Here is a 72,089-nt window from a genome sequence, read left to right on the forward strand (position 1 = left end):
TGCATTGACTGTCGCAGGTATGGAGCATTCCAGGCTCTAGTCTTTCTTCTGCTTTCTATTCGGAGGCGACTTTCACTATATGGAAAGAGGTGCAATTGGACGTGTTTCCAAAACTCCACGACGTGTCTTCACCAAAAACTCAAAAGTCTTTTCTGCATTGGCACATCTGGAAGCCTCTCAAGAACTTGCTGTCCAAATGTCGCAATCCAACGCGGAACGCCCTGTTCAACCCACAGGGAACGCCACGTCAAAACGTCTCAAAAAAGGCCCTCCTTCACCGACAGGTTCTACCTCAGCAGTGTCCATGGAGCTGTTACTGGAGGAGATACGTGCCCTCAGACCTTTTATGGAGGAAACCAATTCTAAGTTGCAGGTCTTAACTGATAATTGGTCACAGATTGATGTGAGAGTAACAACTGTAGAACACTCTATCTCTTCTCTTCAGGAGTCAGCCTCTAAGGTGACACACATGCAGTCGCAGATTTCCTCTCTCCAGAAGCAGGTCGAGGAGCTTGAGAATCGTAATCGACGCAACAACCTTCGGATTTACGGCCTGGCGGAGAACTGTGAAGGGAATGACCCCATTGCTTTCTTCAAATCCTTCCTGCCTAAGCTCCTCCACTTACCTGAAGGTACCACGCTTAATATCCAACGAGCACATAGGCTGGGTCGCATTTCTTCACCCTCCTCTACTTCTCCAAGACCAAGAGGTGTCATCATGTACTTCCTGGAGTATACTGATCTTCTCAAAGTCCTCTCAGCGGCCCGCGCTTCTCCTCGCCTCACGTGGTCAGGATCTACCCTCTTCTTCACGCAGGATTACGCCAGAGCTACTGCCAGTCGTCGAAAAGCTTTCTTGGATATGCGACCAGAGCTTCGTTCTATTGGCGCCAGATATTCCCTCTTTCAACCTTGCCTTTTCAGAGTCACTTATAACAACAAAACGACGACCTATGCGGATCCTGTTCGCCTCCGGAGTTTCCTTAATTCCTGTCAATCATCGGATATGGACCTCTCCAGTTCCTCATCAGCTCTCCCTCCTTGACTTACATGACTTATTGTTGTTGTTCATTAATTAGTTTCCACAGTTAGTGATGGTCTTATCTGTGTTGCACTTATCATGTTGTTTTACTCCTTTCTTGCGTGACCCTTCTTGCTTTCTATTTATTCCCCTATGGCTCTATAATTTGTTCATATGCTTCCCTTTTTTGTTTGGCATTTTGTTTGTATTAGTGAACCTCCTGCTGTTTCCTTCTCCTCAAGTCTCTTTTCTCCCACAGGTTTTACAATTTACAATGTGTCTCCCCCTTGGTCTGGTGGTTCGCTTACGTCGGTTGTTTTGCCTCCTCCAGTTGGCGCTCCGCCCTCAGTTTTTTTTTCTTCTCGTCTCCTCTTCCCCGTGATCGTCCTTCCCCAGTTCCACCCTTTGTAAGTATGTTCTTCTTCCTTCCCATGTCGTTCGCTATTTCCTTTTTATCCTTAATATTGTTTTTCTCTCTGGTTCTTCTCTGTTCAAAGGTGTCTTTTTGTTCTCGTTCTCATCCATTTGTTTGTCTTCACTTTTTTCATATTTCTTTCTCTCTCACTTGCAATCTCTTACTATCCTTCTACATTCCACTGGTTTTTACTATCACCTTTTTACTTTGCATTTTTACTCTCTCCTTACATTCTTTTCTTTCTTCATTCTCTTTCCTCCTTTTTCCTGATCTTTTACCTGTTACTTCTCATATGCTATCGACCTTGCTCCTTTCTCTCCCGAATCTCTCTTCTCTATTTTTTCTCACACCTCTAGCACTCATTTTATTAACTCACTTGTTTCTCCTCTTCACTAACTCCAGATCTCCTATCACATTACCTCTCTTTGTCTTTCTAGCATTCTATGATCCTTTTTGCTCATTTTTCCTTCTGGACACTTATTTTGCTTCTTTCTCTAATGGCATTTTTCCTTTCACTCTTCTGTTATGTCGTTAAAAATAGTTACATGGAATGTTAAAGGCATTAATTCCGCCATCAAGCGACAGAGAATCTTGTCGCACCTTGCACGTTTAAATGTTGATGTTGCTTTTCTACAAGAAACTCATTTGTCTGCTGAAGAATCTGTTAAATTGAAAAGAGGTTGGGTGGGTGATGTCTACTACTCTCAAGGGGATGGTAAACGTAATGGAGTAGCCATTTTATGTCACAAAAATCTTTCTCATTCTTTGCTCGCTCAGGAATCAGATGATGATGGCCGCTGGACATATGTTAAGCTATCTATTAAGAATGTTCCAATTTGCCTTTTAAATGTTTATGCCCCTACCTCTGGTGACCCTACTTTCTGGCATACTTTTTCCCGTCATATGACTAGATTTATCGATAACAACTTCATTCTAGCGGGAGATTGCAATCAACCCCTCGACCCCTTTCTGGATAGACATTCTAAGGCTCACTTTGTTCCCAATAAATCCCATAAACTCTTCTCTCAAGCTATCGCCCAACACAAGCTCACTGATGCCTGGCGTTTGTGTAACCCAGAGGTGCAGGAATTTACTTTTTATTCTCCCTGTCATCATTCTCAATCCCGGATTGACTACATTTTTGTCACTCATAACATTGCCCAAACCCTTACCCATGCAGAGATTGGTTCGATCTTACTCTCGGACCATGCCCTCACTTTAGTTCAACTTGACATCCTTCCTAAATCAGCTGGTCCCAAACGATGGCGCTTTAATAACTCCCTTCTTTTGGATCCCAAATTCACTGCTTCTTTCACCGAATTTTCAGATGATTTTTTTTTACTCAATGATACCCCCTCCATTCCCAAACACACCATTTGGGATGCTTTCAAAGCTACGGCGAGAGATTTTATAATCGGCTTTGTGGCAAAAAAACGGAGAGCTGCTCGCAGTTCCACAGCTGCTCTCCTTCTTGATATTAAGAAATTGGAGCATTCTTATTTTACTTCTCGATCGCAAGACAGTTTAACAGCTCTGATTAATGCTAAAATGAAATTTAATAGAAAATCGACAGAAGATGCTTCTTTATACTTATTGAAATCGAGTGCAAAGTTTTATGGGGGCAAAAATAAGGCTGGAAAGATCTTAGCTAATTATCTAAAAGTAAAGCACAACAAATTAAACATCGAATCAATATATGATACAAACTCTGTTCTCAAACATAACGATGCGGACATTCTTGCTGAATTTTCTGCTTTTTATACAACCTTATACTCTTCCGAAACCCACCCTCTTCTCAATCCTTAGATCGCTTTTTCTCCAACATACAAAAGCCAGCCCACTTCCCTCTTGACCTCTCTCATTTAGAGCCTAATATCTCTCAACAAGAGTTGCTCACAGCACTTCAGAATCTCCAAAAAGAGAAAGCTCCTGGGCCGGATGGCTTTACCGTTGAAGTTTTTCTCCACTTTTCGAAACTTCTCATCCCTAAATTACACTCCCTCCTTGACGCTTTCCTCACCTTGGGATCCTCATCAGGTTCTTTTTCTGATGCACACATATGTCTTATACCCAAGGAGGGGAAGGATGCTCATTACTGTAAAAACTATAGGCCAATCTCTTTAGTTAACATTGACTATAACATTTTTGCAAAGTCTCTTGCAGCACGTCTTGATCTTCTTCTCCCGGACCTTCTGGGTGAGGAACAATCAGGCTTCGTCAAGGGCCGTTTCATCACTGACAATACCAGACTGTTATTTAATGTTCTATCTAAATCCCGTCATTTACCCCATTCTTTTGCGGCCATTGCCCTTGATGCTGAAAAGGCGTTTGATAGAGTTGAATGGACTTATCTCTTTCACACCCTTAAATGGTTTGGTTTTGGCCCTAAATTTATTTCTTTGATTTCCTTATTATACTCTAACCCGCGTGCAGCAGTTTGTGCTAATGGCCAAATCTCCTCCTTTTTTGAATTGGGAAGAGGTGTCCGTCAAGGATGCCCCCCATCTCCTTTTCTTTTTAATTTAGCCTTAGAACCCTTTTTATCCAAACTTCGTCAGAACCCTAATATTCAGGGCTTTCAGGGCTTTCAGTTATCAGATTCCCAAGTTAAACTGGCCGCATATGCGGACGACATCCTTCTTTTTATTTCTAACCCCACTGATTCGGTTCCAGCCTTCCTTGCTGAAGTGAATGATTATTCCCGAATATCTGGTTATAAACTTAACAATGATAAATGTGAGATCCTGCCCTTGACGAAATTTACATTTAAACCCGATTTTGCTGCATCTAATTTCACATGGAAATCCTCCTATATTAAATACCTTGGTTTGTATATTACCTCTTCCATTTCAGATTCTGTTTCCCTCTGGTTGTCCAGATGCACCCAAAGATTGGCGGACTTAACGTCCAAATGGCATCCTCTTTACTTGTCCTGGTGGGGCCGCCTTGATACTATTAAAATGATGCTATCTCCCATAGTCCTATATACTCTTTCTAACATCCCAGTATCCATTCCCTCTAATTTTTTAAAAAAGATCAACTCCATTCTGACGTCCTTCCTTTGGAATAAGAAAAAAAACCAGAATGTCCCTCGTCCGATTTATTCGCCCTAAGACGGAGGGTGGAGTTAATTTTCCAGATTTTCCCGCTTACCATAAGGCGTTTTCACTACGACAAGCTTCCTTCTGGCTGAAAGATCCCAGCACTCCCTGTCCTTTATGGGCTAAATTTGAACGCTTTCTTCTTTCCCCCTTTTCTTTTGCTGAATATCTCTCTTTCTCCTGCAAACCCTCTTCCATTTCTACTCCCATTCACAAATTCACTACTAAATTGCTCCTATCTTCTTCTCACTCCCTCCCTACGACTATTGCTGCATTCCTTTCCTCTACCATTTGGCATAATACCGCCCTGCTTATCCGTAACAAACCCTTCTTCTGGAAAGCATGGCATCAGAGAGGTCTGATATGGGTCTTTCAACTCTTTTCTCAATCCTCTTTCTTACCTTTTACTACTCTTCGTTCCCTTTATGATTTACCTGCCTCCTTTATCCGTAACTACCACTTACTTAAGGAGGCTGCACTGACAACTTATACTCGGCTCTCTCAGTTACATTCCTCTCCTATCTCTTCCACTCCCATCTCCTCACTCCACTCCTTTTTACGCAATGCCCCTAAGGCTTCTTCCATTTACAAATACCTTCATACTACTGACACTGTTAGGCCTAAATCCCAGGTGGAGGAATGTTGGGAAGAGGACCTCTCCACGTCCTGGCCAATCTCTTTATGGGACAAGATATGGAACAAGATTCGCAAATCTTCGAGGGCAGCAACTTTGACACAGTCCTTGTTTTTTGTTTACAACAGACTTCTCTATACACCCTCTGCCCTTCATAAACGCTTTCCAAACACTTCTCACACTTGCTGGTCTTGTTCATCCCCACAAGCTACTTTGTTTCACATGTTATTCTTATGTACATCTGTTCATGCTTTTTGGTTACAAATCTGGGCTCAAATTAATTTGATTTTTCACACATGTATTCCTTTTTCTCACATTAACATTTTCTTAGGTAGCCTTTCCCCTTGTTGGGACAATGTTGAGCTCAAACCTCAGATTATTGATTTGTTGTTGGCTGCTGGATTCCAGCAGATAACTGTAAATTGGAAGGACTCCTCCAATATCTCTTTTAAGGCGTGGTGGTTCAACGTTTGTCATAACCACAGACTTGACACTGCTTTTGTTTTTCCAGCTCACATGGCTGCGAAGCGCATGGACTTATGGCTTTACTTGGATACTTGTGCTAATCGTTTGTTTCATCCACTGCCTTCGCAACAAGAAGTCCTTAAGCCTCCCTAATTGCTCACTACATTCCATTTTTCCTTTCATTATCATATTATCCTTATACTGCTTCCAGGTATTTTCATGCTTTATGATTAATGTTTCTCATGCCTTTTTCTTTTTTCCAATTTTCATGTCCGGATTTTTCTTTTGATATTATTTCCAATTTTATGCTTGCTCTATTTATCACAGTTTACAACGTTTTATTTTTTCATTGTACTTTGTATTGACACCTTGTTTTTTCTTTTCGATATCAAATAACATTTTCTTGAACTTAAAAGTGACTGAGTGAAATCTTGTAGATTTCACTCAGCTACTTTTAGGAGGCGTTCTGACCCCCCCCCCCAAGCCCCCCCCACCCCGCGGCGAAACGCCCAAATGTGGCGCAGGGCTTTACAAAGTGACGCATCTCCCAGATGCATCACGTTGTAAATACCCTGCAGCATTGCGGCACAAATGTGGCGTACGGGCTTGGAAATCTGCCCCCCAGTGTCTTCTTGCTGACCAGGTGCACACTACCACAGGTGCAAAACCATGGCACCTAAGGTGTATAGTGGGATCTGGGTGGAGGAGTGGGCTATTCTCCTAAGGGGCACAAGGGGGTGGGAGCGGGTGGGCGAACTGGGTGGGAATAGGGCTGGACACTGGATGGCTATATGGGTAAAACAAAATGGAGAGTACATCTTTATGTTTTGACAAAAGTAAACAGGTCTGTAAGAGAAAAGCACACATTTGAGGAAGTAGGCGTCAGGAGGGTTTCTCCCCCTCCAAACATTATTTCATAGGTGTTTACAAACTACACACCTATAATCTGCACAAGCACTTTAGGTATCCAATGTATCTCTGTATTCACAAGGTTGAGTATAGGAATACATGGAGCGATATTATATAATTATGGCGGTGATATTGTATGAATGGATTCGGATTCTTCTATATTTCAGCTCAAAATGCAAGATGCACTTTATACTCTATGCATGTATGTGCAGCATTATCTGTGCGCTGTGCACTCTGCGTGCCTTATTGTGCACTTTATCTTGGATAAGCACTTTAATAAGGGGTAAAATGATATCAAATCCGATTTTAGGTGTTTGTATAAAATTGCAGAAAATATGTATGTGTAATATTTCCTAGGCACCCTGCACTTTGCGTTATACACTATGCACTTGTGTTTGTATGGGCACTTTAATAAGGAGGAAAAAAAAAGAATAAACTGTTCAAAAAATGCACTTTATATTACCCAACGGACCAATTCGCAGAATCGCAGAATCGGGCCTTTTGCGACTGGAAAAAGGCTTTTTGAAATGTACAAATTGCTAAATTCGAATCAGTAACTTGTTACAAAACCACAATTTGAATTTGTGATTCAGTATTTGGAAGGGGCGTGTTTTAGTCATCTGTTCCAAATAACGAATTGGTGTGGTATGTATTACTGTTTTGCAACCCAAAAACATTAATACTTTCCCTCCATTTTAAATGTGGTGATAACCCATTTGAAAATGGAAGGGTGTTCCCTTGGGACGCCTTCCCCTTTGAGAATGTTGAAAAAATATTTATTTTGAGCAGGCAGCAGTCCAATGGACCAATGCCTTCTCTTAAAAAAATGAAACTTCAAAATTTCCATTTTTCTTTTTATTCGCCTCCCATTTTCCGTAAAAAACAAAGGACTGCGTTAAAAAAAAAGCAATCACAGACATGGTAGTCTGCTGACTTCAACAGGCCACCATCACTGTGATGTCTGAGATTCCTAATGGGTCGCAAATTGCGACCCACCTCCTTGACATTCATGAGGTAGGTCGATTTGTGACCCACTCGGAGTCACTATTTGGGAAATAAACAGTTCATACATTAGGAATACCGATTTCCTAAATGCGATTTGGAGTTAATCGCAATTAGTGAATTGGTATTCCAAATGTTAGTACATCTGGTCCAAACAAAGGAGGTGTGGTAGCCATAATCTACACAGCTACTCTAACTCGTTGAGCTCCAATGTCAGCTTTAGCAGGTTAATCTAGATACACACCAACACTGCTGGACACATTTTCAAAATGTTTCTCTACATGCAAACCTTCACCAAGAATGCAGTGAGCATCTTTGACTCTCATCGTTGGCTCAATAAACTTGAGTCTAAACCAGCATTGGACATATTAGGCTTCTCCGTGAAGGTGCAGTGCCCTTGTACACATAGGCAGGAAGACACTTCAGCTAGTGTTGACCCACTTACTTAACAAAGCCAATATATCAATCCAACATCAGACATGGCCAGTCTGCTCCTTCTCATTTGGCCTTTCTACCTGAAACAGCTCCACACTCACAACAGAAACTACCTCTACGCATCCCAAACGGGCGCTATAGAAACAGCAGCACATAACCATCTGAAGAACCGTACAATGCTGTCAAAATACACTATCTTATCATAGATTACCCTGGAACTTTACTGGACCGCCTGCACCACAATACATTTGCTGTCCTAGATTTATTTGCATCAACTATAACAAGGAAACCCAAACTTGGTATTACATCCCCCTACAAGTGGTCCTGCAAGGAACTAATCGAGATGAATTAAAGCCTCTTGGAGACGAACTGCGATCGGTGCAGGAAAGGAAACCTGAAAGCCATTAAGGGAGACAAAAGGCCTCCTTTAACAGGTAAACAACCTTTACAACGCAACTTTTACCACGCAGTGCCTTTACAACGCAACTTTTACAACGCAAACCATTACAACGCATTGCGCTGGGGGGGCGCTCTAGGATAGGGAATAGGTTTAATGTACTATCCAACACCTTCCCTACTATCCACGGGGACTGGAGTTGGAATAGTAAATTAAACTATTCACTATCCAGCGCCCCAAAGCACTATGCGTTGTAAAGGTATTCGTTGTAAATACCGCATTGTAAAGGCATGCGATGTAAAAGTATGCGTTGTAACGTCATACATCCCCTTTAACAAAATGTGTTCCTTCAATCAAAGAGAAATCTTCAGCATCTTCTAAAAACAATGCATGCAACCCAGTGCCATGAAAAATAACTTTGCACATCCCAACAATTTTGCAACAAATTGTTACATTGAGTCTAAAATAAAAAATGTCTGTAATTCTGCAACTCCTAACCAGGGCTGGCTTAAGCGTTGGAGGTGCTCGGTGCGACAAATTATTTGGATGCCCCCATATCTTCTTTTCCGTGGATTCTCGCATTACCACCCTTCAACAGTACATCTCATCTCTCTATAGCTTCTTTCACATGCATTTCCTTTGTTTTATAGCGTTACTCATACTACTATAGGGTGTTAGAGCAGTTTACATTGCACACAATTCATACGGAGACAATGAATCATATGTGTGTAAATCAGTCCACAGAAAACAATACATAAGACAGTGAGGATTACAAGTTGGCAGTATATTTTAACAGTATTTGGTCCAGAGAAGCACAAACTCAGGATTTAAAACATACCAGAGTGGTTGGGGGTTGGCTTTAGACCAAGAATGTATTTCCACCCAGCTGACCCCTTTTAGCAACATTAGGATAAAAAACATAACGTTCTAACCTACGCCATACAGTTTGCTTGCAGCTCTTTGATGATAGTTCATAGGTCACGGTGCTATTTTAGGATTGTAACTTATGAACTGCAAGTATCAAAAGGATCTCTGTGACAAAAGCAGTATCCCACTGAGAAATTAAAATAAAATATAGTTCTTTGATCTCCATGGTAGACGTTCTTTGAGGCAGGCATATTATCCATATGAGCTACTTTATGACGAGACAAAACTGCCATTAGACAAAACTTTGATATCTCTCCAGCAGGAACATTAATCACCAGAATTATCTTGTAATGTTATTGTAGAAACAACAAACTCTGCAGCAGGTGATTTTGAACTCATACGTTTTTTTTTTATAAAGCATCGCCCTTCCCCGTGAGGTCAGCACCAGGGGCCAGATGTAGGTAGGCTTTTACCGGTCGGTAACGGCCGAATTCGGCCGTTACCGACCGGTAAAAGGCATTTGAGATGTAGGGGGCAGAATCGGTAAATTTACCGTTCTGTAAATTTACCGATAGGTAATTTTACAGAATCTGTAAATATACCGGTCGGTAAATTTACTGACCGGTATATTTACAGAATCTGTAAAATCGATATGTAGGTGGGACTCTTATGAGTCCCACAAGGCCTTAGAAATCGGTATTTTACCATCAAATTCAATTTGATGGTGAAATACCGATTCAGGTGTGCATGCAAATGTGCGCATGCACACCTGTGCCATATGACAGGCAGACCTGCCCTTAGGGCAGGTATGCCTGCCATATGGCCCCCGAACCTTTTTTGGGGGTGCTAGAGGGTGTCAAAGTGACACCCCCTGCACCCTTGCCAAAAATCTGTATTTACCGATCGGTAAATACCGACCTGTAATGCCCCATTCATTCCTATGGGCTTCATAGCCCATAGGAATGAATGGAGCATTACAGGTCGGTATTTACCGAATCGGTAAATACCGACTTTTACCGATTCGGTAAATAAACATCTGGATTTCCCTACATCTCCCCCCTTCATATTTACCGACTTTTAAATACCGAATCGGTAAAATTCGGTATTTAAGGGTCGGTAAATATGCTTTACCTACATCTAGCCCCAGGTGCAGCAGGTGCAGCTCTCACCGCCCTAAAGCCGGCCCTGCCCTAACTACCCAAAGCCCCTTACATGTCATTACATCAAGCCCACTGGAAATAACAGAGGTGATTAAACCGACATATGAAATAAAAGCATCCAACTGGCCAATAGTGGAGTGCCGTCAGCATGCATAAAACAATTATTTCCCTTCCTCAGTGGGGATTTCAGAAAGACGTGAACGCATCCTTAACTACATGCCATCATTTCACCACTTGTCGTAAGAAGATAAGCAAACCTGACGATAATAGGTACTTGCCAATGAATCTCTAACATACTTTCCACGGCAAGATCATGGAATGGGAAGTTCTCTATGATCTTCTGACCATGATCCATCTTGGAGGGGGCTGGTAAATTGGGCAGGCATGCGTAGAACTGGCCTGGCATTGGTCCAATCATGCCTTTCCAACAGCACCCAGAAAATAAGAGGGAGCTCCGTCGATTCATCTTTTTGTCTAGTGTCATTCATGCATAACAGCCATCACAATTTTCGTGTTTGATCTTCAACGTCTACGTTCAACCTTTGGGGAAATTCCTAGAGCTTTAACACAACACCAAACGGTGGCATCAAGTTTGGACCACGCTTTCCATTGGGTGAAGTGAGTTTCGTCTGAAAGAATGGAGCACAAACCAAAACCTTGGTGTTAAGATTATCTGGCATGACACGTTCCTTTTCATTGGGCTCCACGTAAACACCCCCACCATCGCCAAAAGGTACGAACTTGGGAATTATCTCCGAGGCTGAGCATCCCTTCAAGCCCCAAATCAAAGGTAGACTGTGCACCACTGGGCCAATTATCAGCGCCTGGTAGTTTCACTCAATAACGAGAAATTATTTCTGTCTAACCTCCTTGGACAGAGATACCATGGTTTAGAGCTTGGCGGTTTGGTGCAGCACCCAGGAAACACTGTAAGGGACTAGGGGCCAGATGTAGGGAGCCCAAATACCGGTCGGTAACGGCCGATTTCGTCCGTTACCGACTGGTATTTAGGATTTGGCATGTAGCGGGCATGTCATTTACAGAATCGGTAAATTTACCGATTCGGTAAATATACAGAATCGGTAAAATACCGAATCGATAAATTTACCGATTCTGTAAATGAGATGTAGGTAGCACTTCAAAGAGTGCCACAGGCCCTTAAGAGTTGGTATTTTACCACCCAATCCTATTGGGTGGTAAAATACCGAATACAGGTGTGCATGCACATCTGTGCATGCACACCTGTGCAATGTGACACACAGACATGCCCTTAGGGCATGTATGTGTGCCACATGTTACACGTGCCTGTATTCGGGGTGCTAGAGGGTGTCAAAGCGACACCCCCTGCACCCTTGCAGGATTCTGTATTTACCGATTCGGTAAATACAGAATCGGTCTTGCACATTGATTCCTATGGGCTTCAAGGCCCATTGGAATCAATGGGCAATACCGATACCGATTTTTACAGATTCGGTATTTCAAAAAATAAATTCACCTACATCTCCCTCCTTCTAATTTACCGATTCATAAATACCGAATCGGTAAAATTCGGTATTTATGAGTCGGTAAATTAGAATTACCTACATCTAGCCCTAGGAGGTTAGTGGGTTTCTGGCATTGCTTGTCAGTTGCACTCCGTGGACCTCTCAGTTATTTCGGGAGGGCTAAGAGGATACGTCCAGTGCAACCAGGTGGTCTATGATGTGTAAACAGAGGAAACGAGGTTCATAAATCTCCCATGACCTTGCCTTACCTCTCCTTTCGACCCTCCCCCTTCCCTCCCTCCTCTTACTTTTAATTTGATAATCCTCTGATGCCGTAACAGGAAGCCACCTCCAATGCACCGTGGGGCTTGCATTTTATACTGTTCTTCCTAATCTTCTGCAGAGCACATTAATAATCTCCAGTGGGTTGGTGGGAGGGAGTTTCTGGGTGCACAGATGGACAGAGCAACTGAGAGCAGCAGGAAAGATTTGCTCTTTCAGGGCGACTATTAGAGAAGCCGTGTGGGGGTGGGGGGGAGGGGGTAGTTGCATTATGCAAACACAAACAATATCCTATATTCTATTCTCACACTTACAGACACCACTGTCCAACTACCCACATTCAAGCAATAGCATGAAAAGTGTGTTCCATGTACTTTATGACTTCTCCCTGCTTTATTGTACCTATACATTAAACATAAAAAGAAAATGGGAAACTTTGCATCAATACGGTGGGGTACCAGAGACTTAATTCAAAATGATGGGGTCCATTAGAGAGTTGTGGGCACCTTAGAGGCAGGGGCCTTTGTTACTCTGGCCAATGTGGCAAACAATGTGCACTTTAAAGTCAAAAAGTGTTCAATACATGTTTATGAGTGTAGCTCAGTCAGTGACCTGGAGAAAGCAACCTTTGCTTTTCGAGGATTTCTTAGCAGGTGTAATAACATCCCCGTATCCTCGAGATTGCTGCAGATCAGACAATCATGTCATAAGGCGCTGTGACAGCCTAGTTTGCCCCAATAATATATACTCATGTGCTGTCGATCAGGAGTGTCCAATGATTGGCCATCAGGCCGTATCCATACCGTTAGCACATTTTCAGGATGCCCGCATGAAATATATTTGCATGACAGTAGTGTGGTTGAAAATTATTTAGATATATAGTGGGAATGATAAAAATATGGGGTGGGTCTGACCCCCCTGGACTATTACTGGGCACCCCAGATGACAGAAATGTAACAAAAGGCATGCCCGTGAGTGCCCGAGATGCCACGTCCCTAGGAGGCCCATAATAGAAACTGCACCCACTACTGCAGCATGTCTGTCCCATGTCCCCTTTAAGAACAGATGTGGTGATAGCAGTCCCTGCAATCCCTGGGGGTCACGTCAAGAGCTGCTGGATGTTACCCAGTCATAGCAGGCACTGCTGCCAAACTAGCCCATCCCCCTGCTGTGAAAGAGATTACACTGCATTAGGTGTAGGACGAAAATAGCACGGTGTAATACACGGGCAAGGAGCTGCCAATGACAGCCATAAACACGTGCCTCGAACACGAGCCAGTGTCACCGGCAATCAGCGACAATAGCTGGGCAGGCCTTGGCAAACCACCCAATGTTTCCTAGTGACCGTGCAATATACAGTCACAGTTTCCACCTTGTTCTGAGCGGGCATAGCAAAGGGTCTGCCCTTCTGATGCAACTTTCAGCATCTGGGCTATACATGGTATGTGTTTTGATCTGGAATTAGCATAGGCCTAAGCAGCACTTTACAAGTGCTGATAAAGTTACATAACACACCGCGCAACACAACAACATAACACTATGTCAAGCCCAGAACATGAGTTCCTGCCTCCATTCCACCAGAATAGTCCTGGAGACCAAAACCACCCCAAAAGGCTGTCATATCTGCCTCACATTGTTGAGATGGAGTGCTGGAGATGGTACAAACCCCTTTCAAAAGAACTCACTGAGAGAGGGACGCACGGCTAAAACAACCCACAGCAAACCTAAAGCACTTATGAGGAAATCTCTGCACCCACACTACACCTTTCACCCCTCTAACAAATTATAGTGGGAAACAGGGCTCCCATCGATGGCCGCTCCACCAAAGACGTGCAACTCGAACTCAAAAACTCAACCCACAGCTACTACGGTTTACGATTGTCTAAACAACATTTCTTTTTTTGGATTTCTCTTCTTTTATAAGATTTTAATGTTGTAAATGTTATGCAATGGTTTTAATTAACTATGCTAATAAAAATAATCTAACCCTTCAAAACAACAGACCAATCAATTACAGTTAAAGCACAAGTTTCCAAATATATTGGTTAAAAAGTCAATGATTTTACAGGCAGTTGTACAGAGAAACCCATGAAATATTCCAGTACTTCTGGGTCTGGCACAGAGCTCATCACAAAACCGTGTATGTAAATATGAGAACATTGTATGCCCCTTCCTAGAGTTTGGTTTCAGGGCTTCAGGACTACTGAGCTATCCAACTCACTAACCTTCAGCCTAGCAGCGGTTTTAACTGTGTGTCATCTAGCCCAGTTAACCAGACGACGAAGCCCTATCCAATATAACCATCAACATAGAGCCTGATCTTCCCACAAGATATTAATTGCTTCAGTGACTTAGCTGAAATTGCTGCTCACTCAAATCAATAGAGGATACAGAGCTATGGGCCACATGTATCAACATTTGTAATAGCGATTACCTATTTGCGATTTTCTGCGAATTGCTATTAGGTAATCACTATTACAAATGTATGAAATTCCAAGAGTATCTTATAGCGATTCGTCGGGGGTAGCAATTTGATCTACCTCATTAATATTAATAAGGTAGGTTGCAATTTGCGACCCCCTAGGAATGGCTAAAATCACGGGGATGGTGGCTTGCTGCGGTCAGCAGACCACCATGTCTGTGATTGCTTTAAAATAAAGCAATCTTGTTTTTTTTAAGTGCAACCAGTTTTCCTTAAAGGAGACTGGGTTGTGTTTAAAAAAAAAAATACAAAGTTTATTTTTTATTTTTTAGGAGCAGGCAGTGGTCCGTAGGACAAATGCCTGATCTTAAAAAAAAATCGCCACCATTCCCAAAGGAGAAGGGGTCCCTTGGGGACCCCTTCCCATTTGCGAATGGGTTGCCACCAACTTGAAGTAGGTGGTAAATGCAAATATTTTGCAACCGCATTCACGGTCACAAAACATGCAAACATACTGCAGCGATTCAGGATTTGGAAGGGATGCCCTAAACACGCCCCTTCCAAATACTGAATCAAAACCCATTTTGCGATTCGGTAACAGGTTACCGAATCGCAAAATAGGGTTTGATACATGTGAAAAGGATTTTTTGTATCCGCAAACTGTCCGATTCTGAGATTTGGCCCATTTGCGAACGCAAAAAGGCTTGTTACACGTCACCCCTTAATACTGCTTCCCTTGAATAAATGCTTGTGTGCTCTATTGTACTGTTATTCTATTCTTTTTGCTAAATTTCTTAACTCCTGTTGAAGCCTTCCTTGACGTGCATGTCAGACCGCAGAACATAAACATGAGACCCAGCATCTACACTAGAATATCATTGGGGGTCCTCAAAATCAGAACCTGAAGCACTGTTCATTAGCCAGAAGACAAATCACATGAAAGCTTGACCCTCTCACTCCAAACAAGAACACAAGGCTAGCTTGAACAAATAGGAATATGGGTTCAGGTCCCAAAATCAGACTATAAAAGCTTGGTGAAAGAAATAAAACAAAAGCTACAGTATTAAAAACCAGACTATGCAGCACAGTTCTCAAAACTAGAACGCAAAGCACATTCCTCAAAATCAAACCAAAGTACAGACTAAACTGAGCTTCAAAGATTGACTTCTCTCAACGAGTTTTTTTCACAAGCTAAACAGAGCATCCAGCCTGGCAATGTACTCCTGTATACCTCTTCCAACTGATCTCTCCCTTCACCTCCTCACATTTTATTCAAGACTCCTAAATCCATGTTCTGTGCCTAGAGTATATACTTTGGAGGCACAGTAAGCTGTAAATCACCCCAATTCTTTAGAAAAGAAATATACAAGAACTAAGTTTAAACTTTAAGAAACTCCATAACATTTAGAATAGGAAAACACAAAACTGCTGTTCAAAATGACCCAGGGCCTTTTATGAATGTTCTCAATGCATAGATGTCGAATTTCTTTATTTTTATTAACCAAACTGGAGCCTTTCCGACATTCAGCACCATTCACATCCACATCTTATTCTTCTTCAGAACTAATTCTCTTCCAAAGTTCACTCGTATTTCCAGAGACGACCCTCCTCAAGTTCCAGTACGTCCTTCTTACATGATCATATAGTTCTCCAACACCTCCCTCACCTGCATCGGCTCACATCAATTTAACTCACCCTTCCTTCTTACAGTGCTTGACTTTATATGCATCTAATCACCTAGGTTACACACTATCTTTACAGTTATCATCCTGACATACGCCTCTACCCATACTTCCGCTGTTTTACATTAACAGTCAACCTCGCCTTTCCCACCACAAGAATGCTGCATCTCTCCATCCATTTTGGAGAAACTGTGGTGCAAAGAACTCTGCCTTTAAGCAAGCAAAAAGGTGACTACCCAGTCAATGAATGGGGAGTGGTTCACCTCAACATTTTCTTTACCTTTTCCATCCAACTCAACACGTTCTGCACCGCTTGCTTCACGTAGCATCCGACTCCCTATTGAATCATTCCCCCAACCTGTATTAGCAAGGATGGTAAGGTGCAGTCTTAGAGCCATATTGCATGAAGCACATTTAAATTGCCTACAACACAAATTGCAAGCCTGTGCGCGTGACCATCTCCGCAGGGTAGTCTTACCTCAAAAACATGGTGTCCGAAAATTCAATCACATTTTCAGTTATGTTTCGGATATTTTTCACAAACCCCACCTAAGGCCCTTTTGAAAATCAATTCATCATTTCAATAGCATATTTCTCTCCAAATTCGGATCATTAAATTAATCACAGATGCCCATCCCCCATTTTTTGCCACACTTCTTTGGGAAATTTTATAGGAATAATGTCAGTTTCCTTTGCACTAATATTTTGCATTAACGAACACAACTAAAACACCCCTTCACAAATCTCCCTTTGTCCCTCTCCAAGCCCATCCATCAAAAGTCCTTTTTTTGCTTTTCTCTTCATGGCGGATATGCCACCACTATTTTCATGCTGTAACTCCATCAATCCTGGTACCACAAGCCTATCCAGTCTATGCATCACCCCAGCATCTCCAGACAGCTTTGATTATAACAGTTTATAATCACACAGTGCATTATTTTCATAGTTTATTTATTTATATGCTTATATAGCGCAGGAATTCGACCCCCGAAGGGGTATCTCCGCGCTTTTGTTCATACCAAAGCTATATCCAGAAAAAAGATCATCAGGCAGTAAAGGATGTCTACATGGTCAAGAACAGATGAGTCTTTAAACATTTCCTAAAGGTAGCTAAATTGGGATTTTGCCTAAGGGTAAGGGGCAGGGAGTTCCAGAGAGTGGGGCCTCGATACGAGAGGGCTCGGCCTCCCTGTCTTTCCTTCTTAATCCGTGGTACTTGTAACAAGGATTGGGTCTGAGAACGCAGAGAGCGACCAGGCTCATAGGGTCTGAAAATTTCAGATAAATACTTGGGGCCAGTGCCCGACAGGCATTTATAGATTATACAACATATCTTGAACTTCACCCTCTGGCGAATTGGAAGCCAGTGAAGTTTGTTCAATAAAGGACGTGAAGGGGTTCTGGGTGGGACATTCAAGATTAGTCTGGCCGCTGTATTTTGGGCTACCTGTAGTCTGCTTAGTTGTTCTTCATTGGTGGAGATGAGCAGCCCATTGCAGTAGTCCAGTCTACTGATTACCAGTGCCTGGACTAAAGTTTTCCTATGACAGTCCGCTAAATAGGGGAAAACCCTTCTCAGAAGTCCAATGACCCCAAAGCAGGATCCAGTCACCTGATTAACCTGGTCTTTAAGTGTCAGGGACTGGTCAAGTCGGACCCCGAGGTTTTTTACTACCTCTTTGGGGATGGGGACAGGGCCTAGTTCGGGGGGCCACCACTCTGGTGACCATAAGAATGGGGCCTCTCCGAAGAGCATGACCTCTGTCTTACCTACGTTGCATTGTAGGCAGTTAGAGGTCATCCAATGGGATATAGCTCTCATCCCAGCAGCAAAGGTATTTTTAACTGTTGGCGTTAGTGTCTGAAGGGGAAACAGCAGTTGAGTATCATCTGCGTATGATATTGGTGTGAACCCAAATTCCCTCACAATTTCAGCCAAAGGGGCCACATACACATTGAACAATGTGGGGTTTAGGCATGAGCCTTGTGGAACCCCCTTGGTGAGCTCCCTGGAGATGGAAAGATGGGAGCCCAATTGAACACTTTGTGAGCGGCCAGTGATGAAGCTTTCTAGCCAAGCTAATGCAGTTCCTCCTATCCCTACCCTCTTCAGACGACTGATAAGAATATCATGAGACACCGTGTCGAAGGCAGCAGACAAATCCAACAGCACCAGAATCATGGATCCTCCTCTATCCTGTGACATCCGGATGGTATCAGTCACGGTTCAACTGGAACTACTCTTTTGAGAGTGGCTATACTACTTTCCTCAATACCCTGAACTCATTTACTTTCCTCTTCCATTCCTGCTCTGAAATTGCTCCTATACTTGACTCTGTCACCTTTGGTATCACCCAGTCATACAATGTTATGTCATTAGTCGCATCAAGGGGCAACCTAGCTAAACAATCTGCATTCACACTGAGAGTTCCTGGAATATATTTAATTGCAAGTGACTATTCCAATAGATAATACCGCCATTTTACAAATCACATTGCACCTCTTATGATCAGTTCTCAGCATGAACTCCATCCTCAACACATACGTCCAAAAGAGTTGGACACCCCAACAACATGTCAGGACTTTCTTTTCAGTTACAGAAAAGTTCAGCTCGGCTCCTCTAAAAGTTCTCGAAGTGAATGCCAAGACTGTCCCTCTCCATACTTTACAGTGCACTAATACAGCACCTCACACTGGCATTCGCGACTATAACAGATTTAGCTCTGAGATTGTAAGGCTTCAACTCTACCACAATTTTCAACTTAATATCATTGAATTACCTTCCACACTTCCTTGTTAGTAGGCGTTAATCCATATCTTCATCAAAACTTTAATGAGCTGTTTTTTGTCTGCAAATCGATGCACACTATTGGCATAATACTATGCTAAGCTCAAAAAGGACCTGAGATGAACCTTGTCTTGCAGATTGGGGGGGGGGGGGGGGGGATTTTCACTTGACTCAGGCAAATTCACTTTTGTTCTCACCCCCTCTCCTGGAAATGTGTCACCGAGATACTGTGCAACAAACTTATATTGTTTATGCCCAAAGTAAGTTCTGCACTTTTTTAGATTTTCAGCATCTTCCTGATTATTTAATGATGCTTAGCCATATCAGATCCCCACATCAACACATCATATTAGATAAACATGTCCTCGGTTAATTCCCCCAACAAACTTTGCCCCACATGCTGAAAATGGCAGATGCCATGCTAAACCAAACAGCATCCATCTTCTTGTGTTATGAACAATGGTAAATGCCTAGATCAAGGGTGCCACAAAACCTTATAATAGGTCTAAGGATAAAAAAATATATATAATCTCTCACCATTGCCAACATTCTATTCATGTAAGGAAGGGAGTGCCGGCCAACCCAATACATTCAGTCCAATTTCTCAGATCTGCACACATCCGGATCTTTAAAATGTGTTTGTGTGCCAGCAGAATAGGGCTCAAAGATTCTAATGACTCAGTCTGCTCAATAACCTCACAATTTTTCACATTCCTGTATTAAAAACCCCCTCAATGCTAACATAACATTCCTCACCTTGTCTGCTTTGGGCATTGTTCTAGACAAAAGCACAATACAGTGAGGAAACCCATTCAAGCATTCCTACCATTTGCTAACAACCCTTGGGAACTCAGCTCTGAATTATTCATATTGATAAAAAATGCCCCGCTTGCACTGTTCACTCCATTCCAGCAGTGTTTTCCTCTTTTCAGCCACATATACTTTGATTGTGGTACTTCTTTCCTTGTACGATAAATCCACCATAAAAAACTCGTCATCAGTAATCTTTCCACACAATATACTTCTAGACTGATGTAGGCATCTATCAATCCTACCTCTTTAAATTTGAAAAAAATATCTTTATCAATTAATATGTTTGATAAATAGGAATCTGCCCAAGTGTATGATAGCTCCCTGTAGCTGTACCACACACTTTGGAGAAAGGTACAGTTCTTCTATGTTGTGTACCTCACATTGTTATTACTCACAATTAGAATCCCAAGTTCATCAACTTCACACTCCTAATCAAATTTCTTCTGAGACTGTATCATGTTCCCTATTCCGCATGCATGATTCAGGTAACTTTTGTGTACTTTGGAGAAAGGCCCCATTTTTTGCACTTATAACATCTTGCCTTCCTGGCAGGACACCTTCTGGATATTGCTATTTGTTTTACGCCCCCACGCAGATTTGACTGCTTTTTTCATTAGAAAGACTCATCTTTCCCCTATGGTTCTCATCTCCATCCCATTTTTCGGTGTCACGTAGACAGTGCATGCGATGTCTCTTCAAGACATTTTGTTTATTGTTAGTGGGCCTAGAGCCTTCCCATTACTTACCCCTGGTGGGCTTTAAAGCCACTCTCAATTCTTTGCTTCCTGATGGTCAGTTCTGCGTTCAATACTTCCCTCTTCTTATATGTGACCCTCCCCTAGAGCATTGCCCAAGAAATTGTGTCCTAACATTGCTAACGCTTTTGGGAACCATTTTTTTTAATTTTTGTTGAGCCACTCTACAGAGTGCATCTTTCTTAGCTGGCTCTGTCGTTTGCTTGTTGTTTTAGGGTGCCCAGTTTGACTTACTCCATTCTTTGAGTGCTTGCTATCTGTAAACAGGCCTGTAAATCGTATTCCTATCTTGCCTCATTTACTGTGCATTCAAAGACAGAGGTCAAATGTCAAGGTTTGTATTCCGAGGGAACTTGGTGTTTACTTTTTTTTTGCTGACTTCAAAGTGAGGGAATTTATGTGACAATCCATCCTGCTGAGTACCTATTCGAGAGGAAAGACTATAGGATGTTGTTTTTCTAGCACACAACAAAATGGAACTGTCCTGATATTTCAGAATATATCTGAATGAGAACAGTAGAAACGAAGCATTTTTTTTTGTAATTATTAATTGTGGTGGAAACAATATTTTGATATGTTCTAAACAAATCAATACACTTGATGAAATGTTCACACATTAACATTTGTGTGAAGTAAAACTATGATACACAAAATCCTGGGACCAGGGGGGCCCCCGGGCGGGTAGAGAGGTCCTCAGGCACGAAGATAGAAAGGACATGTCCTCCCTATTTTATATACATTTAACCAAAAGAATGTAATTTACACAGCTTAATTGTTATAACCTCCAGAGGCGGAGGAAAAGAAAAAGACAACCAATGGTGGGGGGGGGGTTCCTAAGTGTGTGATGGTAATTCTCTCAAAAGCAAAATACTTTATAGGATTATATGTATAGCCAACCCGTTGATACGGGTGGGAAGGGAAAGAGACTGTCAGGGTCTCACCTGTTTTTTCTACAGGAATGTCAGGGGACTGAAGAAAAGTCCACAACCTCCCCCAACCACCTATCGCGCCTGTATCAAACAAGCAACAAAAGGTAACCAGGGGAAGAAGGTGAAACAAAACAAGGTAAGGAAGGGAAGACACTCCTCCGTGACAACCCAGGAAACTGCTGGAGTACGTCAATATTAAGCAAACAAAACTGTAAATAAGGGGAACACGAGTTAGAGAGAAGATCCCACAAACTGTGAATACTAAGATTTTTAACAGTATAATTATATACCTAAATTCACTTCTTCAAATCAGGAATGAATAGGTGGATAAGAATATGGTCAGGTCTGGGCAATGCTGCAATTCAAAAGGCAAACATTATTTGTGATAGGTTACCCCAAGAATCTTATATATATTGCTTTTGATGTGAATGCCCACCTGCATCTATCATGTTCCTCCTTGTCTTCCTGATGACTGCCCAACAGTAATCAAATAAATGCGCTCGATAGTTTTCAGAGCAACTTTCTATTTACAATAACATGAACACCAAAACAACAAGAATTGAAAATAAAGAAGACAGTGCTAAGCACTGAATGCTGTAACCACGGTTATAGTAGAGTTCGCCTTTCAGTCCGTTCTTCCTTTATTCAGGAATCCAGAATTCAGGGGTAACGAGGAAGAAAAGAAACCGGGAGAAAACGCCCCGACGAGGGAACAGGAATGCCGAGCGACGCGGAAGTGAGGGAAACGCGACGCACCGGAAGTGACGCGACGAGGACAGGTACTGGCTAGCTAGAACCGAAGCGTATTCCCTTGGGAAAGGCAGGGCTTTAAGCTGTTCTGCCTATCCCTGCGCATGCGTTCCTAACGGGGGCCATCTTGGGAGTTCGCGGGACTCTGTGAGCCTCCACGCCTGCCCTCATGACCTCCCTGCCTGCAATCATGACAGAGACCCTTTTCTTTTATTAGCCCTCACTCACTCTAATAATGAAATGCTTCATCATGGGGCTCACCCCAACTCCTAAAGGTCGGGGTGTGCTCAACCATATTTCAGGGAGCACTTAAAATATTGTGTATGGGGGCGTACCATTAAAGATAAAATTCCTCACCCACTCCTAAAGAATTCTTTGATAGTGGAGTGGGAGGGAAAGTTAAAATATATACAAACGGGTATTAGGATGTGATGGTCCTATGACCCTAAATTCAGCACCAACATTACCTGGCCTAAATATGTCACGGGCTTTCGTCAGGGTTGGACGTAATGAGGTTACTTCCCCCAGAGACGTGAGTGCATATATACTATTTGTCTAGTGCACTTCTAAGTGTTAAAAATTGGAACAAGCCTAACACTTGCCACCGGTGTGGATGAGGAATTACCTCAACAACTCAGGGCTAATGATTCCTAAGGGAGGGCAGGAAGGTGGCCTTGTAGTCACACATTTGTCAAAGGTCTCCCTCTGAAGTAAAACTATCCCTGTTCAAATGTAATGACCATTTTCAATTGGAAATGTGTTGTCTGTAATGGCAGTGCACTATCACACCATGCATACTCCACACTGCACCATTACACTGTACCCTACTCCTTTCTACATCACTCTACACCACTTCACTCTACAACACTGCTCCACTCTGTGCCCTTCCACTCTATCCCGTGCCACGCCATGCCACTCCATTGTAAAATGCTTTACAATCCGGCTTGCCAATCCACTCCACACCATTCTATCCCACCCCACTCTACCCTATTCCACTCCAATATACCCCACTCCACTTCACTGCAATCTACCCCACTCCACTCAAATCTACCATTCCATTCTACCATGCTTTAATCCACCTAATCTACTCCACTCCAATGTACTTCGCTCCACCCTAATCTACCGCCACTCTAATCCAGTCCAATCTACCCCACTCTACTCTACTCTAATCTATCCAACTCTAATGCACCCCAACCTACCCTACCCCAATTTCCCCCACTCCAATTCAAAATGAAACCATCCCAATCTACCCCACCCTGCTCCACTCCGGTTTATCCCACTCCACTCTACCCAAATCTACCATGCTCCACTCTGCCCGTCTACCCCTCTCCTCTTCTCTCCAATCTGTCCCACTCCAATCTACCAGACTCCACTCCAACCTAGTCTACCCCACTCCAGTCTAGCCCAATCTTCTCCACTACAATCTACTTCACTTCAATCTAGTGCATTCTGCTGTACCCCACTCCAGTCCACCCCACCCCACCCCACTCCAACCGACACTACTCCACTGCCCTCAAATCTACCCCATTTCAAACTACACCCCTCAATCTACCCCATTCCACGTTCCCCACTCCACTCCAATCTACCCCAATCCACTCCACCTCACGATTTCCCAATCTACCCCATTCCAATCTTCCCCTAATATACCTCACTCCACTCTACTCCAATCTATCCCAGCCTTATCTACCGCAATCCACCCAAATCTACTCTTATCAATCTACCCCAATCCACCCCACTCCAATCTACCCCACTCCACTCCAATCTACCCCAATCTACCACACTACAATCTATCCCAATCCATCCCACTCTAGTCTACCTCACTGTACCCCAATCTACCTCACTCTACTGTAAACCAATCTACCCCACTCCATGCTACCCCAATCTGCCCCAATTTTATTTATTTTTTTGAAATCTTTTTATTGTTTCCAAACACGAACAACAGACATAAGGATGGACCACCACATTTACATAGAGTCCGACATTTAGTAATGAAGGGAACATTGACACTATTCCGGCAATCAAGACAAATCAAATATTCAGAATCGACCAGTGGCAAAAGGTCCCCTTAACAGACCTACCGATACAGTGCCAAGCCCCCCCGTATAATATACTACTATGATAGAAAGTACTGGGCATCAGGTCTTTATTCAACTTCATCTACAGGTCCACCCTCCCCGTCTAACCACCACCCCAATGCAGGCTACTGCAAGCTATCCCATTCCACACTACCCCATTCCAATCTTTCCCATCCCACACCACTAATGTTTTGCCATGCTGATCAGCAGCCATACTGGTGTACAACGTGGCTAAAAAACATTGGCAAAGCCAATAGCTATAGCATAGGCGAGACCTATTGGCTTTGGCAATGCGGATGCTGGTAACTCGTCGATGTTTTTTACTTTTGCATTCCCAATTTCTTTCACATCAATCACCCTGACATCTTGATGTGTTTTCCATGCATATAGCAATATTTACATCTTTTCAAGAGATAGTGGCTAAACTCAAAGGTTTCTCTTGTATCTTTAACTTTTTGGTTCTGTTAATCACTTGATCCCTTATAATTTCTTCATGCTGGTCTTTAAAGTTACATATTGCCACAGCACCATACTGTTCAATTGGTTCTGCAGTTAACTGTGCATGTGAGAAAAACATTTGCCTTTTTTCCACCTTATTCAATTTCCTACCATAGGTCTCTTTTAAACCTCTCAAAACCTTTCCCAATCATCTTCTGATTCTTCATCAGTATTCATGTCATCATTGGTATTGTTGTTTCTTCTACTTGGTATTGCTAATGTTTTTTTTAAATTCTCCTTTCCTCTAGCTAAAGGTTATGTTTTAACATACAAAGTTTTCTTTTGCCACCCCAAATACATTTCAGTTTCTTCCTTCCAGTCTTCCCATACTATAATGGTTTCACCATGGTGCTTTACTTAAAAACCACGTAAATAAAGCACAGAAGAAAACCAGTGCTTAAAGTACATTCCGCCCCAAAAACCATAAAGCATAATTTCCAAAACCATAATTAAAAAACATATGTCAAAGTTCTTCTATAAACTTAAATTTTATTGAACACTGACCTGAAAATCAGTACAAATAGAACCCTCAAAACTAGAAGGTACAGCACAGTCCGCAAGACCAGAACTCAATTTACAATCTTCTAACCTGGACTCAAAAACACATTTCACAAAACAAAAAAACAAAACAAAAAAAAAAAGATTAAAGTACAGTGCCCAAAATCAGAACATAATTCTCAGCTCTTATAACTAGAACGTAGAATATAGTATATTATCCAAAATTGGAATACGAACTAGATTAACTAGGAAAATCAAAAAGATATAGCCTAGTCCTAAAAAATCTTAATATTAACTACTGTGTCCAAATTTGGAAAATAAGAAAGATCCCTTGGCACAGGTAGCAGTAAACGGGGGGGGGCTGTCAGCCCCCTTCCAGCTGTGGAGGGGGCATATTACAGGGCTGTCCCCTCTCCTCAATGACATTTTCCCTAGTGCTGGAACCGCTGGCGATCTGGATATGGGGGGATCCTTTAGAGGGTTGAAATGGACTAAAGAGTGGGAGCATAGGATCTCCCTCTACGCAGACCATATCCTACTTCATGTGGCGAGCCCATACACCACACTTCATAGAATGCTGCATATCTTTGAGCTCTATCATAAATACTCTGGCTACATGATAAATTGGGACAAGTCTTTAATCTATATCCTTAGTGGGACGGACGTATGACTTGCTCGCCGTTGTGAGGCCATGGTGGTCACGGAGGGATTTCAGTACTGGGAGCTATTTAGAAATAGGGACCTGAGGCATTTCAAGAATACAAATTGGAACCCCCATTATAGAGGCTCAGTAGCGATGTCCAACAGTGGAGCGCCTTACCCCTCTCCATGTTAGGGAAGGCGGCGTTGTTTAAGATGATGGCATTACTATGCTTCCTCTACATTTTGCATAACGCCCCATTTTCAGTTCCCCCTACCTATTTCCAAGCGGTTGAAGCACTCACTTGGATGCACCTGTGGGAGGGGAGGGACCACCAGGATATCATTAGCAAAGTTGTCTTGAAGCTTGTATAGCGGGGGTATATCGCTTCCTGCTCTATATTATTGGGTCGGCCCAACTAGTAGTAGTGAACCACTGGGTCGCCTTCCCTCATGAGGATACAGCTTATAGACTGGATCGTCGGGACATGAAGTCAGGGGGATATATCTTAGAGCTCGCTAAGCGGGGGGAGACACAGTGCATCTTGGCCCAGACTGATTGCAACCAGTGAGAATCTGGTACGCTGCAACTATGGTGCTGGGGTGGCGCAGTAGAATTACCCAGGTGAAGCCACTATGGGACACAGCACAGCTGCGCCTACTGGCCAAATATCAAAGTTTTAAGAAATGGGACCTGATAGGTATCTTGCAGGTCATGGATCTGTGGACTAATGGAGATGTAAAATCCTTTGAAGATCTCAGCAGGGAATACCAATTGGCTCCCACAGAGTCATACTGCTATCATCAAATTAGACATGCCCGGGAAGGGGGGGGAGAGGTGAATGTTATTGAAGGGAATGGAAAAATAGGTTGCTTGATGAATTCATGCATAAATATGCAATTTCTTTGACCTATTGTAAAATTCAGAACAACTCCCCAGACCTCTTAATACACCTCAGAGACAAATGGGGGGGGAGGGGGGGGGCCTGGGACCACTTGATGACGATGAGTGGAAGGAGGCGCTGACGTTCCCTAGAGAAGTGGCCATACGCTCCCGTTTTCGATTGGTACAGTTGAAGGTCCTACACCAAATTTACTATTCATGCACGACCATGGTCAAGATGGTAAGGGCTGAGTCGCTGGAGTGCCCAAGGAGGAGCAGGCTGAAAGGTTACATTTTTCTACTCTTTGTGGGAATCCCCAATACTCCAGCCCTATTGGAGGGCGGTGGTAACATGTGCAATGCACACATGTGGATTAAATAGGGATATGTACGGAAGGGAACGGATTTCTTAGCCACTGACAAACTGTGGGTCACCCTTGGCTTAGCTGTAGCCAAGCGAAACATAGCAAGACTATGGAGAACAGCCTCCGCCCCGAAACTGCAGGAGTGTAAATCTGATATGGATTGGTGCATGCAAGCAGAGAAGGTGATCTATGAGGGGTGGGGGTGCTCACGTAAATGGACGAAGGTGTGGGGATGATGGAACGAGAGGAGGGGGATGCTATATACACCAGTTGAGAGACTTGACCCGAATGGCATGGAGTAAGAGGAGCGAGGCAGATGGCCTAGCCGAGAAGGATAGAAGGTGGGGGTTAATACCTGCGACATTAGACCACACTTGAAAAATCTCTTCATCATTGCTGTATCAAAATGTTTTGTGTGCCGATGATTGCTGTCATTGCTGTAATGGGTTTTTAATTGCAATAAAAAGAGTTATAAAAAAACAAATTTGGAAAATAAAATGAAGCCTCTAAAACCAGACTAGGAAGTTGAATAGTTGACAGTCTTAATTTATTATAAACTATTACCAATGGATGAAAAAAGAACAATGGTGATATAACAATGCTGTAGGTAAATGTGCCTCCATCAATTTCAGTTAACTGACATATTGTTGTAAAACCCCAAAATAACACACACCCCAAAAATAGAAAATGCTCAGCACAGTTTCCTAAACTATAACACAACTTACAATCTCCACAGTCTGGCAGACCATAAAATAGGGCATAAAAGCAGAACACAAAGTAGAGAGCCTAAAAAACAAGCAAAAACCAGAAAACCGATATTGCCAATGTACAGTAAGATCCCACTCCACCTAGCCCTACACAAAGCTGTTAATCTCCATGTTGAGCAGGACCAGGAATTAACCAAGCATATGTTTGTCCGAAAGTGTAACACTTGGGTCACCACAGAAGACACCGCCATGACCATGAAGAGCATTCGCTCAAGAGCTCCCACGGACCCCTGCCCGCCGCACATCTTCCACAGAGCCACCGCCGCCAGCACCCGAACTATGACGCACCATCAACTCCACCTTCGAAACCAACACTTTCCCCGATGACTGGAAACGCCCCTCCTCAAGAAGCCCTCTGCAGATATGACAAACCTCAAAAACTACAGACCCATCTCTGTCCTCCCTTTCGCAGCTAAAGTAACTTGGAAGGTCTTCAACAACCAGCTCACAACTTCATTGAAGCCAACTCCGTCCTCGACTCCTCTCAAAACCGGATTCCGCAGCAACCACAGCACCGAGACTGCCCTCTTCGCCACCACAGATGACATCTGCACTCTCCTCGACCAGGGCCACATGGCAGCTCTCATCCTACTAGACCTCTCTGCAGCCTTCAACTCCGTATCCCACCACGCACTCATCGCCAGACTCCACGACGCCGGCATACAGGGAACCGCCCTTGACTGGGTGCGCTCTTTCCTCACCAGCTGGACCCAAAGAATCACACTCCCGCCCTTCCTCTCTGAACCCACAGCGATCAGTTGTGGAGTACCCCCAAGGTTCATCACTCAGCCCCACGCTCTTCAACAGCTACATGGCCCCCCTTGCCGCCATCGTCAGACAGCAGTATCCTACGCCGATGACACCCAGCTCATACTCTCCCTCACAAAGGAAGCTGACACCACCAGACTCAGCTTCCAGGAAGGAATGAAAGATGTCACTTCCCTGATGATCACCAGATCCCTGAAGATCAACTCTGAGAAGACAGAAGTCCCGTCCTTGGACCCACTCCCTCTGCATGGGACAACACCTGGTGGCCCACCGCCCTCACAACCCCACCACACCCATGGACCATGCCTGCAACCTCGGCATCATACTCGGCTCTTCCCTCACCAAGACCAGACAAATCAACGCCATTTCCTCCACCAGCTTCAACACCCTCCATATCCTCTGCAAGACCTTCAAACGGATCCCCCAATCCAGAAACACCGTCATCCACGCACTCATAACCAGCAGATTGGACTACGGAAACGCCCTCTATGCCGGAATCAACAAATCCTTGCTCAGAAAACTCCAGACCATCCAGAACACCGCTGCTAGATTCGTCCTCGTCATCCCACGACATGACCACATCACTCAGTACCTATGAGACCTCCACTGGCTCCCTGTCGATAAGAGAGTAACCTTCAACCTACTCACTCACACCTACAAATCCCTCCACAACACCGGATCCCAATACCTCACTGAAAGAGTCTCCTTCTACGCACCCAAGAGTAGCCTCCGCTCCACCGATGTTGCCCTTGCCAAAACCCCCGCATCTGCAGAGCGGGTGGAAGAGCCTACTCCTACATTGCGGCAAAGACCTGGAATGAACTCCCGCTCAACATCAGGCGTTCCCCCATTCTGCATACCTTCAGGAAAAGCCTCAAGACTTGGCTCTTTGGGCGAGTCTGCACGTCCCCCCCCCAGCCCCCCCGGTGCCTTGAGACCCTCACGGTTGAGTAGCACACTTCACAAATCCCTGATTTATTGATTGAAATTACACTCGAGGTTAGAGACGCTGTTTGCCTGCCGCCAGAGAGACCAAGGACATTGCCGCTTTCCACGCGGACTTTGGGACCACAGTGAGAGGATCTTTACACGGGCGTGCAGCGGGACTGCGAGGACCCATGTACCAGCTAATCGGCCGCACCTGGGTTCTCTTCTCGCTCCGCCCCTTCGCCCTTATCAGCGCCTCGCGGCCCCCTCTTCGCAGGAGCCACTCGAGGTTAGAGACGCTGTTAGCCTGCCGCCAGAGAGACCAAGGACATTGCCGCTTTCCATGCGGACTTTGGGACCACAGTGAGAGGATCTTTACACAGGCGTGCAGCGGGACTGCGAGGACCAGGGGGCCAAGTACCAGCTAATCGGCCGCACCTGGGTTCTCTTCTCGCTCCGCCCCTTCGCCTTTATCAGCGCCTCGCGGCCCCCGCTTCGCGGGAGCCACTCGAGGTTAGAGACGCTGTTAGCCTGCCGCTAAAGAGACCAAGGACATTGCCGCTTTCCACGCGGACTTTGGGACCACAGTGAGAGGATCTTTACACGGGCGTGCAGCGGGACTGCGAGGACCAGGGGGCCAAGTACCAGCTAATCGGCCGCACCTGGGTTCTCTTCTCGCTCCGCCCCTTCGCCCTTATCAGCGCCTCGCGGCCTCCGCATCGTGGGTGCATCTCGAGGTTAGAGACGCTGTTTGCCTGCCGCCAGAGAGACCAAGGACATTGCCGCTTTCCACGCGGACTTTGGGACCACAGTGAGAGGATCTTTACACGGGCGTGCAGCGGGACTGCGAGGACCAGGGGGCCAAGTACCAGCTAATCGGCCGCACCTGGGTTCTCTTCTCGCTCCGCCCCTACGCCCCACCCCTTCCAGTCTCTCATTCTTCAATAGGAGCAATCTTGACGCGCACGCGGGACGCGCGCGGGACCAAGCTCGGGGCTAAGCCCGGGCAAAGGGCGGGCCGTCTGAGGCCGTCCGAGGTTGACAGAGGTTGGGTTGGGCTATCCCTCATTCAAATGTGTATTGGTTTTTGAGGTTGTAGAATTTTGTGTAATTAGAGTTTGTTAGAATTCCCCTATAGTTCTTGTTGTTGTAGTCCCGCTTCATGGTTGACAAGTGTACAGTATAAAAATGACCCTACGATCTGGCAAAGAAAGATTGGTTCAGGTATCAACATCGAATGGGGTGTTTACAGGTACCATTGATCATTTTTTTAAACGAACCACCTGCATATTGGAGAAAGAAATAGCTCTCGCCGAAAAACGCTTATCTATTGACTTGGTCACTGGGAAGCATTCTTCGTTAGGGAAAATTGGTCAGGCAGTTTCCCCAGTTCCACTAACCCAACTGGACCATAGTGACATTAATGCAACGATCCCGGACACTGTGCTAGTAGACCAGGAGTTGGATGGGGGCGCTATTTTTCTGGACTCATCGTCAAGTAGTTCTCTATATAACAACCTAGTGAACATTGAGACAGATGACTCCGAAACCTCTGGTACTGTATTGAGCCCCGAGCCTAAAACCCCCTCCTTAGATAAACCCCCCAAACATACATCTAGCAAAAGGAAACGGGAAGAGATAACTCAGAAGGGGGGCATTGCGAAGGTTTTGAAAACAAAATATACTGTAACACCTACGAAAGACACTGTAGCTCTTCCGACTAACTCCCCAATGAATATTATAAGTCACCCCCCGATGAACGATGTTGAAGGTACTCTTTTGGGTAAGATAGAACTAGTGGTCAAATCCCTACTTTTGCCGTTATTAGAACGGACGAGGCTCTTAAACGATAAAATGGGAACACGAATAATCAATAGAGACCACCTGATACGAAGTCAGTATATATTCCGGTGTTGGTGGAATATACTCAGTGTGTTAAAATACCCCTCACACACCAAAAGGGCCCTTGGTGTCATGCTTCATCATCGGGGTCTTCCCGCCCCCGCTGCGGGACGGGGCAGTGCTGCGACAAGCGACTACGCCGGAGCACCTTTAATTTGTGAGTACTATGTGAGTGACTTGAAGTGAGTGTCAGTAGGGTCAGGAGTGATGTGAGAGTGAGGTTAAAAAATACCTGGCCTAGTGGTAGAAAAAACTGTTTAATAGACACTGGCTGGTATTGTTAAAAAGGGTGATGCGGAGAGATAAAGCAAGTTACTGGGCTTACTCTCCTGTGTGGGTCAACATGTTTCGGGGCGACATGCCCCTTCGTCAGGACCGGGTACAGATCCCCCTGTCACTCACTAATGTTCTACCACAAAAAGAGGGTGTGATTCAATATCAATGTGTATAAATATATTTTATAGATATACGAGTTCTAGCTATATCAGAAATTCTGATGTAATAAGCCTGAAAGAATAAGAGCACAGGTTTAGAAAAGCGCGGATCCCAAATGCGCTGGACTAATGGTTACCTGTAAGGAAAAAAAGTGACAAAAAGAAAAGAAAACACACGTGTAGGCTTTTGTACATGGCAGGTCAGAGGGTCCTGAAAATGGCCATGTCGCCAGGTTTAGAGGTCGTGGAAACAGATATTTTAGACACACACCTTACATACACACCACAGTAAAACACCATAGGCTAGCTGTAAAGGAAAGGAAATGTATATACTACTGGATACATACTTTTGAAATAGGGAAACAATGCCCCATGAGCCAAGGCTGGGCGAAGGGTAAATAAGGGTCCAACTGCAAAATGGGCAGAAAAAAAGGATTTTAAAAAGATTAATTTGTGCTCCAGTTATGGCTTCAACAGAGTTAATACACAAGGAATTAGATATGTACTACATTAATGATCTAATTGCCCTTCGTCCTCTATCCCTGTGGCGCTCAATATGGGTAAAGGAGGAAACCAGGTTCACACAGGACGTAATAACAGATTGTATTAAACTTGATTGCCGATCGAACATTCCTTGGCTGAAGCATATACATTATTGGTATAAAACTGTTTATGGACTGGACATTTATAATGATTTAACAATGGACCCTATTTTATCAAAACGGGAGTTGAAGGTCTCGTTTATGAAATATGCTGAAGAGACCAGGCTGGAAAAATATACTAAACAGAGTACATTCATTTTTTACCAACGATATAATATTAATGTTGGCTTTCAAACTTATTTTGCAACAGTTAGTATTCCATCCCACCGTTTTGTTTTAACCCGTCTCCGCCTAGGAATTGCGCTTCATCTTGTGGCTTTTCCCGTGCCCAAAAAACCTGGAACTTGTGTATGCCCATGTGATGGTAAATCAAAGCAGAGCACATGTCACTTTATACTATCTTGTACTTTTTATACTTTTTTAAGGAAATATTACTTGAAACCCATCTTTTTAAAATATAATACGCATCATCTACAAACAGCAATGTCACTAGTATTTAATCTAGAGTCTTCAGATGTATGCTTTTATGTGGCTACTTATATTTTAAAATGCATCTCTGCAAGGAAATCAATTATTGTATGAATTTTGTTAGTTGTTAATTGTACTATGCACTTTAAACTTGATGCTGCTGAACTACGTATTTGCATTTTGCACAAAACCATGGTGCACTTTGAATTCGATGCTGCTGAATCATATAATTGTATTTTGCACATATATTGTTGTTGGACTAATTGCTGCTATCAATATTTTCTTGTGTAGGATTATTTTATTACCTGCAGTTTATTCATTATTATTTTAAGCCAATAGTCAGTTTAGGTGCTGCTAATTGGATATGCACTTTAGAATTGTTAATTTGCACATATACTAATCTCGAGATAATACTTAGCACTTTAATTTGTACATTTGCACATAACCAAAGATCGTAGGATTGTTAAGTTTTTTTTGCCAAATTTGTTGATCCTATGACTGCATTTTTAATATTGTTAAAATGTTTTTACCATGAGTGCTATTATGCATGATTATTTTTGAGATAGTTTAATTTAGTATGGTGTTAAAATTCTCTTGTGTGTATGCTGCTATATGGTTGTATTTCTTTTACAAACCGAATAAAGCATCTTTGAATTTGAATTTGACACTCACTTGAAGTCACTCACATAGTACTCACAAATTAAAGGTGCTCCGGCGTAGTCGCTTGTCGCAGCACTGCCCCGTCCCACAGCGGTGGGGGGGAAGACCCCGATGATGAAGCATGACACCAAGGGCCCTTTTGGTGTGTGAGGGGTATTTTAACACACTGAGTATATTCCACCAACACCGGAATATATACTGACTTCGTATAAGGTGGTCTCTATTGATTATTCGTACTTTCATATGAGGAGGATTAGCCCACCGCGGTGCAGAGTGGCACCACCTCTTCACTCCCTTTTTTGATATCCCTTAAACGATAAAATGGACCAGATGGAGGCATTAGTAAGAGATAACATGGTTGTGAGAAGTTGGCCTGGTATATGATGCTCACTAGTTCTAGTGATCACCTTGTACCATGCCAAGCAACCCCATTGGTGCAGGTTGTAAAGTCAACCGTATAGACAAGCTATCCTAGGGGTAGCATGGACTAAGCAGTCTTAGGCTAAACTCTGTAAAGGCATGTGAAGCAAGCTGTTTTACCATACACAATCCCTTGAATACCAAATGAAAGGACACCACACAGATATATATTGAAAATATATATAGATTTATTTCTACAAATATCCCCTATACTCTTTTTGAGCACAGAAGCAAATGCTTTAAAACAAAACACAGTTTAAATATACAAAAGTTGCACAAATATGGATGAGCCCTAGGAGCCACCTAAACCATATATTAAAATAGTGGTATAAGAACCACTATGGGGAAAGTCAAGAGGCCTAGGGCCTGGGGAATCGCTGGAGCTGTTCGAGACTAGCAGTGATGAAGTCGGGAAAGGCCCGCGGGACTCGGGTGCAGTGCGGAAAGTGCACGCACGCACCAATGTAATGTCAATGGTGCGTAAAAGTTACAAAGTTAGTTATTAAGGAACCTTGCGAGTGACCTAGAAGGATGAAACTTTAGACACAGACACTAGAGGTGTGTACCAGTGTGGGAACACCGGTGTTGCTGAGTTACCTCACCCACAGGAAGCGGGTGCACAGGGTCGAAGTAGTGACGGGTTTTGTCACGCAGGTCGATGGTGCTTGGAGCTGAAGATGCTGCAGGCGGCTCGAGGTGAAGAGTTCCGGTGGATCCAAGGGTGGATCTGAAGAGGTGAAGGCCTGAAAGCAGAGGGGACAATGTTCAAAGTCACTAGCCAGTGACTACCGTGGAACCAGGCAATGTCGGGTGCAAACAGGCGATGTCGTGAAGATTGTCTCTGCAGCCACATGGACACGAAGAGGTCAAGGACGTCCAGGCGTTGGTCACGAGCTGTCCCACAAAGGCTCTCGCTAATGGTGGTGTCGGCAACTTGATTGAAGCAAACAGGCCTTGGCTAAAGCAAGCCACGCAGGAAGTGATTCAAGCTTCTCACTCGGACCAGCAAGGTCAGAGCGGGTGCTCCTTTTTAGGGGAGCAAGGGCCAGTCTGGAGCAACCAGACCAGCGGTGTAGTTTGTCGTTTTCGTTGCCAAGATGGTCGCTAGCCACGTGGCAAACGGCCGGGATGGCGCGTCGAGTGGCACAGTGCAAAAGGGCCCCACGCAGATCGTGGAGATGCTGGGGGGCTGATCTTCGGTGCAAGGGCTGCTCGAGGTTGGGGCTTCTCAAACACCAAAGCACAGCGTCGAGGGTGCCTCAGGTGCTGCGCAGTCAGCTTCTCGGGGGTCTTTCAAGAGGTCCGGTCCCACGTCTCTCGGTGCCTCCACGGGTCCCTTCTTTGCAGGGACTGTGGATCGGGCTGGGAGAAGTCTGGGAGTCTGGGTCTTGTCAGGCTCTGGGCTCGGGCTCCGGCGGGAGGTGGCGGCAAAGCAGACGTCGAGTTGCTGGATGGTGCCTGTGTTCACAGGGTGGCCACTCCTAGGCCACAAGGGAGATGCTCTTCATTCTTCTGTGCAGCAGAATGTCGAAGTCCAGTCGTCTTCTTAGTTTCAAGTTGATTCAGGATGATCTGAAGTCTCAGGACACACCTCCCACTCTTATTCGAATCTGGGGGGCCGGATCACCTACTAGGTCCCTCCTCTGGGTGGGACCAGGAAGGGGAGTGGTTACACCCCCTTTACTTTGTCCAGTTTCGCACCAGGACTGGGGCTGGAAGGCCCCAGCACCGGTTTGAACTGGCCTATGCACAGGGACACCTTGTGTGCCCCAGGCATGTCTGATTCTATTCAGCCCTGTCCTACCCAATACACAAAATCCTGTCTGGGGTGGTGCTAGCACCTCCCAAAGCAGGAAACCCTTTGTCCAAGCTGCCCTCGCTGGAAGGACTCCCAGCAACAGGAGGTCAGACTTGTGTCTGTGGTGGCAGCATCCATTTTGTGATGCTGAGGCTCTGTTTAACTTTAACCGGGGTTCAGGTTAGGTACATGTCGTGTCCCTCTAGAAGGGTGGAATGCTACCCCCGTCGCCAGAACTGGCGAGGGGGTAGTATTCCAATTCGTATGACACCTTACTCGACATGTTTTGATAAAGCCAAACCCAAGATAGCATTTAACCGCGAGGATTATAGTGCACTTAAGAGTATATGGTATGGCAGTATCATGAAACAGCTAAAGGACATGGTTCCGAAAGCTGCAGACAGGCTCAGCTCATGCCAGAGCACCATCTCACATATTTCCAAGCACTCTGCCTCCAGGATTGATGAGGCCTTCCATAGTAGTGACTGATAGGAACATATGTGTCAATTTTAGGTTAGGTATAGGCATACTACACCTAAGTAAGGGGTGGTTACACCGACTTACCCCAGCTGAGTGATCAGCCAGTTGTGTCAAATATGGAGGCCAGGCCAGGGGTGGCAAAATACGTGCTGCAGCCCCTGGTAGGCCTTGGAAGCACCTATGCCCTGGGTACCTGGGTACACTGTTACAGGGGCCAATAAGGTGAACCAGTTCCAATTTCGTTATGCACCTAAAGTACATGGGTAACAATTTAGAGAGAGAACAGCAGGCTGGGGGTCTGATTAGCAGGCCCACAGCCACATTAAGTCATAAACCAGTGAAGCAAAAAGCAAAAATTTGGGGTGACCATAGGATAGCAGACCCTACTCTCCTACACAACCCCCCCCAAACGCAGGGACATTAGACTAACCTTGACCAGTTGTGTCTTCATGTTCTAAGTGGAAGTACCTGGAGAGACCATCTGCATTACCATGGTCAGTCCCTGGGCGGTGCTCCACTGTAAAGTCCATCCCCTGTAGGGAAATGAACCACCTGAGCAGTTTGGGGTTTTCACCCTTCATCTGATTAAGCCATAAGAGGGGCTTATGGTCGGTCTGAATCTTGAAGTGAGTGCCAAACAAGTATGGTCTCAACTTCTTCAGGGCCCACACCACAGCAAAGGCCTCCCTCTCAATGGCTGACCAACGTTTCTCTCTGGGGGTCAGCCTTCTGCTAATGAAAGCAATGGGCTGGTCTTGACCATCTACAATAAGTTGTGAAAGCACAGCTCCCACTCCCAACTCAGAAGCATCTTTTTGGATAATAAACTCTCTTGAGTAGTCAGGACTCTTCAGGATAGATGCAGAGCACATGGCCTTCTTCAGGTCATCAAATGCCTTTTGACAGCTTACTGTCCACTGAACCTTTTTGGGCATCTTCTTGGATGTCAGATCGTTAACAGGAGTCACAATGGACCCATAGTTCTTAACAAACTTCCTGTAGTACCCAGTCAGGCCCAAGAAAGCTCTGACCTGAGTCTGGGTAGTTGGAGGAGTCCAGTCCTTTATGGTCTGAATCTTACTCTCCAGTGGTTGAACTTGGCCTCCACCCACAAGGTGGCCAAGTATACAACCTTACTCTGCCCTATCTGGCACTTGGTTGCCTTGATAGTGAGGCCTGCCTTTTGCAGGGCCTCTAGCACTTCCTTCAGGTGGACCAGGTGATCCTCCCAGGTGGAGCTAAAGACAGCAATATCGTCCAGATATGCTGCACAAAATTCATCCAACCCAGTGAGGACTTGATTCATCAACCGTTGGAAGGTGGCAGGTGCATTTTTCAAACCAAAGGGCATCACCACAAACTGATAATGCCCACTGGGGGTAGAAAATGCTGTCTTGGCTTTAGACTCCTCAGCTAACCTGATTTGCCAGTAGCCAGCTGTCAAGTCAAATGTGCTCAAATACTTGGCAGAAGCCAATTTGTCTATGAGCTCATCTGCCCTTGGAATTGGGTGTGCATCTGTCCTGGTGACAGCATTGAGTCCTCTGTAATCCACACAGAACCTCATCTCTCTCTTTCCATCTTTGGTGTGAGGTTTGGGGACCAGAACCACTGGGCTAGCCCAGGGGCTCTCTGAAGACTCAATGACACCTAATTCCAGCATCTTTTGTACCTCAGCCTTGATACAGTCTCTGACATGGTCAGGCTGCCTGTAAATATTGTTCTTTACAGGAAGACTATCACCAGTGTCCACCACATGGGTACACCAGTTAGTCTGACTGGGTGTCAGGGAGAACATATGTCGGTATGACTGCAGAACCTGTCTACAGCCATGTTGCTGATGTTCAGTGAGGCTGCCATCTAAGGCCACACCATCAACTGAGCCATCCTCAGGATTCTGAGTCAGCAGGTCTGGGAGAGGGTCACTCTCTTCCTCCTGTCCCTCATCTGTAGCCATGAGCAAGCCCATGTCTCTCCTGTCAACATATGCTTTCAGCCTGTTAACATGGAGCACCCTGTGGGGGCTCCTGGGAGTTCCTAGGTCCACCAAGTAGGTAACCTCTCCCTTTTTCTCAAGGATTGTATGGGGTCCAGACCATTTGTCTTGGAGTGCTGCTGGGGCCACTGGCTCCAACACCCATACCTTCTGTCCAGGCTGGTACTCAGTCAGGACAGCCTTTTGGTCATGTCAGGCTTTCTGTAGTTCCTGGCTAGCCTCAAGGTTTTTGGACGCCTTCTCCATATACTCAGCCATCCTGGAGCGGAGACCAAGTACATAGTCCACTATGTCTTGCTTGGGCTTTTTGAGAGGTAACTCCCATCCTTCCCTCACCAGACATAGGGGTCCTCTCACAGGGTGCCCAAACAACAATTCAAAGGGGCTGAAGCCAACCCCCTTTTGTGGGACCTCTCTGTAAGCAAACAGAAGGCAGGGCAGAAGGATATCCCATCTTCGCCTGAGCTTTTCAGGTAATCCTTTGATCATGCCCTTTAGGGTTTTGTTAAATCTTTCAACAAGCCCATTGCATTGTGGATGATAGGGAGTGGTGAACTTGTAGTTGACACCACATTCCTTCCACATAGCTGTCAAGTATCCTGACATGAAGTTTGCACCTCTATCAGATACTACCTCCTTAGGAAACCCCACTCTGGAGAAAACTCCAAGTAAGGCCCTAGCCACAACAGGAGCTGTTGTGGTCCTAAGTGGAATTGCCTCTGGGTACCTGGTGGCATGGTCCACCACCACCAGTATGAATCTGTGCCCAGATGCTGTAGGGGGATCCATTGGTCCAACAATGTCAATCCCTACCCTTTCAAAGGGCACCCCCACCACAGGTAGTGGTATCAGGGGGGCCTTTGTGGTACCACCTGCTTTGCCACTTGCTTGGCAGGTTACACAGGAGCGACAAAACTCCTTTGTATCTTCTGACATGTGAGGCCAGTGAAAGTGACAGACAAGTCTGTCCCATGTTTTGTTCTGGCCTAGGTGTCCTGCTAAGGGAATATCGTGTGCCAAGGTAAGAAGGAAGCCCCTAAATTGCAGAGGTATGACCAACCTCCTGGTTGTACAAGGCTTGGGGTCTCGACCCTCTGAATAAAGGAGCCCATCATCCCAATAAACCTTATGGGTACCTTGAGCATTCCCAGCAGCCTCAGCAGCAGCCTGCTGTCTGAGGGGCTCAAGAGAAGGACAGGATAACTGAGCCTGCCCCAAGTCTGCCCTAGAAGGTCCCCCTGTCCCCAGAAACTCAACCTGATCAGGTTCAAGCTCTATAGGGACAGTTCCTTCAGGGGTCTCAAGATCATCTTCCTGTGAAGGCTGATCCTCACTTGTAGGCATTTGGGAAGGCACAGCCTTTACCCTCCTGTTCCTTGTCTTGGAAGGTACTTGGTCCATTGTTCCAGGATCCAATACCTGAGGTTCAGAGAGGCACTTTTTGGCCTGTGACCTGGTCACATCAAGGACATGTGATGATATCCCTAACATCTCTGCATGAGTCCTGTACTCAACTTCTGACCATAGAGAGCTCTCCAGGTCATTGCCCAACAAACATTCTACTGGGAGATCAGCTCTAACCACAACTCTTTTTAGGCCAGTTACCCCTCCCCAGGAAAAGTTAACAATTGCCACACTATGTGTAGTAGTGACATTGCTGGCATTGGTCACCAGGTAATTATCACCTGGTATGTACTGTCCAAGGTCCACAAAGCTAGGCGTCACTATAGTGACACTGGCGCATGTGTCCCTGTATGCTTGAGCCACTTTTTCATTAATCAGAAGTGTCTGTCTGTACTTGCCCAAATTATTGGGACTGACAGTAGGGGAAAAATCAATCTCCCCATCACAAATCAGAACAGCCTGTGTAGGAGTTCTGACTAGGCCAGAATCTCCATCAATTCCCAAGGTGATACCCACTACCCCCTTAGTCTGTGGACCAACACTGCCAACTGTACTAGTGGGTGCAGGTGCCTTAGGGGCTGCAGTGTTGGGGGCTCCACCCTTTTTACAATCACTTGTCCAGTGAGTGGTGTTTTTGCAAAAGCTATACCAGGGTTTTCTTTGACATTCTTTCTTCTTCTTCTTGGAAGTTTGGGACCCAACCTCAGTATTAGTTTGGGGCCCTGTTGAAGACTTCTGGTCTTTAGCTTTCTGCTCCCCACCCTTCTAGTCTGTTTTCTTTTGGTCACCACCCTGGTTCTGGTTCTGGTTCTTTTGCCTAACTCTGGTTCTAACCCATTTGTCTGCCCTCTTTCCGAATTCTTGGGGAGAGGTTAGATCTGAGTCAACCAAATGTTGATGCAACTGCTGGTTCTGACAGTTATTTAAAATCTGTTCTCTCATAAGCAAATTATACAATCCTTCATAGTCTGTAACCTTACTTCCCAGCAACCAGCCCTCCAGAGCCTTAGTGGCACATTCAATAAATTCAGACCAGTCCTGAGTCTGTGTCTTCTGGGTATCTCTGAACATTAACCTGTACTGTTCAGTGGTTAAGCCTAACCCATCGATCAGAGCACTCTTCAGGACTAGGTAGTTTCTAGAATCCCCATCACTAACTGTGAGGAGTCTGTCTCGGCCTCTACCTTCAAAGGAGAGCCACAAGATTGCTGCCCACTGCTCCTGAGGGACCTGCTGTACTTTGCAAGCTCTCTCAAGTGCAGTCATCCACTTGTGGATATCATCCCCAACTTTGTAGGGGGGCACAATCTTACTCAGGTTTCTATTGTCATAGGACCTGTCTTTATCCTTAGGGATAGTGCTGCCACCAGTGGATCCTAATCCACTCTCTCTAGGCTGCCTTGCTCTAGCAAGTTTCTCTTTGGCCAGGGCAACTTCTAACTCTTGCTTCTGGATCCTAAGTTCAGCCTCTCTCATTTTGGCCTCATGTTCCCTTCTCTGAGGGCTAGTCAACTCCCTTTTGGAGTTGCCATGAGAACCTCTAGAAACATGGGAAGTATTGGAGTCACCTGAGTGATTCCTCCTCTTCCTATGCTCCTGGTTAAGTCCATTTGGGGGTCTGAATGGGTTGGACCCACCTTCAGTCCCAAATAGGCTTAGGTTAGCCTGGTTAAGCCTGCTGACTAACACCTGGCTATTTCTCTCATCATCAGACCCACTTTCCTCCTCCTCCTCCTCTTCTTCCTCATCCTCTGGCTGAGTATCTCCAGTGACCTGGTCTTCCTATTCTATGTGGATAACAGGGGCAGGGGCATCAGTGTTTTCTTCTTCAGAAGGAGAACCTCCATCACCAGTCCCTGAGGAGCCTGGTTTGGAGTTCTTTAGAGCTTCAGACTGGTCTAAAAGCTCTCTGAGGTGTCCTGCTGTAGGATTAGGACCTGTTTTGATTCCTCTCATGGAACACAGCTGCCTCAGTTCCTTAAAAGGAAAGATAGCAAATTTGGATGGTGCCCTTGGAGGGTCACTCTCAACAGAGATAGGTCCAGTGGATCCCTCTGCTCCAGACATTGCTCTAGTGTGGTGGATGTGTTGCAATCTACCTAACCTTGTGTTTTCCTACAAAACCTATCTAGTAGTTGTAGTCAGGGTGTGCTACTCCCTATCCTCTACAACAACTAAGTTCAGTAGAACTTAAGTATACTAGTCTTGTTTTAGTGTACCTATCAGGTACCTGTATGATCTTTCAAATGATACTCTCAAAGATTGTAATGGTAAAACAACAGCAAGCTCAAATCCCAATCCGCTGCTCACCAAATGTGAGAAGTTGGCCTGGTATATGATGCTCACTAGTTCTAGTGATCACCTTGTACCATGCCAAGCAACCCCCTTGGTGCAGGTTGTAAAGTCAACCGTATAGACAAGCTATCCTAGGGGGTAGCATGGACTAAGCAGTCTTAGGCTAAACTCTGTAAAGGCATGTGAAGCAAGCTGTTTTACCATACACAATCCCTTGAATACCAAATGAAAGGACACCACACAGATATATATTGAAAATATATATAGATTTATTTCTACAAATATCCCCTATACTCTTTTTGAGCACAGAAGCAAATGCGTTAAAACAAAACACAGTTTAAATATACAAAAGTTGCACGAATATGGATGAGCCCTAGGGGCCACCTAAACCATATATTAAAATAGTGGTATAAGAACCACTATGGGGAAAGTGAAGAGGCCTAGGGCCTGGGGAATCGCTGGAGCTGTTCGAGACTAGCAGTGATGAAGTCGGGAAAGGCCCACGGGACTCGGGTGCAGTGCGGAAAGTGCACGCACGCACCAATGTAATGTCAATGGTGCGTAAAAGTTACAAAGTTAGTTATTAAGGAACCTTCCGAGTGACCTAGAAGGATGAAACTTTAGACACAGACACTAGAGGTGTGTACCAGTGTGGGAACACCGGCGTTGCTGAGTTACCTCACCCACAGGAAGCGGGTGCACAGGGTCGAAGTAGTGTCGGGTTTCGTCACGCAGGTCGATGGTGCTTGGAGCTGAAGATGCTGCAGGCGGCTCGAGGTGAAGAGTTCCGGTGGATCCAAGGGTGGATCTGAAGAGGTGAAGACCTGAAAGCAGAGGGGACAATGTTCAAAGTCACTAGCCAGTGACTACCGTGGAACCAGGAAGGAACCAGGCAATGTCGGGTGCAAACAGGCGATGTCGTGAAGATTGTCTCTGCAGCCACGTAGACACGAAGAGGTCAAGGACGTCCAGGCGTTGGTCACGAGCTGTCCCATGAAGGCTCTCGCTGATGGCGGTGTCGGCAACTTGATTGAAGCAAACAGGCCTTGGCTAAAGCAAGCCACGCAGGAAGTGATTCAAGCTTCTCACTCGGACCAGCAAGGTCAGAGCGGGTGCTCCTTTTTAGGGGTGCAAGGGCCAGTCTGGAGCAACCAGACCAGCAGTGTAGTTTGTCGTTTTCGTCGCCAAGATGGCCGCTAGCCACGTGGCAAGTGGCCGGGATGGCGCGTCGAGTGGCACAGTGCAAAAGGGCCCCACGCAGATCGTGGAGATGCTGGGGGGCTGATCTTCGGTGCAAGGGCTGCTCGAGGTTGGGGCTTCTCAAACCCCAAAGCACAGCATCGAGGGTGCCTCAGGTGCTGCGCAGTCAGCTTCTCGGGGGTCTTTCAAGAGGTCCGGTCCCACGTCTCTCGGTGCCTCCACGGGTCCCTTCTTTGCAGGGACTGTGGATCGGGCTGGGAGAAGTCTGGGAGTCTGGGTCTTGTCAGGCTCTGGGCTCGGGCTCCGGCGGGAGGCGGCGGCAAAGCAGACGTCGAGTTGCTGGATGGTGCCTGTGTTCACAGGGTGGCCACTCCTAGGCCACAAGGGAGATGCTCTTCAGTCTTCTGTGCAGCAGAATGTCGAAGTCCAGTCGTCTTCTTAGTTTCAAGTTGATTCAGGATGATCTGAAGTCTCAGGACACAGCTCCCACTCTTATTCGAATCTGGGGGGCCGGATCACCTACTAGGTCCCTCCTCTGGGTGGGACCAGGAAGGGGAGTGGTTACACCCCCTTTCCTTTGTCCAGTTTCGCGCCAGGACTGGGGCTGGAAGGCCCCAGCACCGGTTTGAACTGGCCTATGCACAGGGACACCTTGTGTGCCCCAGGCATGTCTGATTCTATTCAGCCCTGTCCTACCCAATACACAAAATCCTGTCTGGGGTGGTGCTAGCACCTCCCAAGGCAGGAAACCCTTTGTCCAAGCTGCCCTCGCTGGAAGGACTCCCAGCAACAGGAGGTCAGACTTGTGTCTGTGGTGGCAGCATCCATTTTGTGATGCTGAGGCTGTGTTTAACTTTAACCGGGGTTCAGGTTAGGTACATGTCGTGTCCCACTAGAAGGGTGGAATGCTACCCCCGTCGCCAGAACTGGCGAGGGGGTAGTATTCCAATTCGTATGACACCTTACTCGACATGTTTTGATAAAGCCAAACCCAAGATAGCATTTAACCGCGAGGATTATAATGCACTTAAGAGTATATGGTATGGCAGTATCATGAAACAGCTAAAGGACATGGTTCCGAAAGCTGCAGACAGGCTCAGCTCATGCCAGAGCACCATCTCACATATTTCCAAGCACTCTGCCTCCAGGATTGATGAGGCCTTCCATAGGAGTGACTGATAGGAACATATGTGTCCATTTTAGGTTAGGTATAGGCATACTACACCTAAGTAAGGGGTGGTTACACCGACTTACCCCAGCTGAGTGATCAGCCAGTTGTGTCAAATATGGAGGCCAGGCCAGGGGTGGCACAATACGTGCTGCAGCCCCTGGTAGGCCTTGGAAGCACCTATGCCCTGGGTACCTGGGTACACTGTTACATGGGCCAATAAGGTGAACCAGTTCCAATTTCGTTATGCACCTAAAGTACATGGGTAACAATTTAGAGAGAGAACAGCAGGCTGGGGGTCTGATTAGCAGGCCCACAGCCACATTAAGTCATAAACCAGTGAAGCAAAAAGCAAAAATTTGGGGTGACCATAGGATAGCAGACCCTACTCTCCTACAATGGTTACCCTGAAAAAGATATCCAATGCATCTGACCATGCAGGGGTTGCCCCATCCAGTAACTTGCAACAGCCAAATATTATTAGTGGGAGGACAGGGTAATCGGCCAAACCTGTACCATTAATCTCTAAAGTTCCACAGCAGAAGCAGGGTACTGGCAGGCCAGAGAATAAACCAGTAAAGGATATACCTCGCAAAGAAGGTCCAGTTACTAAACCCCAGCCTGCCCCTAGTAGGTCATCCAAAACCACCCGTCCACTGGATCACGAAAATGTGGCTAGGAAGAATGCTCATCCCAGACAACAATGTGTTAATCTCCCACCCGAGTCAGTACCATACACTATTATCTTAACGGGAGTGGTCCCTTTGGAGGAGGGGAAGGTGGAATCACATCGGGACCTACATAATAAAGTAAATTTCTGGCTCAACAAGAACCGAACACTTCCACCAATGTCCAAAACAGAGATCCTTAACGTTAGAAGAGTAGACTGGGTGGGTCATTGCCAAAAAGATCTAGAGGGGGCTGTATAATTGTTAGTTTTAGGGAGCCCTGGGTGGTGGATTTTATTCGTAGGAAACCAAGATATGGAAAGGTGGGAGACGTTCAAACACTATCTCTACATTATTTTAACCTAAACTAGGTATATCTAGTGACCATCCTTTTCAAACGCCATCCTATCACAATAGTAGACCCAGAGCAAGATATCCCCCTGATCTGGCTACATATCCAATGTTCCTCCCTCATCTCTCGAATCGATTTGCACCGCTTAGCGGACTGGACGGGGTTGACTGACTCGTCAGGGGGGTAGCGGGCAATAATAGAGTGTTTAAAACAACTTGCAGTTCAGTGACTCCTAAGTCCCCTGATGCATCGGGGGTGGATAGTTGTACTCTAAGATCCTTTACTGTGGATAATGGAATAGGGGGGGGACCAACTGGAGTCGTCCCAATTGGTAGTCATATGGTAGATGGATCTGAAAGCGGGTCGCTGACAGATGAGAGAAGGAGGGGGCTTACAGATCCAATTTCTAACGAACTATCCGATCAGGTGCAAACCCTCAAGATTGTTTCTTGGAACATTGCGGGGTTGAAGGGGAAATTGGATGGGGCAGAATGGAGAGAATTTATAGACCATTACGATATCTTAATATTTCAAGAAAGTTGGGCAATTGAAGCTGTTTTTCGTATTGGTTATCTTAACTTCTATAAACCTGCAATTAAGGGGAAAAAGGGACGACCGTCTGGTGGGCTGGTTATCTGGATTAGACAATCTTTAGGATACAAGCCACTTGCATTGACCACTCAAAACGCTGATATATTGGGGTTAAAACTTAGTAGAGCAAATCATCAGGATTTATTCATAATAAATATATATGCAAGGGGTCTACCAGGAGGAAGGAGTCCGGTAATCATAGACGATCTAGACCTTTTATTGAATGCCATTGGACGGGACAAGTGCATAACAGTGGCTGGGGACTTAAACTGTACGTTTGAACCACTGCCTAGCTTGGGTGATGTCTGTTATGGAGAGATTGACCAACTATGGAATATCCCCAACCTTGTCACAATACCCGTCAAAAAGGTTACCGAGGCTGCTCTACAGTGACTTGGTCTATGTTTGGAGTGGGGTTTAAGGGCAGCAAATGGAAGAACAAATTCAGACAAGGCTGGTAAGGCCACATTTGACAATGGTTCTAGTGCTAGTCGAATCGACTATTTTTTAATCAAAATGGAGTACTGGTCACTATTAGGGGACATGGAAATTTTAGTAAGGCCAGAGAGTAATCATAATCCCCTGGCCATAAACCTGAAAGTTGATGGAGGATTGGCCAGACTAAACACAATAAACTGTATTACAGCAGAGGCCATCCTCACAAATGATTGTCGTAGGGTCCGTTGGTGTAGGGTCCTGGATGACCCGGCTACCCTTGATAAAATCTCCCAAGAAGTGTCAGCAGCAGTAATAAAGGCCAGATCAGTAATTGGCGACTTAGGGTCACTAGAGCAAATCAGCTTAATTCACGAGTCCCTGTTTGTCAAATTAAAAACGCTCTTCACAAAGCCAGGGTTATCAGTGAAAACTGGCGGGGGTCTTCCGAGTACCAAATGGTACGACAAAACCTGCCGCCAGGCTCATAGTTCCTTGATCGTTGCTATCAAAACTAGGGCGACATCAGCTATTCAAGCCGAAAGGGCGAGCTATAAGAAGGTTTTAAAGCATGCGAAGCAGTCATGGGACGACCGTCGCTGGTTGGAACTATATGAGGCCAGTTTGTCTTCCAACCAGATCAAATTTTGGCAGGTAGTGAAATGGGGTGGGCCTAGGGACCTGCAGACCCCAGTTAACCATGTTTCCGCCGAGGACTGGATTGAGTATTTCTCATCCCAGTTCTGTGGCCTGGTAATGGGAACAAATGACGCAGGGGAGAGAGGTCTGTCATCTATACCCAAAATCACTAGTGTGCCCCTAGTCTTTGATAATAATGAGGCGGTGAAGGCGTTAAGTTTGGTCCAAGCCGGTAAAGCGCCCGGTATGGACTGCGTCCCGGCCGATCTTTTTAAACATGATTTGGATAATTGGGCTCCATATATTACCACATTAGCCAATGCCATCGCTAATGGAGCCAGGGTTCCAGATTCATGGAAAGGGGCTGAAAACCTCCCTGTTTTTAAAAAAGGCGATCAGTCTCTCCCATGGAATTATCGTCCCATAAGCCTTATAGATGCCCTGCAGAAAGTTATAGCTAGAATGCTTTTGGGCAGAATCCAGGCTTGGATGAGTGAGGAAAATATCTTATCCCCGATGCAAGCTGGCTTTAGGTCTAGCATATTCACAGTCGACCAAGTGCTCAGATTTACTCTGATATATTGGAAGACAGTGTTTTTAGGTGAGGGCACCATTTATGCAGCGTTCGTGGACCTCAAATCCGCGTTCGATTTGGTCCCTAGAGAGAAGATGTGGGCTGGTTTGAGAAAAATGGGAATGCCACCTGAAGTTCTAGAGTTAACTATAAGGCTCCATGATAACAACTTCGCCAGAGTAAGATGGGGCAGACAGGGCCAGGTGACTGAGCCCTTCCCAGTGACTCGTGATGTAAGGCAGGGGTGCGTTTTGGCACCAACCTTGTTTTTACTATTTATAAACCAAGTAGTAATGATGAAGCAAAGCTTCGCATATTTTGCGGCTTGCCGAAATCAAGAACCTCATTTATGTGTAATAAGGTAACCCGTGTATGTTTTACTAACGTTTATATTAAGTTTGAGTAAAGTTTGAGACGCTTGCCTATGTGTATTTCTAATGAAATTAATCCATGTCCTCTAAAAAAATGGCCGCCGCTTGTATTTTAGTTACTGCGCATGCGTCAGCCACACTCACGTGTCCTGACGCGTCTGCAGAAGTGGAGGGAAAGTTATGCGCATGCGTAATTCATAGCTGTGCTTATCATGTGGTACTGCTCGTGCCACTGCTCTTGTATTTCGTCTAAATGTAGCTAACATTTAAATTGCATAAGTTTATTTCTTGATGATGAGTTAAAAGTACAAACCCTGCGATGTGTTTTCATAATGACATTATTATGTATTAATTTGTTTTCGCTTACTTTTCATGTACCGCGGGCAATGGGGGTCTGAGTGAGAGGAGAGCCATATTGGAGGTCCCTTCTGCGCCTGTGCGACATTCGGCAGCACGAGGGACCTTGGCTGATGGAACATAGCCAGCTGGCAGTGATGGGCGAGATGCTCCTGAGAAAGTCACCTCTGCCCTGCGAGAACAGCGAATGTGGCTTCTTATATGTTACATTGTATAGATGTGCTACTGTTAGCTCATGGGAACCCAAACATGCTAGGCGGTCCCAAAATATGTAAATGAAGGCTTCAAATCGCATATTGTGATTGGTGTGTTACCCAAATCCTACCTTAGGACCAATCGAAATTGAGGGATTCTGACACTTTGCAACATTGGGGGGTGGTACACTGTCCCAAAACTGTATATCTACCCTGGGTTCACCTAGTGAACCGTCCGACTTGTCTGGTTTAGCTGACCTGTCACTGACCCAACGCACTCAATAGGTGACTGAAGATACAGAGCGCTGCAGTGCACTCTGTCCGAATTTGACCATAGACTAAGGTTTTACTGAACCTTAAAGTGCAGACAAGGCACTTAGCTGGGAGTTCGCTGACCCAATCGGGGTCTTGATCGATATCTGCAGAGCGGGTGGAGCGCAGGCGTTGCTTCCTAACTGTGGGTTCCGGTCCTGTCCTGAAGAGGGTCCTGTCCTGAGGGTTTGCTGTCCTGTCCTGAGGTCCTGTCCTGATTCTTATTCCGAGGGTATCCTGTCCTGTCCTGGGTGTCCATTCTGCACCTGCTGTCCTTTGAGGGTATCCTTCCTTGAGGGTTTCCTGTCTTTAACTGACCCGTGGCCAGGGTTTGGTTTCCACACCTTTCTAGGTAAATACTGCTCCGAAATCTCTTGAAATTCTTGCACCTTCTGAATTTCTAACTTTTGCTTCAATAAAGTTCAACATTGCAAATGTGATATTTTCCATGCCTTTCCGCAACTATTGAAAGTCATTTAAAATTTTGCAAAGTTATTTCTATGTCTTCTCATTTGTTAGAAATTATATTTTGCATAGCAGTGTGTCATTTCCTGATATGGTCTAGAACTTCGTTGCCTAGGTTGTTCAAAGGCCCTTTCACCTTAAGTGAAGCGTGTTATTCATTATAAGTTCTTCTATAATCACACACACTTAGTCTATCACTGTTTTAGATAAATACTGACTTGCATAAGTATCTTTTCTCGTTACATTTTATTAGTACTTTGATGATTACTCTGTCATTATTTCTTTCTGCCTATGTGATTTACGTTATCTTGGTTATTGATTGCCTTATTTTACTGTATCTCATGCAAGAAAATATTGAACTTTAGATAAACATTTTAAAACTTCCAGTTGTCCGTGGTCATTTACACAGTATTTTGAATGTTATTGGTTGGGTTTGTATTTTGCTGCCTTTCCTTTACAGCTAGCTCCCTGATTCATTGTGGTCATTAGGCACCTGCATCGGTGGATGATAAGTCGGGTGCACTGAGAATTGGTAGCAGGGAACACACACACCAAATTGGTAGAGCTCGTGAAGTCACCTGATCGATGCATATGGTGATTTGAAAAGTATATGGGCCCTGAAGCCGGAAACGGCGAAAACTATTGGTCGGGTGGCCTCGCGCGCTCTATCAGTTTTTCTGGTAGATCAGAGGATGGTTAGGGACTAGTTGAGAGTAAGGCAGGGACTAGTTAGGCTAGTTAAGTCGGAAGCTGCTATTATATTAATGCTGCTACAAGAGCGGCTGTTCTGAGGGAACTGATCACTCTCTTGTGAATACGCTGCTGAAATTCATGAATTGCTGTATTGTCATTATTCTTGTTCTTATATTGTTATATGTACTAATCCATGCATTTGTAAATCGACTCGTTAAGTGTTGTCCGAACTCCCCGGGGAATTGAAAGGGCAAGTGGTGAATAGAATCCATTGTCCTGAGGTCACAGGTTCGAGGAAAGTTAGGTGCAGGTTAGGATAACCGGGAAGCACTAACTAGGGTTTTCTGAATACATGTGTGAATAAATGACAGTAACGGGGTTCATTGGCAAAATTCCCATAGTGGCGTAACCTAGTAAGGGTCACATCGGAAGAGTAGCAGGTTCCTCGGAGCTAGCGTGAAAGCAGAGGGGTCCGCTGAGAAACCTTAAACTCGGAACATATCCCGGAAAGAAGTGGATGAGTTTAGGGGAATAACAGGTTCACCGATGCTAGAGTGAAGGGTAGGCGGAAGAGATCTGCCCGCAGCAAGTGAAAAGTAAATGGAAGTAGTTTACTTGCAGTAATAGAATTCTATCTCTGTCTAGACACTTGAGCACTGTGGCGAATGTGTATTTGTTGTAAAATAACCAAGCACTGAGCACTTTAAAAGTAAGAAAGTTTCCGTTACCTTGTGAAGGGAGGGAGTCAGTCGAGAAGCGCCTCTGACGTCACTCTGTGCCGCGCTGGGATTGGTAGAAACAGCGGGCGGGTAGCGGAGCTGAAATTGTAAAGGAGGGGTGAGCGCCGGAGCGTGGGAACTGTCTCACGAAGGGGCCGCGCACCCATTGGCAGAGCTTATTTTGTGTCGCGCACCCATTGGTTGCACGAATTTTCTGAAGCGCATTCTGATTGGAGGTAGTTTGTAAACAAAGTTAGCGCAGAAGTCGTATGTGGCACTCGCGGACTACAGAGACGCGACCTGATCCAAGGCATCTAGGGTTTGAAAGGGATCAGTGGAAGGCTAACAGATACGATATTATGTACGGAACCAAGAGAAAAATGTCCCTGGTAAATAAGGTGAAAAATTATTTTAAAACGGACAAACCCATTAAATCTAGGGAAGGTGTTCTTGTCCCAGCACCCAATACTCCTGCCTCATTCATGATGTTTGACCGAGGGTACAATACCTGTGTGTGGCTGGAGAATTGGGTGAAGTACACAAAAGATGACGGAGTATTGGCTTTTCCGTTAGATGGTACTTTCAATGGTAGGATCTTATTTAATTTAAGAACCCGAATGAATGAACTGCATCCCAGACCGAGACTAACGCAGTATGAGGCATTAGAGGAATGGGAGATTGAGGCTTTTGAAAGGGAAAGACCCCGAATGGACAAGGGTTTGACCAAGTGGTACCCCAGGCTGAAACAGGAGTCCAGGGATAAAAGGATGAAACAGTGGAGGCAGAGCATGATTGTTGAGGGTCTGTTTCCCATGATGCCGGCATGTCATAACCCTGCAGCGGGGGGGAAAAGTACTGAAAAATGTAAGCATTGGGGGGCCCTAGGGGATTCAGATGATGAACTAATAGATGACATCTGTACCAGAAGTCCGCCACCTTACAATGAGGGAACCCGACCTTCCAGTGTAGGAGATGTTCCCCGACGCCCCTTCCAAAAGGAAGAAGACAGGTCCCTGGGACTGGGAGGGGGTGGTCAAGTATTACCCTATCCTGAGAAACCCGAACTGGCGGAAACAAGGGATATATATCCCAAAGTGCCCGCAAGTCAGGAAGAAAAATATTCACGTACAAAAACTTTTTTCCCCAGACCCTTGTATGAAAGCGAAGAGAAACCATCGAATTCAGGACTGCCTTTTGTTCAACCTCCATATGGGGAAGAGCGCAGGTCCTTTAATACTGGAACTTTATTTCCGAAGCCAAATTATGGTGGAGGACCAAGTGAAACGCATCCTACTGCCCCGAGTTTTACTCCTCCGCCTACTGCCCCGAGTTTTACTCCTCCATTGACCCCACAGATATTACATGACACAACTCTAAGAAGGGTACTAGTGGAAAAGGAGCAAGAGGCTCTAGCTAGACAAAGAACAGAAATAATTCAGAAAATTTCTCAGATAAATACCAATCCTGAGGCATTGACTATTCCAGTAACTATTGGACCGGTGGTCCCGTTATACGGAAATGGTCAGGGAAATCCGATTACTCCAGTCATGACCCCAGTCATAGCAACCCCGAGACAGGAACCAATCATCATAGATGATCAGTCCAGTGAGTGCGAGTCTGAAGTTGCATTCTTGGAATTGCCAAACAAACAGACCGCAAAGGGAGCACAGCTGAGGTATAACCCTTTTAATGCAAAGGAAATTAAATTAGAGACAGCAACAGGTACTAGGAATGTCTCTCTGGTAACTCCGGATGAAATTGAGAGTTGGAGTCGTGAATTAGAAAAGCAAACTCCGCAAACAAAGCCTTTAGACCTCTACAAGCTGAGGGTTGAAATAGAAGAATTAATGGCAGGAAATGTGGGGTTGAATCGATTGAATACCTACTCTGAGGAAGAATTGTCGTTCATATGTAAAAGCTTTACAAGGAACACCAGAGTGCTCCATGGAAAACTGACCGAAACAGCAATTAGTATGGGGGTAGATATCTCAAAATCCAAGCCCTTACAGAAACCATACAGAGCAGACTTCTCAGACAAGGATATAGAACATCTGAATGTGGCCGGAAAGAAGCTACAGATTAAAGAATTAATGGGGGTACTGCAGAAATGGGGAGATGTGGAAAAATGGAGAAGCAGGTGGGCGAAAAAGAGGGAAGAGGTTCGCTCCCGACAAGTGACTCCCGAGTTTGCTTTAAGAGAGGTAGAAAAACCTGAGCAGTTATGCCCCATGCGCGAAGTTCCAGGAGGGAAATATGTGCATGTCCCCTGGTCTAGGCAGGATATTGTGTCCTTCACGAACGATTTTCCAAAATTAAGAGAGAAACCAGTTGACTGGTACCGGCAAGTGGAGAGGTTCGTGAAGGTACAAAAATGTCTGTGGAAAGACCTGGATGGGTTTTTCGACATTGTGGTTCCAGTAGATTTATGGACCCAGTGTAAAATAAACATAAATTGGCCCAGTGAAGAGTATCCCAGAGACAAGGACACAGGGGAGCCATCAAAGGAAGTCATGCGAAAATATGAGCAGGTAATTCAGCACTTGAAAGAAAAGGTGCCCGCCAAGGAAACTGATTGGACAAAAATAGATAGAACAACACAGGAAAGGGACGAAACAGTGCACTCCTTCTATGAGAGGTTATTGCAGGTATTTAAAACATACAGTGGTATTGACAACATCGACCTGAAGGATATGACACACTTTATTTACAGGTTTGTAAATGGTTTAAGACCTGAAATTTGTCAGTGGATAAAAGACAATAAAATCTGTTGGCATACTAAGAAAATGGATGAGGTCCTGCGGTACGCTAAGTACTGCGAGGACGAGATGGCAGAAAAGAAAAAGGCCCTTAAGGAGAAGGTTATGTGGGCTCAGGTGAAGCTCGCAGAACAGCAGGAAAAACAATTGAGTAACATGGTTAAAAATGCTGAGAACAAAAGTCCTGGGGGAGGGGGTGGAGGAAAGCCCCGGCCCAAATTTAGCAGGGAAGAGGCTATGAAAAAATTTCCCTGCCATCAGTGCGGCGAAATTGGACACTGGCGAAACGAGTGTCCCCAATTAGTCGATGTTAATGAGACAACTCCTGATTTAATTCCACAGACGCAGAAAGAAAGACCAAGAAAGACTCAACCCCAGGTAAAAACAGTTCAGGTGCCTCGAGCACCCAAACAGGTATACAGGGGAAGACAGGCAGAAAATGAAGAGATAGAGGTTTGGGAAAGCGGGGAGAACAGAAATACAGCAACTTCGCAGTATCTGCTGAATGATACCTTCCTTTGTAATGATCAGGACTGACGGGGCCTGAGAGGGGAGGACGAGGAGTGCGTACTTGGCGCTTCCTTGCCGGTAGACCAGTCTGGACCATATATTGAAGGAAAGGTTGACGGAAATGATGTCACCTTTCTGTTGGACACTGGCGCTACCCGTTCTACTGTAAGAACAGTGGACGTTCCAAACCTGCCCCTCTCGGGAGAAAACATCCAAGTAGTAGGTGTATCTAATCAATTGATTAGTACTCCTGTTACCGAACCAATGGAGATTTCAATTGGAAATTTTAAACAGATGCATAGATTTGTAGTCTGTGACACCAGTCCAGTAAATTTACTGGGACGCGATTTGCTGTGCAAAATGAACTGTACCATCTTTTGCACACCAAAGGGTGTCGAAATACAGACCCCAGATGAAGACGGCATTTATAAATTATTGTTGCTTAGACCTGACTCAGAACTTAAAGGATTGACCCTGCAGGACTTGCCCCAAGAACTACAGGAAGCCGTAAAACCAGAAGTGTGGGATTTCACTGGAAAAGATGTGGGTTTGATGAAAGATGTGGACCCCATACAAATAGCCATCAAAGACAATGCAGTATATCCTAACACTAGGCCCTACCGAATGAATGCTGAAGTGAAAGCAGGTGTCACTCTGGAGATACAAAAATTATTGGAAGGAAACATCATACAAGAAGTGATGAGCAGCCCATGCAACTCACCGATTATGGGCATCAAAAAGCCTAGTGGCAAGTATAGGGTAGTGCAGGACCTGAGAAAGGTTAACAAGATTGTAGTTCCTTGCTGCCCTATTGTCCCGAACCCTGCAGTAATTCTGTACCAGATTCCTTGGGATGCTGAGTGGTTCACTGTGATTGATTTGTGTCATGCATTCTTTTCGATACCCCTGCACCCCGACAGCAAATTTCTTTTCTCATTTGCCTTCGAGGGTCACGTGTATTGTTGGAACCGGGTCCCTCAAGGGTATACAGAGAGCCCCTCTATCTTTAATCAGATCTTGAAGAAATGTCTAGAGACTTTGACATTACCTGGGAACTCTGTATTAGTGCAGTACATAGACGACCTTCTATTGGCGTCTAAAAGTCACAGGGACTGTGTAGTTGACACCATTGCTCTCCTAAATCACCTGTGTGAGAAAGGGCATAAAGTGTCCCCTGACAAACTACAGTTCTGTGCGAAATCAGTGAAATATCTGGGACACCAGATAGAAAAGGGTGTCAGAAAAGTCACTTCAGAAAGAGTGAGAATAATTCAAAAGATGCAGTTGCCCCGTACTCAAAAGGAAGTCAGAATGTTCCTGGGTGTTTTAGGGTACTGCAGGCAGTGGATTCTGGGATTTGCAGCCTTAGCCAGGCCCTTGATAAAAATGACCACGAGAGGAATGCCAGATGTTGTACAGTGGGATGATGAAAGTCTAATGGCTTTCACAAGACTGAAAAACTGTCTGTGTACAGCCCCTGCATTGGGAATGCCAGATTATTCAAAAGAGTTTGCCCTTTTCTGTGACACTCGCGATAATTGCGCATTGTCAGTCCTGACTCAAGAACATGGCACAACCAGGAGGCCTGTGGCCTATTTCTCTGTCACACTGGACCCAGTAGCTGCTGGGTTACCAGGTTGTCTAAAAGCAGTAGCTGCTACCTGTGCAAGTTTAGAACAGAGTGAGTCCATTGTCATGGGACATCCTGTGACTGTTTATGTTTCACATGGAGTGGTAATTCTATTGACCAGAACTAAAACACAGTATCTCACCCCTAGTCGGCTGACTAAATACGAGAGGATTCTTGTGGGCGCAGCAAATGTAAACATTGTTAGGTGCGGTATTCTGAACCCTGCCACCTTACTTCCTGACCCCTCAGAAATGGAAGGTAGGGATGATGATGAACATGATTGTATTGATCTGACAGAGTTCAGTACCAAGCCACGCCCAGACATAAAAGAAGTACCATTGCCGGAGCATGATAAAGAACTATTTGTGGATGGTTCCTGCCTAAGACATGAATTAGGAGGCTTGAGTGCTGCTTATGCAGTAGTATCTTTTGAAAAAATTGAACAAGCAGGTTACCTATATCACATCAAGTCTGCACAAGTAGCCGAATTGATAGCCCTGATAATGGCTTGCAAAATTGGGAAGGACTTACGCATAACAGTGTATACTGACAGTCAGTACTGTTATGGCGTTGTGCATGACTTTGGCCAATTATGGATGCAGAGGGAATTCATGACTTCCTCAGGTACTCCCATTCGGAATGCAAAGGTTGTTCATGACCTTTTAGAGGCCATCCAGTTGCCCAAAGAACTGGCAGTGGTAAAATGTGCTGCTCATCAAAGGAGCATGGACAGAGTATCACTGGGAAACGATTATGCTGATCGAGTGGCTCAATGGTGTGCCAAAGATCGATATATTATAAATCCAAAACGAGGGGGGCCAGGAACCAGCTGCCAGCTTCAGGTGTTTGAGGAAGTGCCTACATGGGATGAGGTGAGAGAGTGGCAGGAGTCGGCTCCTTGGCAAGAAAGAGAGAAATGGAAAGAGGATGGATGTAGACCGAGACGTGTGGATGGTGTCATCATAGGTCCAACTGGTATGCCTGTGTTACCCCGACACTTGCTTGGCACAATGGCAAGATTAATACATGAAGGATCACACATTGGTAGGGATGCCATGATTCTGGTATTTCAACAGACTTGGTACAGCAAGAAATTCAGGAAGGTAGCAGAGTCCCTCTGCCAGAGGTGCCTGTCATGTCAACAGATGAACCCAGGCAAGAGGACCATGGTTGAACTGAGCAAGATTGGGAGGTCAGGGGGCCCCTTTATAAAAATACAGGTTGATTTCATCACCATGCCCCGTTGTGAAGGGAAACGATATGTCCTTGTCATTGTTTGTGTATTTTCAAAATGGGTAGAAGCTTACCCTACTCCCAAGAGTGACGCACTGACAGTAGCAAAGTGTTTACTAAAAGAGCTGATACCTAGGTTCGGAATACCATACATTATTGAATCAGACCAAGGTGGACATTTCCACAATGAAATAATGGCTGAACTGTGTAAGGCCTTTGGGATAAGGCAGAAACTTCATTGTGCATACCATCCAGAGGCTTCTGGAATAGTGGAACAAGTAAATGGAACTATCAAAAACAGACTAGCAAAGCTGACAGATGCTACTGGCATGAACTGGGTGAAGGCCCTGCCCCTGGTCCTGATGGGACTAAGAAGTGTTCCAGACCGCAAGACAGGCCTAAGTCCCCATGAAATCATTATGGGAAGAGTGATGAGACAAGCATGGGTGCCAGGAAGCAAACTGTTGAGTATTACTGATGATTTGGTGCTTGAATACTGCAGAAGATTGGGTGACCAAGTGCGTTCTATCTCTCGCCAGATTGGAGACGACGGCATCCTTAATCCAACGACTCCTCTCCACAACTTGGTTCCAGGAGACTGGGTCAAAATAAAGAAGCACACTCGATCAAGCTGTCTGGCACCCAGGTGGGGAAAGAAGCGCCAAGTAATCCTGGTGACAACCACTGCAGTGAAAGTCGCAGGTGTTCCCCAGTGGATCCACGCCGGACACACCCAGAAGGTATTGCCAGACAAAGGATTTGAAGAACCAGGGCAACCAGCAGAGGACCCTGAAGAAGCCAGACCAGTAGCAACTGACAACGAGCAGCCCAGCACCAGTCAGGTTGCAGGAACAGCAGATGTTGGCCCAGGAGTAGTTGACTGCGAACTGCCAAGAAACCAGCCTGCTGAAGAAGTCCAGGAAACTGAGCCAGGAGTAGCTGAAGACGAGCTGCCAAGCATATGGCCAGAAGAATGGATACCGATGATTGATCTGACCGAAGATCCTATCAGAACAAGAGAACGACTTAGTGAAGGTAGAGAGTGGACTAGTCAGGAAAAGCAAGGCACAGGCGAAGAACCTCAGCCACTTGAGATCCAAATCAAAACTGAGGAAGGAGAAGGTCAGACAGGGACAGAGCACGTGATTGATACAGATCCAGTGAATAAGACTGAACAAGTACCCGATACTGAACAGGTACCTGAGACTGAACAAATACCTGATATTGAACAAGTGCCGGATACAGAGCAAGTGTTCGATACTCCTCCATTAACTCCTGATGTGGATAAGGGACAGACGAGACATAGAGTAATAGTTCGAGCAGAAGAAAATCAAGAGATCGAAGTGCTTGAACAGGATCAGATAGAGTTAGAAAAACGGGTTCAGGAAACAGAAACAGAAACAGAGACAATTGAAAGCCAAAAACAAAATATTCCTGAACAAGGCCAGATTAGCAACCAGGCAGAAGAATTTGATGCTAGCCCTGGAACTAGTCAGATAAGGGAAGTAGGAGAAGAAAGTGGAGAAGAATTACCACAAGATAAAGAGAACAAGAGAAGAAGAAAAGAAAGTGAAGTCCAAGTACCAACTAAGAGAATAAAGAAAAGAAACAACCTTGAGCCTAGGTTTGTAAAAAGACTAAGACTAAGAATAAAGACAGTGGAAGAAAAACGTGCAGAAGCAAGAAGAAGTGCTCGAATAGCAGAGCAGGAAGAAGACTCTTCCAAAAGAAGGAGTGAGCGAATAAAAAGACAAAACAAAAAGTACAAGTCTCCTGAATGGACACTGGTTTTGGAGGAGCTTGAAGATCTTGATATAACTGACGTGAGTGACGGAGAACCTGTCCCAGAGTACTCAGCTGAAGAGGAAGACGAGCCACCGTGAATTTGCACAAAGTAAGCTAATTGTGTAAAGCAACAAAGAGGGGTTCAAGAGACTCCTTCTGAGCTAAAATGTCTGATTCAACAGTGAATGGTAGACCTAGTTGCAGCCGTTTTAAGACGTGTTGCAAGGTGTGTATATGTAGTATAGTAGTACTGATAGTTATCTGGATAGGATTAACAATTTTCATTCCCTTTGCTGTAAGTAAAGATACTAACATTGTCCCTACTGAAGTTGTAAATACTGACAGTGAAGAGCTGACAACACAGAGTGTAGAAAGACATGAGAGAGCATTGAGACAAACTAAACGAGACTTAGAAGCATCAGATGAGAAAGGACTACATTATCATGGCATGAAGAACAGGACACATTTAAATGTTTTCGCAAACTTGTTAATACACTATGTAGAGACTATGGAAATTGAGGATTGCTATGTCTGCATGAAGCTACCTACTTCGGTGGCTGAAGGCGTGACATACCATCATCTGCCATTAACTTATGGAATTTCCTGTAGCATTTTAGCTAGTTTATTTTACAAAAGGGGACCGTTACAGTATTATTACTCTAACAATGACGTGATCTTTTCTGAACTACCTATACGTGGGAACTTGAATCCTGTACATACCAAAACTGACACCATAAGATATATGGGAGACTACTTTCTGACTATAGGGAACATTGACATAGCAGACGCACACAGAGATAACTTGACTTGTTCTTTGCGTGAGCAGGAAAAGATGTTCCTGAACATGGCAGAGAGAAGGAGAATTAAAATTCAGAAGAAGGCTAATGACGAAAGTCAGAAAAAGCCAAAATGGGCAGAAAACATGGAAGGCACCTCATCTGGTGGAGCGGGTCCTGCTCTGTTGCTGGATTTTGAAAAGAAAGGCAAGCTATGTCTTCACCGCGAGAAGACTAGCTATTATAATAATGTTTTCATTGGTTCCAGTGAATGCGAACATAATTACAAGGTAATTGGAGGTTGGGGTTTCAAAAATGGGTCAGAGCCTGTGTTTCCTGGAATTTATTATATTTGTGGGGACAAGGCTTATTTCAAATTGCCGGATCACTGGTATGGAAGCTGCTACTTTGGCATTGTCTTCCCGAAAATATACCATGTGAATGGGAAAGCTGGAAGCAATGAAGATACTAATGGCTTAGTGCGTAGTAAAAGAGAAAGTATAGGTGAAATTATGGGTAGTATTTTCAGTGCACTGATACCTGGAGTGGGAGTGGTTCTGAACACTCACAGAATTTGCAAATTGTCTACTATAGTAGATGTGCTGTCTACTGAAACAGCTCATGGATTCCTGCTGGTCAATACTGAAATGGTTGCGATCAGATCAATGGTTTTACAAAATCGACTTGCTCTTGACACCTTATTAGCGAAAGAGGGCGGAGTCTGCCGGATGTTGAAGGCGCAACATTGTTGCACTTATATTCCGGACAAAAGTGTACAGATCAAAAGATATGTGCGAAACATTACTAATTTGGCAAAGGAACTCAAACCACTCGAGGTTGATAGTGCCTGGAAGAGACTGGTAGATGGTCTCTCAAATGTAGGTCATTGGCTTGCTGGCATAGGTAAAGGCTTATTATTCAAAATTCTGATGCCTATTGGTATTATAGGTCTTATTATACTTTCCATTTTCTTATGCTGTAAATACCGCAAGCGCACCAGAAAGCACGAGGTTAATGCAAGAGGGGTGAAACGAAGTGTGGATGAGATTGAATTAGAGGAAGTGAATGATCAGATATACAAAAAGGTGAAGACTTCTCACCCTGCTAAAACTGAAAGAGAAAAGCTAGAACGGTTGCTGGAAGAAATAGAACTTTATAAAGTGTGAAAGAAAGTTGGCATCTGGTTCCATTATAATTTGTGATGATAGTAGATATCATCAAAGAGGGGATTGATGAAGCAAAGCTTCGCATATTTTGCGGCTTGCCGAAATCAAGAACCTCATTTATGTGTAATAAGGTAACCCGTGTATGTTTTACTAACGTTTATATTAAGTTTGAGTAAAGTTTGAGACGCTTGCCTATGTGTATTTCTAATGAAATTAATCCATGTCCTCTAAAAAAATGGCCGCCGCTTGTATTTTAGTTACTGCGCATGCGTCAGCCACACTCACGTGTCCTGACGCGTCTGCAGAAGTGGAGGGAAAGTTATGCGCATGCGTAATTCATAGCTGTGCTTATCATGTGGTACTGCTCGTGCCACTGCTCTTGTATTTCGTCTAAATGTAGCTAACATTTAAATTGCATAAGTTTATTTCTTGATGATGAGTTAAAAGTACAAACCCTGCGATGTGTTTTCATAATGACATTATTATGTATTAATTTGTTTTCGCTTACTTTTCATGTACCGCGGGCAATGGGGGTCTGAGTGAGAGGAGAGCCATATTGGAGGTCCCTTCTGCGCCTGTGCGACATTCGGCAGCACGAGGGACCTTGGCTGATGGAACATAGCCAGCTGGCAGTGATGGGCGAGATGCTCCTGAGAAAGTCACCTCTGCCCTGCGAGAACAGCGAATGTGGCTTCTTATATGTTACATTGTATAGATGTGCTACTGTTAGCTCATGGGAACCCAAACATGCTAGGCGGTCCCAAAATATGTAAATGAAGGCTTCAAATCGCATATTGTGATTGGTGTGTTACCCAAATCCTACCTTAGGACCAATCGAAATTGAGGGATTCTGACACTTTGCAACATTGGGGGGTGGTACACTGTCCCAAAACTGTATATCTACCCTGGGTTCACCTAGTGAACCGTCCGACTTGTCTGGTTTAGCTGACCTGTCACTGACCCAACGCACTCAATAGGTGACTGAAGATACAGAGCGCTGCAGTGCACTCTGTCCGAATTTGACCATAGACTAAGGTTTTACTGAACCTTAAAGTGCAGACAAGGCACTTAGCTGGGAGTTCGCTGACCCAATCGGGGTCTTGATCGATATCTGCAGAGCGGGTGGAGCGCAGGCGTTGCTTCCTAACTGTGGGTTCCGGTCCTGTCCTGAAGAGGGTCCTGTCCTGAGGGTTTGCTGTCCTGTCCTGAGGTCCTGTCCTGATTCTTATTCCGAGGGTATCCTGTCCTGTCCTGGGTGTCCATTCTGCACCTGCTGTCCTTTGAGGGTATCCTTCCTTGAGGGTTTCCTGTCTTTAACTGACCCGTGGCCAGGGTTTGGTTTCCACACCTTTCTAGGTAAATACTGCTCCGAAATCTCTTGAAATTCTTGCACCTTCTGAATTTCTAACTTTTGCTTCAATAAAGTTCAACATTGCAAATGTGATATTTTCCATGCCTTTCCGCAACTATTGAAAGTCATTTAAAATTTTGCAAAGTTATTTCTATGTCTTCTCATTTGTTAGAAATTATATTTTGCATAGCAGTGTGTCATTTCCTGATATGGTCTAGAACTTCGTTGCCTAGGTTGTTCAAAGGCCCTTTCACCTTAAGTGAAGCGTGTTATTCATTATAAGTTCTTCTATAATCACACACACTTAGTCTATCACTGTTTTAGATAAATACTGACTTGCATAAGTATCTTTTCTCGTTACATTTTATTAGTACTTTGATGATTACTCTGTCATTATTTCTTTCTGCCTATGTGATTTACGTTATCTTGGTTATTGATTGCCTTATTTTACTGTATCTCATGCAAGAAAATATTGAACTTTAGATAAACATTTTAAAACTTCCAGTTGTCCGTGGTCATTTACACAGTATTTTGAATGTTATTGGTTGGGTTTGTATTTTGCTGCCTTTCCTTTACAGCTAGCTCCCTGATTCATTGTGGTCATTAGGCACCTGCATCGGTGGATGATAAGTCGGGTGCACTGAGAATTGGTAGCAGGGAACACACACACCAAATTGGTAGAGCTCGTGAAGTCACCTGATCGATGCATATGGTGATTTGAAAAGTATATGGGCCCTGAAGCCGGAAACGGCGAAAACTATTGGTCGGGTGGCCTCGCGCGCTCTATCAGTAATAATAATAAATAATAATAAAGGGGCTTGTAAAGCGCTTGGTGACGCCATCCCAGCGTATCCCCGCGCTGTGGAGAGAGTAGCAGAAGGGGCAGTGACAGGCCTAATGGATGAACAGATGTGTTTTTAAAAGTTTCCTAAAAATAGTTTCAGTCTTGGCAAGCCTAATTTCGGTAGGAAGAGTGTTCCATTGGTTGGCTGCTAACACTCGGAAGGAGCGGCCACCCATTCTGGCCTTCTTTATACGAGGTACTTTAAGAAGACCCATGCCCATAGAGCGAAGTGCTCTGTTGGGCTGGTAAGGGATGGCTAGGTCCTTCAGATATTCAGGGGCTTTCAGAGCGGTTATCCTATACAAATTAAGAGTGCTTTAAATAGGATCCTTTTTTTTATAGGAAGCCAATGAAGGGCAGCCAGAGTGGGTTTAGATGCCGTTCTTTTGGGGAGTCTGAGAACTAGCCGTGCTGCCGTGTTTTGTAGCACCTGGAGCCGTCTTATGTTCTTTCCAGTTGTCCCTAGTAGCAATATGTTAGCATAGTCTATGCGGGAGGTGACTAATGCTTGGGTCATGGTGCGTCTGGCCTCCAGAGGCAGAAGGTCCAACGTACGGTTTAAGGTCTTCATTACCCCAAAGCATTTCCCTACTACTTTGTTTACGTGGCTCTCAAAAGAGAGTTTGGGATCCACCCAGACCCCCAGGTTTTTAGCCTCCTTGCCAGGGATAGGTGTAGGGCCAAGGCAAGGAGGCCACCATTCCTGAGTCCAACTGGCATCCTTTCCCCCTATCACTAGAACCTCAGTTTTTGAGCCATTGAGCTTCAGGCAGTGTTGGTTCATCCAGCCTGCAAGCTCCTGCATGCAGGTTTTAAAGTTGGCAGCTGCTAAAGTGGGTGTCTGTGATAGGGAGATGAGCAGTTGAGTATCATCGGCATAAGATACTAATTCTATGCCGTATGATTGGACCACATCTGCCAACGGAGCCATATAAAGGTTGAACAGGGTGGGGCTCAGGGCGGAGCCCTGAGGCACCCCCTGTTCTAAGGCTACGCTGTCTGAAAGAAACATGCCTCTCTGAACCTGAAAACTGCGGTCAGAGAGGAAAGCTTTAAGCCAACCCAATGCCGCCTTGGTGACCCCAGCACTGCTCAGACACTGTAGCAAGATGGAATGAGCCACAGTGTCGAACGCAGCGCTGAGGTCCAGCATAATAAGAGCCATTGTGTGACCTTCATCCGCTCCAATCCGCAGAGTTTCGGTCGCTCTCAGGAGGGCCGTCTCGGTCGAATAATTCTTCCGGAAGCCAGATTGGGAGCTGTGCAATGCTTTATTAGATTCTAAGTGATCCATGAGCTGTGTGTTGGCTAGTTTTTCGGTCACTTTCGCAAGGTATGGTAGGAGGGAGATAGGTCTTAGGTTCTCCAGTATGTCCTGGCTTACATTGGGTTTCTTTTTTATTGGCAGCACTATTGCTTTCTTCCAGTCTCCCGGAAGAGAGGCCGAAGAAAACGATAGTTGGATAATGTGTCTAAAATAGGGCTCCAGTACTTCTAAACTAGCAGTCAGTACTTTCGGAGGGGCCGGGTCTCGAGGGGAGCCAGATTTGACACTTTTGCATACGTTTACTAATATATCAGATGGAGGAACCAGGAAGCTATGTAAACATGACTCCGTGGAACTGGCCTCTCTGTCTTCCCTGAGATCATGGCTTGCGGTCAGGTTACCAGAGAAGCTGGCATAGATGTCCGAGATTTTCCCCGAAAAATACTTCGCAATACTATTGCAGGTTTCCACTGAATCGCTGGAGGACCTATTATCATTTGAGAGTATCTCTTTAAAGATTTTAAAGAGCTCCTTAGAAGAGTTCTCTGCCTCATCAATCCGATTTTTATAATGGGCGGCTTTGGAGATGCAAACTTCTTTATAATACTCCCTTTGCATTTTTTTATATTGTACTTTAATCATTGGGCAAAAGTTAACACGCCATTCACGTTCCAGCTTTTTACAGGCAGATTTAGATGTTTGAAGTTCAGGAGTATACCACAAAGTGGTTTTCCTCGCATTTTTGGAGTTTCTCCCATTACGAATGGGAGCGGTTTTATCAAGGGCTCCTAAAATGCGAGTCTGTAGGTGACTGTACGCAGTTTCACAGTCCGTGCCTCCTATCGGACCTCCTATTGTAAGAAGTTCATTGAAGGTAGCCTGAGAAAAAGATTTCCATTTCCGCCGCTGGTACCGCTGCTCAGAGTCTTTTTTTGAGTCATCCTCGGATGTCTGAATGAAAAAAGGAATGACAGAATGATCGGACCAGGGGACCGGAATCGGGATGGAGGATTGTACTCTGAGGTGGTTTCCAAAGATGGGATCTAGGAGGTGCCCAAGTCTGTGAGTGGGGTCCTGATTTATGAGGTCAAGCTTTAGGGAGTGGAGTGCGTACCTGATGTCGCTCGCCTCCCTATCCAAGGGGTCATCGAAGTGAGCATTCATATCGCCAAGCACAAGAAAACTCTTTTTCCTAATCGCATGGTGAGCGGTGACCTCCAACAGGCTAGCAATAAAATCGTACATCCTGCCAGGTGGTCTGTACACAAGAATGCCTGAGAGGGAGGTTTGCGGTCCCATGCTTATAGTGAAAACACCGGCTTCACAGTGATCAATATTCAAGGGCAGTAGGGTGCATTGCATAGAAGTTCTAGTAGCAATAGCAATACCCCCTCCGCTGCCATCCTTCCTATCCAATCTAGCAAGGGAGTAGCCAGGGGGCATGGCCTCTATGATGTCAGGATCAGAGAATTCTCCCAACCACGTCTCAGTAAAGAACATAATATCAAATTCCTCGTCCTCAAGTAGGTGGTAGATTTGAATACTGTGTTTACCGAGAGAGCGGCAGTTGATCAGTCCTGCCTTAGTCTGCCTATTTGCGGGAGCCATCATAGATGGATTAAGGGGCTTAAATGAGCACAGAGGACAGGCATGTAATAGTGGCGCCTCCATGGAGTGTTTGCAGTTTAGGGAGACCTCGGGACAAAGAGCGAGCAGCTCCTCTCTATCATAGCGCAACATGGAGGGAGACATGGGCCCAACGGCCTTGGCCCCGCGCCCCGTCCTGTCGCGGACGGGCTGGACTTTGGCTCGACTTCGGCGCGCTTCCGGCACGCCCGCTGCACGCGTCCGCTGTGCGGTCGCGGTCCTCCGCACATTTATGGGAGGGGTAGGGGCGACTAGAGCGCGGATGTTGCAGCCCTGAGCCCGGAAGTGTTGGGCTCCTCCTCCACCCTCCGCAACAAACGCCCAAGATGGGCGCGGCGGACCGGGGCGGGAGTAGACAGTCAAAAGTACCCAAACAAGTGATGACAGCCAACAGGTAAGGCGCAGTTTCAAAATTAACACAACAATACACTGATCAAATAAAATTAGCAGTAGTCGCTAAGTTTAAAAAAAACGCTAGTGATTCAGCGCTCACAGTGCATGCTGTGTACACAAGCGTCAGCGGATAGAGTCAGCCACTGCCACCGGCTAGACTCCTCTCCACAGCGCGAGTGCACTCAGGCAGGGTATTTATAAAATTAGAGTACAGCGCGACTAGAGCGCGGATGTTGCAGCCCTGAGCCCGGAAGTGTTGGGCTCCTCCTCCACCCTCCGCAACAAACGCCCAAGATGGGCGCGGCGGACCGGGGCGGGAGTAGACAGTCAAAAGTACCCAAACAAGTGATGACAGCCAACAGGTAAGGCGCAGTTTCAAAATTAACACAACAATACACTGATCAAATAAAATTAGCAGTAGTCGCTAAGTTTAAAAAAAACGCTAGTGATTCAGCGCTCACAGTGCATGCTGTGTACACAAGCGTCAGCGGATAGAGTCAGCCACTGCCACCGGCTAGACTCCTCTCCACAGCGCGAGTGCACTCAGGCAGGGTATTTATAAAATTAGAGTACAGCGCGACTAGAGCGCGGATGTTGCAGCCCTGAGCCCGGAAGTGTTGGGCTCCTCCTCCACCCTCCGCAACAAACGCCCAAGATGGGCGCGGCGGACCGGGGCGGGAGTAGACAGTCAAAAGTACCCAAACAAGTGATGTCAGCCAACAGGTAAGGCGCAGTTTCAAAATTAACACAACAATACACTGATCAAATAAAATTAGCAGTAGTCGCTAAGTTTAAAAAAAACGCTAGTGATTCAGCGCTCACAGTGCATGCTGTGTACACAAGCGTCAGCGGATAGAGTCAGCCACTGCCACCGGCTAGACTCCGCAGTCCTAGTGCAGTTCCTAGTAGATACCCCGACCGATGCGCCAGTTTTGGGTGGGACAAAGTTTCCCCTCCTTATTTTTGCCGACGACACGTTGAACTTGGCAAAAACCCAGGTGGGGTTGCAGACTGCAATAAATAAATGTGTGGAGTTCTGCAAAACTAATGACCTCGAGATCAATGTATCTAAAACTAAATTCATGGGCCTAACAAAGAACAAACCTTTGCGGAGTCAAGTTACTATGAATGGCACTATTTTAGAACAGGTAGGGGTTATGACCTACTTAGGGGTGGTCATAGACTACAGGCTACGTTGGAAGGAGCAGATCGAGGCCCTTTGTTTAAAATTCGCTCGTTTATCGGGATATTTAGTAAAGGAGCAGCGATGCTCCCAAACTAAAAGGATTTTGCCAGCATTAAAAATCAATAATGCAAAAATAAGCTTGGCTATCCTCTATGGAGCGGATTTATGGGGTACTGTGGATCTTGCACCTTTGGCTAAAATCCAAAACAAGTTCTTACGCAGCTTGGTTGGACTTCCGCAATCAACACCGACACTTCCCCTTCTGTTAGATATGGGCTGTCACTCCATCAGAGACCAGGCACGATATAGGATGGTAACCTTGTGGAGACGCATCTGGTCTACTCCAGATCTATCTCTGTTTGCTAATGAGATCCTGGATGTGAGATCGATAATAGGTTCAGGAAACCTGCTCAACCTACTTTCCTCTGGTTTCCCTCCAGCTGCTGTCTAAAGGTCTGTACCATCTACAACAAAAGAAATTTACTCAGTGTCTGATCTCCACTGACCAAAGAAGTGAGTGCTCGCTGTGTGCTGTATTAAAATACAAAAATGTGAAAGTATGAGTGGGAAGAAGGTAGGTAGCTCCTCTATAGTTACAGTTTAATCTCCTTTCCCGCTGAAAGCATTTTTTGTAAAATGTAGTGAAGCTTCATAAAATGATTCCCTTTTTCTCCATTCTGTAAAGTCTTGCCCAGATTGGTCAATTCCATGCAATCCTTGTCCTATAACTGTAGTATGCCAGTTTAACATTGTAATTTCAGCATTGATATTTTAATCTCCTATTTTTAAAGCAATATACCATTCATGGATATGCAGAATGCCACTGTTTTCCCACTCTGGAAGAAATCTACTTGGAACTCTGAGAAACATATAACTTCAGGCCCATTACTGCTCCATTAATAGCAAAGGAGATGGAGAAAGTTGCCACCTTATCTCTAAACCAACATTTTGTGCTATGTCTTTTGATTCTCCACAGAATAGTTACATAACAGGGGAGCAGAATCAGTTCTTGAGAAACCCCTGTACAATCTTCAAATGAACACAGATGCAGATGGTCCTTTTCAATCCTACAATGCTGCTACATCAGCAAAAACAACTGTCATGGCCTTAAATTAATTCAGTTCCATTTGGGGGGAACTTTCACAGAATTCCCTCTTTATCGTTTTGCTCCAAGGAATATCTAATCATTTGTGTTTACGTAAAGTTCTTCCTGGTCACAAATCGTTTTAATGTCTATGTTTGCTCTCTGGTACTAGCAACCTATATGAAACATGTGTTGCGTTCGCAAACGGGCACATTCTCAGAATCGGTCAGTTTGCCAACACAAAAAATGCTTTACACATGTAACAAACCCTATTTTGCGATTCGCAGAATGGGTTTGCGATCCGGTATTTGGAAGGGACATGTTTAGGGCATCCCTTTCAAATACCGAATCGTATTGGAATGTATGAATGTTTTCAGACCGTGAATGCAGTTGCTAAACATTTACAATTTACCACCAACTTCAAGTTGGTGGTAACCCATTCGCAATTGGGAAGGGGTCCTCAAGATACCCATTCCCCTTTGGGAATGGTGGCGAAAACTTTGGACCACTGCCTGCTCTTAAAAAATGAAAAGGAAACTTTTCATTTTTGTTTTTTAAATGCAACCCATTTTCCTTTAAGGAAAACCGGCTGCATTTTTTATTTACAAGCAATCATGGACATGGTGGTCTGCTGACCCCAGTAGGCCACCATCCCCGTGATTTTAGCGAGCTACCTCGTTAATATTAAGCAGGGGTGCGTGTTGGCGCCACTCCTTTTCAATCTGTTCAAGGCAGATTTATCATTGAGGCCCGACAAGGTAAATTCTCATCCACTGCGTTTGGGCCCCTTTAGTCTATCACATCTCGCATACGAGGATGAAGTTGTATTACTCAGTCTAACAAAAGTCGATTGCAAAGATCAGTGACTGACTTGAAAAATGGCACCAGTGCCAACAAACTTCAAATTAATAAAACAAAAACAATGTCTATTATGAACCGACCAGAGCCCCGCTCAAAATTCAACTGGACGAGACAATGCTTAGAGGAGGTCAATAGCTATAAGTACGTGGGAGTATATATTGACAACAGAGTAAATCTTCAGGAGCAGAAGCAATATATGACAAAAAAGGGAAAGCCCTGATATTTGCGTTCTGCACAGTTGCTATGAAATTAGATGGCCCCTCTTTCAAGTCGTTGCTTTAGCAGCTAAATTGCTTCATACTGTGGCTTACACATTTGTTTCTTTGCATGGGAAAGATGCACTCCTGCTGAACACCCTGCTGGTGAGCGCATTTAAGTGGGTGTTCAGGCTTCCGCAAAATGAATATCTATTTTTCAGGCAAGCAATATAGTTGTCAGGAATATCATTGCTGTTACCATCGTTTTCAATAATATGGTAAAAAATATGTTTTTAAATTATCTTTATGAGTTTGGGTCATATTTTATTTTAAGTGTTGTTATTGTTTGTATCATTGTTAATAATTTTAAACATAGTTTGTCATTTTAAGTGATTTATAATTTAATTACTAATAGTAATTTATAGTGTTGCTAGGTATGTAGGGGTATGGGTGGGAAGTGAATTAAGTATACTTAATTACCAATTAATTAGTTAATAGGTATAATTGATTACCAATTAATTATTTATTCGATTAATTATGTTAATTATGTAATAATGACTTACATTTTTTAATTCTGTATTAGGTCATGGCCGTTCTGTTTATAGGGGTTTAGGGTAGAAAGTTAATGAAATATAATTGATTAACGGTTAATTATTAATTTATTAATAATTATGTTAATTGTGTAGTAATTATATTTGGGGTTGCAAGGTTTGTACGACTATAGTTTGGGAAGTTAATTAAGTATAATTAACAATCAATGATTAATTACTTAATTGATTAATCAATATGTTAATTGTGTAATAATTGTATTTTTAAAGTTATATATTAGATGTGGGCTGCTGGGTTTGTAGGGGTATAGGATGGGAAGGGAATTAAGTAATAATTAACCATTAATTAATAATGTATTCATGAGTATTTAATTGGGAATTAATTATGTTATTTGTGTTATACTTATTTAATTTATATTTTAAGTGTGGGCTGCTAAGTTTGTGGGGGTATAGTGTGGGAAGTTAACTGAGTAATAAACACAAATAAAAAAAATGATAGCTAAAATGTTTAACATTCATTTAAATTGTTTAGTTGTTCTTTAGTTTTATATACATAATGTTTTGGGTTAATTAACAATATTCATATTAAGAGTTTTATATTTGTTGTAAATTAACAGGGTTATTCAACTATGTTATTGGTTTGAAGTGAAGTACTTTCCCCACTGTTGCACAGACTGGAGTGGGAATAGTGAATTTAACCCCTCCAAAGTCCAATGCTTTCCCTATTGTTGCACAGACCGGAATGGAAATAGTAAATTAGACCCTCTGAAGTCCAACACTTTCCCTACTGTTGCACAGACTTAATTGGGAATAGTAAATGTAACTCCTCCGGTGTTACACGCTTTTCTTACTGTTGCACATACTGGAGTGGGAATCGTAAATTTGACCCCTCCGAAGTCCAAAGCTTTCCCTACTGTAGCACAGATTGGAGTGGGGATTGTAAATCTTACCCCTCCGAACTCAAATGCTTTACCTACTGTTGCAAGACTGGAATGGGAAGTGTAAATTTAACCCCTCAAAAGTCTAATGCTTCCCCTAATGTTTCGCAGACTAGAGTGGGAATAGTACATTTTACCCCTCCGAAGTCCAACACTTTGAATACTGTTGTACAGGCTCGAGTGGGAATAGTGAATTCTGGTTATGGTTCACTGGGTGGCGGGTGTTTCTTATAGAGCATCATTGCCAATGTTCACCTTCCCAGCCCAACAATTGAGCTGTAAATCATAAGTGGAGAAGGCAGCAATCAGTGGCATGCAGTGATATACAGCTCGGTGTCATTGTCATACAAGTGAAAGAGTTATGGTTGAGTGTCATCTAGAACTTGGCCCCATAAAGTAACTCATAATGCCACTCACCTCAGTTAACTGAAAGTCAAGGAATTCTAGCTAGTGGACCATGTAGATTATGACCCGGAGGGTTTTTGGCTGTCAAGTGCCTCTGTTCTTGCATCCTTCCCCTGCCACTGGGAGAGAGCACAAACCCATCAAAGATGGCAGCTATATGCAGCAAACTGGGGTTGGTAGGATGTAATGGTAAAGTTATGAGTGATAGATAGTTGGTCAGGGTCAGTAAGGACATTACATGGTTCTGAAGGGCTCACGATTTTGTAATAAAGCTGCTTCAGGGACCCAGCGTTTTGTTTGCTTTTAAAGTTCTTGCTCAAGAGACACCAGTCAAAGAGGATGATTTGGGAAAACACCTTTATGAACTATCGGTTATCGTTACAGAATACTTGATCTAGTATAACTTATTTCCCACATCTGAGATACAATATGAGGACCAGCTGTTCCACCGGAGGCTGATGACACCATTATCGATCAGTATCATGGAGTCACCAAGGCTCAATAATTTGTCATTAAACACCAGCATGTCCAGCGGTGATTACAATCTATGACATTCATTCCTCCAGCAGGGCGCAGGACGAAGT

The sequence above is a fragment of the Lissotriton helveticus genome, chromosome 9 (genome assembly GCF_964261635.1).
Source record: "Lissotriton helveticus chromosome 9, aLisHel1.1, whole genome shotgun sequence".
NCBI classification, from domain to species: domain Eukaryota; kingdom Metazoa; phylum Chordata; class Amphibia; order Caudata; family Salamandridae; genus Lissotriton; species Lissotriton helveticus.